General features: G+C 31.8%; 2 protein-coding genes across 5 annotated transcripts; both read left to right on the top strand.

Annotated features, from left to right (window-relative positions):
- Nucleotides 1-18432: 18432 nt before the first annotated feature.
- Nucleotides 18433-40967, top strand: Ykt6 (YKT6 v-SNARE). The gene is made up of 8 exons (XM_067269665.1): nucleotides 18433-18595; nucleotides 27092-27174; nucleotides 30541-30641; nucleotides 33272-33330; nucleotides 33427-33472; nucleotides 35047-35112; nucleotides 37282-37383; nucleotides 40293-40967. Exons 1-8 carry the CDS (start codon nucleotides 18489-18491, stop codon nucleotides 40326-40328), a joined length of 600 nt encoding a protein of 199 aa, XP_067125766.1. The 5' UTR covers nucleotides 18433-18488; the 3' UTR covers nucleotides 40329-40967.
- A 9920-nt stretch (nucleotides 40968-50887) lies between these two features.
- Nucleotides 50888-63997, top strand: LOC136974725 (copper homeostasis protein cutC homolog). Of its 4 annotated transcripts, none has more exons than XM_067269667.1 (8): nucleotides 50888-51075; nucleotides 54047-54106; nucleotides 56150-56318; nucleotides 56634-56674; nucleotides 61690-61725; nucleotides 63316-63449; nucleotides 63584-63611; nucleotides 63698-63997. In XM_067269667.1, the coding sequence occupies exons 1-8, from the start codon at nucleotides 51006-51008 to the stop codon at nucleotides 63901-63903; spliced, it is 744 nt and encodes a 247-aa protein (XP_067125768.1). In that variant the 5' UTR covers nucleotides 50888-51005; the 3' UTR covers nucleotides 63904-63997. The 4 variants fall into 4 exon arrangements, with proteins under 4 accessions (XP_067125768.1, XP_067125770.1, XP_067125767.1 ...); XM_067269669.1 differs by having other exon boundaries at nucleotides 50888-51078; nucleotides 63334-63449; XM_067269666.1 differs by having other exon boundaries at nucleotides 50888-51078.
- Nucleotides 63998-72089: the final 8092 nt, after the last annotated feature.

Raw genomic sequence — 72089 nt, 5'->3', positions numbered from 1 at the left:
GAGATATAACTTACTAATTTATATTTCATCTAAAATATTAAGTTTCCTTATTGATTTTATAATTTTTTTTCTTTTTTAATTTTCTACGAACACAAATTGAATACTCTATATTGTGTGTCGATTCTAATCCGAGGGACTTAACGATCATTCTCTCGGATTAGCTTAATTTATTCAAATTTATTATTATGAGATACCTGCATAAAACTGGATGGTTTGTAGCAGAGTTAGACTAATTGATTCAACCAATAATATCACAAAAGTTATATAATCCCGCATAAAAGAGTCGCAAAATATTGTAAATTTCTGGATATGAGAGTATTCTAACCCGCAAACCCGTATGTAGTATTTATATTGTTTGTTTGCTTAAAGATACTAGACGCAAAGAAAGAATTGCGATGACATCAAACAAGAGAAATCCATTATTAAAAATAGGGATGTTCGCAACTTATAGTTTCTCATTCCTTTTGTTTATCGACTTCGTATTTGAATTACATCTATTAATCATTAAATAATGGTTTTACTATCTCTGGCAAAACAATTTTATAGAAACGTAATGTCATATGATAAATCTTTTATTAAGTAATACTAAGTGTGAAGCCCCAAAAACGGGTTAACATTAATTATTTATATTAGAAGATTGTTAAAACGAATGTAGAAAATCGTCCATTGTTAAAAGGGACAAAAACCGATCAAAGATCGGATTTGACGCGTTAGTCATTTGAAACCGCGACGCATGAAAAAAAAGAGAAAGATGTCGAAAGACAAAAAGGCCTAATGTAAAATAAAACGCAATAATTGTAATGAGTAATGATTGTAGACGAATGTCCTCCAGTATAGATGGACCTTTGACAAATCGCTCGTATACGAAATTTAGATCATTAAAATTAGGAAAAAGGGAAAAGTTAATTATGAAAAGGAACATCACATCGAAGCATTAAATTTCAAAAATCTCTCACATTAGACAACAATGGGGAAAATATGAGCGCAAGTTTCAAAGTTCCATCAATTCTTTCCAACCTGAGTAAACGGAGGGCGTCAAGTAGATTTGTCGAGGTGGTTCTTTCTCGTGACTCGAACAGGGGTCGTTTTTCGCTTGGAAACAAGCGAAGGACCAATCGAGAAGAGAGAAAGGAAGGACGTGGAGCCAATCAACATGAACAATACGAAAAAGAGAGATTGAAGTAATCGCCGAATTGGAAGGACAAGAGACTTTTCCGAGAGGTTTCAAGGGAGACAAGAGGTGTTCCAAGGTGTCCATCGAAAGGTCCGCCGACGCCAACCGACGAGTCGCTGCCCCGGGGCCTTCTATCGAGCGACGATAGGAAACACATCGACACAAAAACGTTCGAACGTTCACCTTTGTAACGATCTGTGCATAGTGTGAGTTGTTTTATATTTAAATAAACGGGTTTCTTTGTGAGACACTTATTGTCTGTGTCATCCTCCCTCACACCCACACGCGAACGACCCTAGACCATCCTGTCGCGGGATTAACGATCCCCCCCCTAAAGGTCGGCGAACTTACACTAAGTAAAAATTAATAAAGTATTGTTGCCTACTAAAGAAGGAAAATTATTATTAATTACAAAAGCAATAGCTTTATTTAACAAGGTTTTGAAGATATTGAGGAATATATTAAAGATATAAGGTGTTTCTCAACAATACGAACGCAATATATAATATATAATAGTACTAATATCTAAGTGATGCCGCCATATTTTCTTCAGTTATCCATTGCAATTACAATTATCTTCGTTAATTGTAATTGCAATAGATTGAATATAAAAGGAATTATATAAGAAATGTAACGGAATATACTGAGATTATTATCTGCCGTTTTCTGAATAATAGAAGCGAATAAAATTCTAGGAGAGTCTGAGCTATACGTTAACATATCAAGCTTACATGCCTCTCAATCGCGTACTTATATTAGCTGGCTATAAAAGCAAAAATTAGATACAACAATTAACGAATTTTACATAATGAAGAAAACCTTAATAGAAGTGATGTACGAAAACTTCTACATTCCTAAAACGGTTTAATAAGTCAAGCCTTAGAAAGTTATCATTATGCTTATATTTATTGATTATTTTATTGTCTTGGTAAATAACGATAGTAAATACATCTGAATATAGAAATATTTACTATTATCGATGATATCTGCTATCAAATCCTATAATTAGCTTAAATTATTACTATCATTTGACGGATACACTGAATGGCGAACATTTTATCCGGGCACATGGTAAAATGGCGGGCGGTCGAGAGATATATATCATCGTTTACTACATTTGTTAATTATAATCATAATATTAAATAAAGTAAGGTTTATTTCGGATATGTATGGGAATGTATGAATGAAAACATCAAATGACGTTTCTCTGTAATGCAAATTCAGTAAATAGCGGAAATATCTACATCTTATGCTGCTATATTTTCGTCAGATACTTCCTTTAATTATAATCATTATGACTTGAATTTAACAAGATTTATACTCTAAATATAGAAAAATATACTGCAAACATTTAATAATGTTTCTGAATAATAGATATAGGCCTAAATAAAATTCTGGAAATGTCTGAGTCATATTTTCCTATATTTTTATCAATTATCCGTTAAGTATAATCACAATGTGTTTAAATGACGGTCATAATTTGAAAATAAAATTTGCAGTTCTAAATAAAAAAATCCAGTAACAAAGTTGCATATATTTTCCAGCAAGAGCTAAAATTGTGTGTGGCGCGATCTGTCATGATATTTTATTTTAACAACCATTTATAATATTAAATTAATATAAAATGGTAAAAAGAGAAATTCTGAGGCGACTTTTATTTTTAAAAAAAATTGTAAATACTAATAACGAGTAGAATTTCATTAAGTCCGACCTCACTTGAGATATGACACGTGACCCCATCTGTCTCCCTACCCCATCGATCTTTAACCACCAAAATTTAGCAGCGTCAATCTCCTTAATACACAAATATCTCTGCTAAATTTCAAAAATGTTCGACAAAACACACAGGAGTTATTAAACTTCATAGTGAGAGAACAAAATCTTGCCCCCACACATTAGCAGCCATACATACAGTGAAACCTTTTTTCTTCTTTAATATTATTTATTGGCACAAATATGTGCCGTCTGACTCCGCTAGGTACTACCAGGATACAGTAAAATCCTCAACTCTTTTGCATTTTGCGACGTTTCAGGGTCCTCTAAGTCCAAAAATGTAAAAATCTTGGGGGTGTCATTTTTTGACCGATCGTGATACTTTCTTTTTTTACTTTCTCAGCTGTTAAATGTATTTTTTTTTTTTTTTTTTTTTTTACATTTAACAGTGAGAAAGTAAAAATTAATAGCTATCTTTAGCTTTCATATCCTGCCTGTAAGATATATTTGCCTTTGTGTGGTTTGCAATTGGATAAAATTTGGATGCCCAAATGGTTAAGATGCCGCTCTGAGAACCTGAGATCAAATACGGACGGGTCGAAAAACTCCAGGAATTCTTCGGTGTAATCCATCCGGATATGTCCGGAACGTCTCTCACTACTCGGCCCCATTGTAGAGAAACCGTAACCGAGATGAGTTTCTTAATGAGTACCGTAATGAGTTTCTTATAAAAAGACTCTCTTAGTGCCACAGGGTAGAAAAAGGTTTAAAAAATACATTCAATTTTTCAAACTCAAGGTCTTTTCTTACCTGTTCTGTACCTTTTACCTGTTCTGTACCTGTTCGTTACCTGTTTTACCTGTTCTGTACCTCTTACCTTTTTCTTACCTTTCTTGTTCATTTGCATACTTCATTGGTAGCGTTCAGGGGCGGACCTACGTAGGGACACATGGGGCTTAAGCCTTGGGTCCATAAGCCCACAAAAATTGAATTATTATAATAAATTTTTAATAATTTCTCATTAACAATGAGCACTTATCATGTAGTAAAAATAGTTAATATTAATAATACAGTATATTAATGATAATTTATAGTATTATTTGTATTAACAAAAAATTGGGTTCCTTTTTCATTTTTTGAACAAATAAAATACCTTAAATGATCCTTTCTAATAAATGCAGTCTTAAATATTTCATTTTCCGTTAGTAAAAATAACATTATCTCTTAGGGATAGGAATTACTACGAATGCCCAAGTTTCTTCCGGATGCTGGGAAAAATCACCGTCTCTCCTCCTGATGACCATGAATTACAGTTCGACATGATTGCAAAGTTTTTGTGAGAACAAGAATAATAGAGTACGTTGATTGAGAGGGATTTTGTAACCTTGCAATCCAAACAAACCCATCTGAGATGTAAAAAAATTGCGTCAAATAAAAACTTTTACTTGGTGCAATTTTTTTACATCTTCGATATTTTTGTTTGGATATCAATTGTTTTGTTTAATACAAAAAATCCTCGTTGATTCGAACTCGGGTAGTTTGAAATCCTGTTAGTTCGTAACTATACTTTTGTCCCGGCCGGAGATATAGATTTATATGTTAAGGAATTCGGCTACTTCAAAATTCGAAGTGAAAATTCTGTCCGGACTGTAATATGCGCGTGTTAACTCGTTCTAAACGAACTTTTAACTCGTTAACTTAGATCGAAGTGACTTCATACTATAAGAGAAAAATAGACCAAGAACAACTCAAATTTGGTCATATGGCTTTGCTTTTACAGAAACATATTTTCAGACGTCACCTTACCCATGGACGACTCCTTTTATCTCGTAAAATAGGACTGGTTTTTGGGATTGCAAGATTGGGCTACAAGTAGTAGATTGAGATATTTATAGTGCTTTAGGCGTCTATATTTGGGCTATACTTCAAGGAATTATGTTGCACTTTTTATAAAATCTATCTGGTAACCTGTAAGGTTCTCACCGGACACTTATTGTTTTCTTTTACATTTACCTTATTTCGAGAGTAGGCCGAAAAGTAATGCACACATGCTTGTAGAACACGAAGAAAAACAAATAGCAAGATCGGGCAAAAAAATATATTAAAGTACAATTCTTAAGCTTCAAAATCATATATTTATTTTTCAACATAGTCACCGTTAAGGCTAACACATTTCTTCCAACGTGTAACAAGTTTTTTCATTCCCTCACTGAAAAATTCTTCCGACTTTTCACAAATCCAGAACTTATTCCCCCGATCTTGCGCCTTGCGATTTTTATTTTTTCCTCTACTCAAGAGAGACCTCAAGGGTAATCATTACATCTCAAGCAATGAGATGAGGGCAACTGTCAAGTCCTGGATTTGAGAAAAGTCAGAAGAATTTTTCAGTGACGGAATGAAAAAACTTGTTTTACGTTGGAAGAATGTGTTAGCCTTAACGGTGACTGTGTTGAAAAATAAATATATGATTTTGAAGCTTAAGAATTGTACTTTAATATACTTTTTGCCCGATCTTGCTATTTGTTTTTCTTCGTGTTCTACAAGCATGTGTGCATTACTTTTCAGCCTACCCTTGTAATTATCAATTAAAAAAAAAAAAAAAAGCATTTTATACACATAGCCGTATTTCGTTTGCTTAATAAATTACATGAATTACGTGACATTTGGCATATTGTATAGAAATGTGCAAATCTTTGTTAATTCGAAGTCGCGATCAGTTGCGTAGCTAAGGGGCCTCCCCCGTTTAGGGTAACAGCCCCCGTTTAGGGTAACAGGCCGGTAACAGTAAAAATATATTATAATAAATAAGCTAAAGATACATACCAAAAGAAGAATCTGAAAGTTTCTTCAATTTAGAGAATTTTCCCCTCTTTGGTGCATGTTCCTTTGATTGACTGGCATGCACATCGGATGTCATTCGGCCCCGTATACACCCGACCGTGAAAAAAATAAAAACTTAAACTAACCATCACAATGTTTTTCAACGATAAATCACTTAGACTTCAAGCCATTTTAACCAAGTTATCTATATTAAATAATTTAATTTATTAATTGAGATAATTTATAAATGCACGTAAGCTACGAAATAAACAATTACTCCAGATTAAAATGTTTACAAGGGGCACTTATGGAATCACTACAGTTTTGCGAATTTTTATAGGTGGCAGTACTGATGTATGGTTATGATTTATTTTGTAAATCTACTAAACTTATACGTCGCGACATCTCATATTCGATATAGCGTTCGAGTTGCTCAAGTGCGAAGATAATACGATTCAATAGTGCTTTATAAAAGAGTTAAAAAGAGTGACACCACGATATCTGCACCGGGTGCCACCCATGCTAGCTACGCCGCTGGTCGAGATTATTTCGTCTCTCGAATTTCGAACTAACGAGGATTTACGGTAATTGTATTATTACATCAAGACATGTTGGCCGAGCGGTCAAGGTTAGCAGCCTGTTGCCCTGGGGACCCGGGATCGAATCCGGACGGGTCGAAAAATCCCCAGGAATTTTTTGGGAGGTGGTCCGTTTGGATATGTCGGTCCCCGTCCCTCACCACCCGGCCGCGCCATTGTGGGCCTGGCCGAACCCATAATGGGCTTGCTATAAGAGGCCCTCTTAGTGCCCACTGGGCGGAAAGAGTTACAAAAAAAAAAAAGTGCATCAAGACATGAGACGATGACGTATTATTCGTCGGCGGTGGCCGAATGCCGACCGAACATGTCCCTGACCAACGCGCCACCGATCAACGCTTTCAATACTCAGTTTAGAATAAGTGTTATAAAAACTTTTACTTTCTATAAATTTCGGGTTTTGTTATTCAGAGTAACATTTTGAATAATATTTATTTGTTTCGATGCAATTTTAAAGCATAAAATTAAGCCATAAAACTGAAATAGCTCTATAGGAAATCCCGTGAACTTTTCCCTAACTGCCCAGAAGTTTCCCAAGCACCTTACTGAAAACGAGAAAAGCTTAAGTTTAAAATTTGAGCTTTCTAGACCCAGTAAGTTTTATTTACGAGCGTCTGCAATGCCGGATGAAAGAGAAAGAAGAAAATACCTACAGCTTTTTTGCGATTTTTACATTTTTCATGTAATATATAAAAGAGAATGTTTGTTTGTTTGCTTACACTCCTAAGCCGTTCGACCAATTGCTACGAAACTCGGCAGTTATGTATAAATACTTCTAAGTTAGAAGTTCTAACTTAGATAATGTCGTACAGCCTACCTCAAAATTGGTATTGAATTTCTGTAAATCAAGCTTTTTAATTCTTTCCGCCCTGTGGGCACAAAGGGTGCCTCTTTTTAGCTGAGAAAGTAAAAGGGTGTCCATTATGGATTCGGCAAGACCCAGAATTGGAACGGCCGGATGACGAGAAACTGGGACCGACATATCCTGACAGACTATCACGAAAACTTTCTGAAGTTGTTGATTTCATTCCGCGTTCTCGAGATTGGTTTGAAGCCTTCTTTGCATCTGGTGCTAATAAAAGCTTATTCTTTTGAACCAAGAGATTCAATCTTTCTAATTTCATACGCAAGTTAAATCAGTATAATAAGTCCTATTAATATATTGCAGTCAGAATCATTAATTAATGAAATTTATTTAATTTATTTATGTTTTATAACATAATATAAAGTAGATTATAGTAAAGCGGCCGGATGGCCGAGCGGTCAAGGTGGCAGCCTACCGCTCTGGGGGACCCGGGATCGAAAAATCCGCCGTAACTTTTCGGGGGGTGGTCCGTTCGGATATGTCGGGCCCCGTCCCTCACCACCCGGTCGCCCCATTGTGGGCCTGGCCGAACCCATAATGGGCCTACTAAAAGAGGCCCTCTTAGTGCCCACAGGGCGGAAAGAGTTAGAAAAAAAAAGAGAGCGATTATAGTAAAAAAATCTCAAATATAGCATCACACCTCAGCTAAATAATTAACAGATTTCGGCAGGTATATCAAATATAAGAAAGTAAGGACAAAAATATAAAATATATTTTAAAAACTTTAAATCAGTAATTATGTGTTGAGATAAATTAAACATTATCAATAAGTATAATGCTATTTTTAGCAGTTATATGCCGATGTTTAGATCCGAACAAAGGCGAATTTTGGGCGATTTTTATTAATTAGTTTGTCGGCTAATTTATTGAACGATTTGGCAACACTGCTACCACGTTAGCAAGTTTCTTATGGAAATATTGTTCCTTTAGTGTTGTGGATAATTTGGTTCAATTTATATTTGGTTTTAAGAGTGCAAATCGTTTTTTTTTTTAATTGAATTCGAGGTAAATATTAAATTAATTTTAAGACGTAAGCGTTTAATTGACTAACGTATTAAGTAAAAACAAGTCATTACTTCAGTAGAATAACCTGTAGAATGAAAGCGTAATTCAAACATATTTTACAGTTTGGAAGAAGTTACTTTTTGGAGATTTGTTTGCATATTTCCATTCATATAAATTACCTAACAGTAATTACTACCAAAAATTCTCATAATACATTTCTTTCAGACAGTTTCAATGAATTTATACTCATTGGGAAAGCTTTGAATTAAAACTGAAGCATTAATAGAAGAATTGAAAGCAAAAATTAAAAGGCATTGCACTCAAACCGTTGAAATTAAATATATAATGGGTATTATGCAGTATTAAAGTCATTAATAAATTGTATGTGATCTACTGCTGTGATTTAACAAAATAAACAAAAAGTAACTACTGTTTAGCTATTTATTTATCATTAGTCACAACCTATAAACTTTCCTGATAACATTTAATAAGCCATTTGTGATCGTAAAGCAATGAGACTTAAATTATTTATAGTTCGGTGTGTTTTAATGTATGAGTAAGTGCTTGTACCTTTAAATGTAGTTTGGGTGTTTTTGTCCCAAGGAAGGACGTTTAAAATGACCAAAAATGTTATAAAAAGTAAAATTTGCATGGCGTTTAAAGGTACGAGTGGTGGTAGTTTTTTACTTTATGGCCAATGCAGTTGTACTGAATGGTAAAATCTTGGCTTATAAATTGAAAATAGATACACATTTCATTATTTGAAAGAATATATTACTTAATTTTTTTGTATTAATTTATTTTGAAGAATTTATAAATATTTGGTTAATGTTACTTTAGGTAGCCAAGATGGTGGCTTGTCTCTGAAACAGTGGGGATGCACGTACTAACCTAACCTAACCTATTCTAATATTTTGGTTGGCAATAATTATGGTAATTTGTTAGGTTAGGTTAGTACATGCATCCCCACTGTTTCAGAGACAAGTCACCATCTTTAAAGGTTTATTTCTTATTTTCATAATAGAAATGCAAGCAAAAATCATTGAGGTTATCTTGTGTATTATAATTATTTTTGAATTTAAATTCATGAATAATTCTTGGGTCTTCATTTGTACATTTTTCTGTGAACTCAATGTTATAAAATTTCATATAGCATTATAATTGTATATATACATATTGTTCATTGAGTGATGTGAAACCTATTTCACAAACAGAAAAATACTTGTAATATTAATAAATAAATGCTTTAAAGCAGGGATGGGCAACCTTTTTCTATGTAAGGGCCGCATTTTAAGACTTTTGAACTGATGCGGGCCGCATACAAGAGAAAGAGGAAAAAAAAATGTTGGTAAATCAGAATTATTTATTCATATATAATTATAAATTAGATTAGGTATACTTAATTTAGCTTCTGGAACTGATGTAAACGTAATATATTGGAAATATTGGTTAAATATTCGTCACTGCTAGTTTTAAATTAGTTTCCATATGTCTGTTAGCCGGTTTCTTGTTTTAATTTTTACTAAATTCATTGCCGGAAAAAGTATTCACATACATAAGTTGTAAAAATAACGTTTGAATTTTTGCTACATACTTCCTTAAGCTGGGAAATTGATATATTTATTCACATTTTATGCGTCGCGGGCCGCATGCGGCCCGGGGGCCGCAGGTTGCCCATCCCTGCTTTAAAGAAATGCTTACTGGAACTGAATAACATCAAATTAAATAAATCTACACCTTTCAAGAGTCCAGTAGAACTTATCCATGGCCTGGAAATCATTCTATGAAAGAAAAAATTGATGTAGTTTTACAACTCCGTAGATGCCATTTTGGTTTATTACTGTCTTAATTTTATTTTTATTTTAAGTGATTCGTATACACTTGTTAATTTTACTTTTAGTTGTTATTTGTATTTTTGCTTATATTTTTACGTTTGTTATAATGTTATTAAGAACAGATATACATATTACCATTAGATGTATAACCGCGTTTTGAATTTTGTTCTTTTTAAATTCGAATTTCTCGTTCATTTCTTAAAGAATAACTGAAACTCTTAAAGTGATCGAAAATGTTTTTGAGATTAAATGTTCTGCTAGACCCTTGAAAGGTGTAGATTTATTTAATAAATGCTTTAATATAAAATCTGATGCAAAACCTAAGAAACAAAATTAGAAGTATTATGCATGATTTATTAATAATAAAGTTCATTGTTACTTGTAAGAAATACAGGTTAATGAATTGCTTTGAAGCACTTCATTCCAAAGCACTTTTATTTTTAATCTGAACTAATTTTTTTAATTGTATAGTTGATATATTGCCAAGTAATAACAATTGTGGTTGTGTTCAGAATGAAACATTGCTTTTGAACTTCTTAGATTTATTTTGTAATTATATGATTTATTTTTCATATTTGAGTTATTTTTTAAAATTTTATATATCTATCAGGAAAATATTTCTTTATACACAGTAGAACCTCGATTATCCGGACTAATTGGGGACGAAGGTAGTCCGGATAAGGAAAAATCCAGATAATCGAAAAATACAGTCTAACTCGTTTATAACATCATCCATGGGACCGGCAATTTTTTGACATTATAACTGAGTGTCATTATCTACAAAGTCTATTATTATCATAATAAATTTATTATCATATGTATAAAAATGCAAACTACATGTTTAAATCAACTTTATTTACATTATTATGTCTAAGTTTATATCGATGTAATTAAAAATTTCAAAAATTACCTTTTATAAGAAATTTCTATTTGTCATAAGTTTCAGTAATGGCAGAACTTCCGGTTTTGAGAATAATGTCAAATCAAAAGGCAACAAAAGGTTAAACTAATGTATGCCAATTAAAAATAATTCAATTATTTTTTTATAACTATTTAATATTTTATATTAAAAATAATAGAATATTTAACAATTTAGCATAAAGTAATTTAAAAATGAGTAGATAATAATCGATCGTCACGTCGTTAAAAATGTAGCAAATCAGCAAATTTGTAAAATTTTTGTTTATCTTGAACAATCCAGATAACCGAAAATCCGGATAATTGAGGTTCTACTGTAATGAGAATGTTAGGTTCAAATCTTTTCATCACCAAGTGGAGCTGTATAACCCTTTTTTTTGTTCTTGTAAATATAGTTCTTTTATCTTTCTTTACTTGTCTTCTTTTTGCTTCATGGTTTACATAATACAAGTAACTATCAGGAGGAAAAGCTGTGAAGCTATGTATGTTCTATGTCTTTGTATATGTCTATCTTAGGCAATCTAGTTTGCCAAAAAAAACTATGTTTGTAGTACAAAGCCCATTTATTACTGTTATTAGCAACAGAATTTCCATATGTGAAATTTTAATTACAGAACATTAGTACAGAATTTATGTAATGCAATAAATTACTTTTACTAGATGTTTTTTACAGTTTGTCACTTCTCTCAAAGAACTTTTAAACAAAGTCAAAATCATATTTTTTTTTCATTAATTTGAACTTCTATTATGACTATTAGTTTTATGCTTGTTATAATTTGACAATTACTAAAGTTAAGAAGTGCAAATTTCCATTTTTAGCCGTCTGTATTACCTTTTCACTCTATTAAAGTTGTTTTATACCAGTGATGTTATGAATAACGATCCAAAACAGGAGCTCAGATTGCCACGGCCTCCTATACTGAACATCTATCCGTCTCCCATTTAAACCTATACAAGTTTGAGCGTCTAAATCCTTTCTAATCCACGCTGCGACATCTGCCGCATTTGTAAGGTTAGCCGATGGGAGAGAAAGAATGTTATGGCGGTCGAGCTGTCAGACTGTCTTGTGGGAATGGACTGACATCACTGAGACGGGTTACCATCTAAAACCGTTTAATAAACATAAAAATGGAGCTTACAACAACTCTATTAATGCGGCGTAAGGCCAATCCAAAGGGTGGATCAGTCCGTGCAACAGTTTAATAGTCTAGTCGATCGTTTAAACTTCCAATGAAGGTGAGGTGGATGGTGTCGGCCCCGGGGCGCACAGCACAACTTGAAGTGATGCTTTTCGACGGCGGGGTGTACCTGGGTGCAACTCGTCAGAAGCGGAGGTCGAAGACAAATTCGAAGCGTCGATCCAGATTTCGTTGTTAAACCTTAGCAAGAATCCAGTAGCGGAGCACTCGGAACCAAAGACCAAGAACTCCGAATGTCCTTGAAACAACGATTTTATAATCTTTCTCCCCCAAATCGCCTCTCCATTGGTCTCTCATTGTCACCTGGTGCCAATTCGAAACCCGATGGAGGGCGCGAGAGAGGTCATCGTCGCGACAGAACTTGATTCCTCTCTCGGCGCGTGTTTCTCAAATTCGTTCTTTTCCATTGTTTTAAATACACAGAAAAACTTCCATTAAACAATGGAAAGCTCTAATTTCGTCCCTTTTAGTTGACCCCCTTTCGGGTCCTCACACATTATTCGCATCTTCCAGTTTAAGAATGATTCCGTTTGCAATGTTGTACAAGTCCTTCGATCTCAACGTAAGATTTAGCTTAAACTTCCATGAGATATAATTAATATTTCCCTGCGAATCTTCTGACAAAGTTTCCATTTGAGATTTCACGATATCCATATTGACAGACTAAATAGTTTACTTAATTAGTTTTGTGTCTTATCTAAATACATTTACGGTGATAACGGGAAGCAATTCACGATCACTTACGAACAGTGACGAGGTTGACTGACGAGTGAAGCTTGTCAAAGATGGCAATTGCGGACGATGAACAAAGATATGGCTGACATGTGTCTCGACGCAACTTGCGGTTCTCAATTTATGCAATTTCCTTTCTTTCAGACAAATTTGACTGTTGAGATTCGTTCACGGGACCTGGGCCCATAACCTGTGATGATTTCTTATAACCGCGAACGAATCAAAAAAGGGCGAGATGAAGGCAACAAGAACATTTATTAACTCACTTACATCCGACTTGGATCTTACACACAAAAAGGGCGCCGCCCATCGTGAACAATTGACAATGTTATGAATACTCATTTGCTAATTATTAATCATGCTAATTGGTTCTTCCATCAATTATCATGTGACAATTCTCAAATAATCAGAATAATCAGCAAATAATTATGCCATTGCAAACATTATTACTTGTTAAATTAAAAATAAGTTTTAAATTAAAAGTGATGTTTAAAAACAGTAACTTTATTAATAATAATAATTCAAGTTACTCATGGTGCTACACATTGGTTTTGTTAGCTTTTGATATCTCTGTTTTCATTCTGAAATGTTTTTTCAAACTGAAAGTGTCCTGTTACAGTGCACTTTCAGTTTGAAAAAAATATGTATCTCTAAAATTTAATAAAATTTCAGAGATATATCTTTATTAAGGAATAAGCTTCAATCTTGTTCATAGTCAATCATTACATTTGATTAATTTTCAGCATTATCTACCTATTTTTCAAAGAAATTTTTCATTTTTAAACAACAAGATTGTTTTTATGTTGCCAATTATTTCATATTGTTTTGTTAACTACATTGTACTTGAAAAAATGTATGGACATCAGACCTTCTTTCAAGTAATTGTGACATAAGTCAATTAATTAATCAATTAACAATGGAAAAATATGATTGCCAGAAGTATTAGTCATTGTGCCAATTTGCTCAGAACATGGAACTATCAAGAATCCATGTTCTCTATTGAAAATAATAAAATGTTTTTTTGATCAAAGTCAAGAAACTTACAGGAATGGTTTACTGTAATAATTTTAATAAATGATTAATACATTTAATACAGTACATTATTCAGATGAAATTTCTGGTATTCAGTTTGACTTCTCAATTGAATTAATAATAAGTCTTTAATCCCTTTTTTTAAGATATTTAATACAAATATACTTTATTACTAAGGTCCGGATTTTTGGGTTCATTTTTAGAATGTATTGGGTGCTCGTTTGGGTGCTTTTAAATGCTGTATTATTAAGACAAAAACCAACAAGAAGTATATTTACAAACTACAAAGTTGTTTATTGTAATTTACAACAGTAACCATTTCAATGTTTTCAAAAGTGAAGTTTTCATGTTTGGAGGATAGGATGTCTTTATATAAGAAAAAAGATTTTTCTATGTCAACTGAAACTAAGGGGCATGTTTCATTTTTACTTGGAATTCTAGTTTGGTGCACTCCAAAATATTTTTCAAATTGGGATTTTTTGATAATCTAGATCTGATTTTGTCCAGGGTAAAACTATCCAATACATCAAGCACCTGACTTACAACATTCCACTGATCCCACATTTCAGTTCCAGCTCATTGATTATATCCACCAATAACTTGTATGAATGCATGTAGTGCTCTGTGGTCACTACTGGATCAGCAACCAGTTTCTTCACATTGTCGATGGCTGCAGAATTGCCAGGAGGAAGTTTATTGATAAACGCATTAATTTTCTCAAAGTTCTCACATTAGAATACCACAGTGTTAATTCAAGACCCCCAATGGGTGACCACTGGACTGGGTGGTAATGGCAGCCCAGTTACGTCTTGGTACAAGGGCTTCAGACTAGGGCACCTGAGAAGAGCCGTTTTCATTTTTGAAATGGAGTTGTTGGCCTTGCTGTATTCTACATGAATACGTTCACATACTTTAGGTTGTTGTAGATGTACTTCAAATTTGAGAATGCTGACATGTAAGATGCTTGATCTGTAACGACAAGCCAAACCTTTTCGTACTGGACACCATTTGGCCACAACTTGACGCAAACATCATTGAAAGCTTGGGACACTGTAGTTGAGTTTGTATTTTCAAGTTGGTACATTTTGAACAACATTGGTTGTACATAGTATTTGGTCAGTGATGCAACAAGAATGTTCAGCGCGTACCATTTTGTGGAATCTGTTGTTTCATCCAGTATAAAAACTACAGGATTGTCTCCAACAACATCTGGGTTTTAGATATTGTTTGATCATAAACTGATTTCACATAGTTTTTTCTAAGAGTGCTCTTGTCAGGGACAAGCTTTCCCGTATATTTCTGGAGAAATGACTTAAAGGTTGGATTTGTTTACCTTATATAAGGTAAACAAATCCAGCTATATTTGCCTGCAGAAGAGTGGTTGTTAAATCTGCATAAAATGTATTATTAGCCTTCTGAGTTTCTTCTCTTTGAAATGAGTCCCCTATAAATGTCTGCTCAAAATTTCTCCTTTTCTGGCTGCCTTCTCTATATTTTTTTGAACTCGTGTGTCATCTGATTTTCGTTTCTTGGTGTTTCACACCAACCAAAATCACATAATTGCAAATGGAACATCGAAGAACTTTTTCGTCTGTATATGCCTTCATCTTTAAACTTATTTGCTAAAATGTTCCATTTAGATGTGGGCAATTTTGTCATTTTCTAATGTCGCCAACACCAAACAAAGGAAATTGGAAGTGTTGGGCTTACCAGTCAGGATAAGGTGACTTCAATTCAGAATTTTCTAAATTGTTCTTTACTTAGAAAAGAAAACACATGTTGCAGATTTTTAGTGAATCTGTTTACATTCTTAGAACAACTCTAAAGCTTAGTTGTTCAGTCCAGAAAATTCCCCTCTATCCCCTACTTGAAAATTTCTGAAATTTTGGAGGGAGGGTTATATATTAGAGGGATTGATGTCATTCAATTTTGGTGGTTAAAGGTCAAGGGAAAGGGGGGGTCATGTCTCATATCTCAAGTGAGGTCAGATTTAATGGAGATTTTACTCATTATTAGCATTTACAATTTCTGACATGCCTAGTGGTACCGGGAATTTATAGGATTCCGTTGAGAGACAATAGATTTGAGTTTGATCTTGAGTACATCACTGCCACCACGCAATCACTCAAAATAAGGCTTGTGGAACACAGATATGATATTGATAAAGGAAAATACAATGCTTCCCTAGCTAGGTATGCCACAGACAATAATTTTTAAAGTTTATCTAGACAAAGCTTCTATTATACAACAATCTAAGTATGACAACCAAATCGGGACACCCTTGAGATGTGCTATTTGTGGGTGCCTGTCCATGTCAAAGATGTGACAGATGATGTAAATTGTTGTTTAGTTGTTTATATAGGGTGACCCATACGTTGGGCAGTTTCAGAGTGGGTACATTGCACGTTTCTGAGGTTGTTATGACTAGAGACTCTCATATAGAGAGGAGTTTACAGTCGCTGCAGGCTCTGAGTATTGTAGTTTAGGCCCATAATGGGTTGTAATTCAGATCACGCACCTTTTTTGAGAGCTCTGTGGTGCACTTTCCTTTTGCCATATCATTCTGGTGTTTGGCTAGGTGGGTAGCAAGCATTCTTGCTGTGACTCCAACATTCCAGCTATGCCTAGCAGTGCTGGAAATGTGCATTTTGTGCTTTAATAAAATAACTGAACTGAACTGTGGTCCCAATGTATCTAGTATTGATCCCCGTTATGTGATTTTCCAATGGTACAGCATAGACTCCCAATTTCTCAAAGATGGAGAGTTTGTCCTGATCATTGCAAATGAGTCTGTGCAAGTCTGGCAGGAGAAGGTTGTGTTGCCTAAATATGCAACAAATGCGTATAGAAAGAGGTCGAGGTATGGTAATGATGGTTGAAGTACTGTGACCTCCCTCTTGGTGCTTGGAAATAGTGCTTTCCTGACCATGTTGAGCACATGTGTGAACTTAGCACGTGAAAAACCCACTGTACATCCTGCTAAGTTAACATTGTTTAATTCAATGTTTACAAGTTCTTGCGTTGATGGCAGCAAGAAGGCTCTTCTAATGAGGGCAGTGATGAATATGCATATCATCGTACACATTCAAAATTTGTAGGCAATTCATAATGAGTTCATTCCAAAAATCGTTTTATTTAAAATTATATGCGTTCCTTTTCCATTTCAAACTTTTTATGTTCGATTTAAAAAGTTTTAATTTGCCTGAAGACGACGAAAATATATTCATTGAAAGCAGTAGAAAAAAGAAAAACTAGTAATAATGCCATATACAGTGAACTCTACTTCCTGTTACTATTACTTGGCCTGAATATCATTCTAAATTATATTAGAAATTTGAATATTCTTTCTTAATAAATTTAAGAAAAATTGAAAAAAAGATTATTATAAACAGAACTACAGTAAATATAAAATTAGTGTAAGAAACTGAAATTAAGATAAATTGAAAATACATAGTAAACAAATAAACCAAATTCTTCTGTTATGCCACAGTTTGCCATCCTTCATTTAAACTGTACAAGAAGAGTCTGAGTACAAATGCAACAATGAATGAGATCATTAAAATATCTGCTGGTGCTGTAGTAAGAGTAAAGAAAAAGTAAAGAACTAATAGTCGGTATGTGACCATTCACCAGATAGTTGTCTTAAACTTGCCTATCTGTCAATGTTGACAGTTCTCAAAAATGGGAAAAATTTAAATATGAAAAACCAAAACTATTTCTCAAAATAATGATGAAGAAAGCAACTCTTTTCCACTTTACAGTAAGAAGTGACATGAGAAACATTATCAAGACATGTACTTCTTGGGTGTGGTCTGATCAATACATAAAGCTGGCTCTGTGGATTTGGATTGATTGAATGCTGAATAATGGTCTATTTGTCCCCATTGATTCAGCACACTATACTGACAAGGGGAAACAGCAAATACTGTATTTTAATTATGAGTAAATCAGTCACACTACTATGTATTTGCCGAACATTTGCTTACTTATAATTCTTCAAATTCTGAACGTGTGGAGCCAGCTTAAGGTTTACTCTATTCAGCCTATCAACTGCTTAATCAACATAGTCAGTAATTCTAACCGTATAATAACAAAATAGAACACATTTATTATAGTAGTCAAGTGTTCAAGTCATGCTTTATTAATTTTAATAAAGCAATCTTAACATCAGATTTAATGTAAGTTTGCCAATGTTTTATGTAAATAAGAAATTTTCAAAAGCATCAATTTTTTAATTTATATATTTTATTTATAAATACTTTTTAATTGAAAAAATTTCATAGGCTATATTTTTAAGTTGTCATTGAATTTTTTCAATGACAACTTAAAAAGTATGTATTTTTGTATTTATTTTGTATTTTTGTATGTATTTTATTTGTATTTTTGTATGTATTTTTGTAGCTATACTTTGATAAATTTAAAAATTTTTAGAGTTAATGCTATAATTGTAATAAATTTAATTTTACGAAGTATAATATTGTGAATTAATTTAGTTTAAATTTTACAACAAAATTAAATGGATATAATAACTGATTTCTTACAGATAAAATTGACTAAATTTACTTCATTCTCCTCCTGATAACCTCTGAATTTGAAATCATGGTAAAACTGTATTATTTAGCTGTTTTATACAAACATCCTACAAAAGCTATTACTTTAAAATCAGCAAATGATCTTTCTTCATTTGGATTTTTTCAAAGAAATAGGTAATTTTTATTTTATTTTTTATTTGTATATAATTTTAAATTGTATAAAATAAGACATTATGAATAGTTATTTTGCTTTGTGAGATTGGAGAAAATGTTTTATGAAGTTAAACTAAAACGATGATAAACTTTTATATATTCATCCTGAGGTAAATATTTATAAGGTGTTTTTTTCTTTACTTGGCATTAAAGTAGTCTTTTTCTATGCCCATTATAAGTTTTGCCAGGCCTGCAATGTGGAATTTTGGTAGTGTTAGGGTTTGGTAGAATAAAATGCTTTTCATTTGTAAAAAAGAACAGTTGTGTTTTTGCAACATACTACACAAAGCTTTGCTAGAATTGAATTTAGAGGGTTCTCTTTATGAATGATTGTAGTACATTGAGATTTCTCTACACCAGTGGTTCTCAAAGTGGATGCTACTGCTCCCTTGAGTGGTAAAGACTCAAGAGGGCACTGGAAGACAAGGGGTGATAGAGGTTTGGAAGACAAAGGGGACAAAACTTCATTTTGAAACAAACATAAAATATATACATATATGCAAAACTTTGGAAAACAGTGCCTTTCAGGAATTACGTTGATCTAGTAATTACCGTCAATTTTTCAGATTAAAGAGACTATTACTAGATCAACGTAGAATATAGCTACCATAGAAAATTTAATAGGAATTACATTGATTATTTTGTCATTGTAAAATGTCAATCTGTATACACATTGAGAATGGTACAGATTTTATAAAAGAAACAAACCTATTATTTTCTTGTTTGTACAAGTAATTTTTATAAATTGAAAAAGAATGTTTTAGTTTTCTTTTTGTGTCTGAATTTAACTGCTGATGATGAACAGACTGACACATTTTAGTCATTCATGCAAATTCCAAACCTGTGTCCTGCAAACAATTTCAAGGTACCCACATTGAATGATTGTGATATGTTTTTATAAATTATTTGGTAATTTCAACGTATAGTGTGAAAATGGGGTCCTAAAGTTTTATGAAAGTTTTAAAAACTCACAAACTATGAACCTCAGAAAAATTATCAAATAAATGACAGATTTCCCATTAACTGAGATTTGTTTCTATTATAACCATAGTTTATATTTTTTGTTGTTTTTGTCATATAGATTAATAAGCTTAATAAAGTAAAACTTATAAGTTTTTTTTTAATTATTAAATATTTGACCACAATTTGGAGTTAATAAATTTCAAACTTACTTTAAACCCATCTTTAGAAGATGGTTCACTATCACTGGACTAGTGTCTTTATCACCTCAGGTATTTTACAGGGCTTAAAGTGACTCTCCTTTTTAGCTTTTTTAGCTTTTTTTTCATAGCTCCTCTCTTTTTTAGCTTTTTCTGAGAAAAACTCACTTTTTTAGCTTTTTTCACTTCCCATGTGAAATTTTTTTTTCGTAAATGCGCTCAGGAGCAAAATAGCGACCAGCACATCCCCATATGCCTTATGGACTGTGCGCGACATGATAAGGCACTGTCGTATACACATGTAGTGTACTACATTTATATAAACTAACAAAACGAGGAGCTTCCCAAAGCTTGATACTCTGCACATGCTGTAGGAATTTGCACATGGGTTCTCCTTGCTTGTATCCTTGTGAAATACCGATCTCCGCGGCACTTCGATATAATCACGCTGCATTAAGACATAAGTACACTTCTAGTTCAGCGTTAAGAGTGATTTTTATACAGCATGATTTTTAGCATTTGTATTTATTTAAGTGCAGTGGACAAAAGAAAGAAATAGATTTTATTTAATACTAACAGTAGAAACTCATGTATTAGCAACGGAAAATCGTATAGAACCCAATACTTTCTGAAGTAAGTTGCTAAGCAAACTTCTTCCCAACCGCCTGCTATTCTTTAGCTTAAATGATGACATTACTCGTTTTTGACTACCGTAGAAAAACCAAAAATAATAATTGTTGAGCGATAATAAATTTGATTTCTACTGTTATTATTAAATAAAACGTTGTAGGACACTCTTTTCAAAGCTTGTATCTTTCTAGCACTCTGTAAAATTAAAGATCGAGCGAATCTCGTGCCAGGAAATACAAGATTTTAAACTAATATCCTAAATATTAATAACTTCTGTAGAGACAATCTTTAGACAAAGACAAAAGTTTGGTTTTAAGTGGGTGCTTATATATTTGGCATGCACCATGGTTTTCTGTATTCTAACAGTGTCCTTCATTTTCCATTTCGACAGAAACTATAAAACTCGTCACGCACGTGCGCATTCGAACAGCTGCGGTCAATCCGGCACCAAATTAAAAAATTAATTTGTAAATATTTAGCGTCGAAAAACCGCTATTTTCACTTTAATCTAGCTTTTCGATATGCTTCTAGTCGAACTCAGTCAAAAAATTAATTTAATTATAATTTATTGAAGATTTTAATTTTTTAATATTAGAAAGTAATTAGCATAAATTACATGGTGTCATGTCTCATCTTCGCTCCCGTTCAAGTTTATTGTCCTATACATGCGCCGATGTTCGTTTTTACTTCTGCTGGGATTTTATTTCAACCTCAACCGTTTGGTTACGCAAAGTGGGGAGATGGGCGTCACATGATTGCATACCTGACTTTTTACAAGTTTCCTTACCTCGAAAGAAACTTATATTTTTTCTCGATTTTAATTATTATTAACTAACTTTTTTGATGGATTCTTATATCCTTGTATTGTCTAAAGTTGCAGATATCAATGCGTAAAACTTTATTTAAAAAATTGTTTTTCTTATATTTTAAAATTCAAAAATAAATTAAATATCGGAAATGCTAAACTATAAGTACAGTGTGTTTTACATTATCATTGCGAACAGATACAGCCAATTATTTTATAAACGTATTTATTATTTTAATTTTTATAAATTATTTAATTTGATGCAATGTGATCAATTAATTACTGTGGCGCGTTAACATGGGCGTAACCAGGAAGGGGCATGGGTGGGCACGCCCCCCCCAGTTATCTGGTGCCCCTCCCCAGAAAATTCTTCTTCTTCTTCTTATTCAATTTAATATGGAGATTATAGCCTTTGCGGCTCTTTCTCCGACCGACGTTGCCAGTTGCTAAGCGAAATGGCTAGTGAGGCTAATGTAGCGCTCCAGCGCCGCCACGTGTTGACTAGGAGTGATGGAGGCTGGCGGCCAGTAGATAGGTGTCAGCGTGCGCACCAGAGACATGTTTAGGGTCATCGTGTTGCCTAGGTCCTTGTGGGCTATAGTGTATTTGGGGCAATGTAGCCAGTAATGAAGTGTAGTTTCCGCTGCGCCACAATGGGGCACCCCGGAGAGTCGTGTAGATGCCGTGAGTAAAGGAAAGCATGTAACGGGGCCGTCTCGGTCCGGAGCTGGGCCAAAAGCGTCTCCGCGTGGCGAGATGACGTGCAACTGTACCTCCAGGGGGCGAAAGGGCGTAAGTGGTCCTGGCCTTTGTTGCGGAGCACCGCTGACCAGGAATCCGTCAGGGTACCGATGGTGGTGTCCTGCAAAGCCCGGGTGAGGTCGCGTGGCGTGAGGGGTTTCCAGATGGAGCCACAGAGCGGGTCTCCAGAAAATTACAGCCTCTAGGCCCCCCATAACAAACTCTGGCTACACCAATGCGCGTTAATTAATATGGAGGTGAGACTCGAGTCAATTACTTTTTCATTTCAGACGTTAATTACAGTGTTATTTTAATGTAATTTTATACATAATGTATGTTTATTATAATTAATAAATCTATATAAGAATAATATCTGTGTCTAATAAAACAAAGCGATTATAAAAATAAAAAGCGTGCGTTCCATCTCGATCTTTTGTAAGCGAAATTTTATAATTTTAATTTTTAAAAAATGAGATTTTTATTTATAATTTCTGTAATTTGTTCTATAAGAGCAAAAAACTAAACTTATCAAATATCAACTCTCTGTAAATAATTTCATCATATACTTATTAACGTCAGATTTGTTAAATTTCATGAGATTGTATTATTTTTCAACTTCAGGGTAGTAGAAAGCTTTGTATATTTTCTCCCATAAAAGTAATAGACTCTGCCGGTTCCCCACTGTGAAGGACAACAAACTGCTAAATGTTTAATTACATTGTTTTCATAAACTCTCTTCTCTGTCAGTTGTGGGTTGAATGACTAACAAATTGTTTTATTGTATTCAGGGGAATAGATTTGTGAGTCTAGTATTACCAGTAATGAATTCTGTAATTTTATTTTTAATCATTTAAAAAATATTGATAAAATTACCAAATAAATGATTGGGTCACAATTACTAGTGGTATTGCTATATAACAGACATGGGCAAATGCGACTCTGAGAGCCGCATGCGGCTCTTTTTGAGTTTTATGTGGCTCTTGCTGAAAGTGTTAATTTCTGCCTTTTATTATTATTTTTACAGTTTTATTTCCACAATTTTGTGAAAATATGTTTATTAAAAAAATTCAATACTTGTTTTATATTATACTAGCAGACCCGGCCACGCGTTGCTGTGGCTCAAAATGTATCTATTATAAATGTATAACGCTTCCCCCGTGGGGGGAATTTCAAAAAATCCCTTCTTAGTGTACATTCTCTTGACGTACCCTATTAAAACGCAATCAAACACGCATCTAAAATAATATAATAAAAGTCGAGTTCTTCACAGTGAGCCTTAATTCTGTCCCTCTTCCCCGCTGGGGAAATATCGAAAAATCCCTTTTTAGTGTATATTCTGTTGACGTAACCTATTAAAACGCAATTAAAAACGCAAAAAACCGCATGCAAAATAGTATAAATAGAAGCAGAGTTCTTCACAGTAAGCCTTAATCCTGTCCCTTTCCCCGCTGGGGAATATCGAAAAATCCCTTTTTAGTGTATATTCTGTTGACGTAACCTATTAAAATGCAATCAAAAACGCAAAAAACCGCATGTAAAATAGTATAATAGAAGCCGAGTTCTTCACGGTAAGCCTTAATCCCGTCCATCTCTCCCCAGTAGGGGGAATTTAGACGTGTATATTATATACAAACACTTGCGTATTCGAATGCAACGTTGTGTCAAAATTCAAAAGGAATCGGTAGGAACAAACAAACGTTATATTTTATTTATATAGATAGATAGAAAATGATCTGCTTTAGTCCATTCTAACAGAAAAGCATAATGCCTCACAGAAAAGCCAACTTAGGTTGTCAGAAGTTAGCGCCATCTGTTGGACATGAAAGCCTTAATCCATATATAAATATATTTTTGAAAGGGGGAAATAGTGGTCTTCACATATGCCACAAACCTTCGCAGGAGTGTATTAAACAACTTCCCAAAGTTTCATGGCAATCGGATAAATAGTGTGGTAATGCATGAAGGACAGACAGACATACATTCGTTTTTATATATATAGATAATAAAATCAAGGTACAGAACTGCAGTACAGAGTAAAAAAGTACAGAACTGCGGCTCCCATGCATTTTGCAAAACCTACATTTCGGCTCCCACTGAACTTTTGCTTGCCCACCCCTGCTATATAATGAACATGCAACCCACTGATTCTGCCAGAAGTTGTTTTTTTTCTTCTTTAATTACATTTTTTTTATGAAGAAATCAAAAAATGTACCTTGAAATAAATGGCATTTGAAATTTGGCATGTTATATGGAAACACATTCTGGTAGTTATGTTACTATTCCATTTGCTTTGCTGTGTAATGGTGGGAATTCTGTATGGGGCACATGAAAACTTAATGCGGGCCTGTTCTGGCTTAATGCAGTCTTACTGGTCACTTTCTGGAGTATAAACTCATCCTAACTATTTTCATATTTAATCTTATCAGTCCACTTAATAATCAATCTAATATCATATGCAATGTTATTGATACAAAATATGTGTGCATTTGTGTGTTTTTTTAATAATGCCTGTTTTCGTTCATTTTAACACTATTAGCTTTTTTAGCTTTTTTTCAGTGTGAACTCTCTTTTCTCACTTTTTTTTATTGCCATGACTGCTTTAAGCCCTGATTTTACCATTAATTCCCTAATTTTATAAATTTGTAATTGCATGTTACAATTTCTAAGAAAAGGTTTTTGACATTAGAAAATTAAATACATATATATATACTTTATTCTTAGAGTTTAAAAAAATGAACAGTATATATATTAAGATAAATTAAAGCTTACAGGAATGGTATCATTTGCTTAATACACTTGTTTGACATTAAAACGGATGTTTAATTTGTTGTGCATTTACTGAAATGATATTTGCCAAATGTTTTAAATTTTATACTTACCTAAATTATAAAATGGGTTTACTTGATGTGAAGAATATGTACTTTAATCACTTATGATATGATAGCAAATATGTTAACAATGTTAAATTGAATTGTAATCCTAATTTATTAACTGTAATAAATTAGGATTACAGTTTGTTTTACATAATAATTATTTTGTACCAGTATATGATAATCATTATTATAGACAGAAAGATGGTATATCCATGGGTTCTTGTATAGCCCTAAATTGGCCAAATTGACAATGATAAACACATACCAAGTTATAGCTAATATACCAGGTAAATTTTCTTAAACTGCTATGTTGATGATTATTTTATTGTTTACAATAATGATAAAATTTAAGATACCTTAGGTATTATTCAGTATGGCAATTGGTCAAATTTTGACTTTCCAGGTTTTTGCAGTTTTCAAAGTATTGACATGACATGAGCTTAAGATTTAAAAAACCTATACAAAATTGTGTATGTGGTGGTGGCTTCTATTTTGCATTATATCTCAGGATGGGATGAGCCTAAAATTTTGAAATTTGGCAGACTTATTTTTCTATATGGGAGCATTGATATTATTAATTTTTGACATTTAAAGGTTAAGGGGTGGGGAAATAAAGAGAGGTTGTGTGTCTTATCTGCAGTAGAGATGGATTTAATGAAAATTTTATACTGGTTATTGACATTTATAATATTTTTAAAAACTCAGTCATCTATCCTCAAAAATAAGTCCTTTTGCCTTTTTTTTATAACAATTAATAATATAAAAATTATTTTTTAATAAAATATCATAACAGAAGGCACCACACACAGTTTAACTTTGAGCTGGTGTCTTAAAGTTTTTTAAACTTAAATTTCTCTATTAAAAAAAATTTATTATAATTCGACAATTTTTTTTAATTCTAAAAATACTCCTTTTAAACTATTATTATTATTTAAATTTTCCTTTAACCTCTTGTTTGAATGTTGAGAAAGTTAAACAAGAGTGCAGCCAGCTTTTATATATTCATTTATTTAATTTCTAACAAAGTTAAATTTAAATTTTTAAAAAATAATTCTAAAATGGCAGATTGTGTATTTACAATATATATAAAATTCAGAAGAAAGAAAAACATCTTTACTTCTGCCCTTCCCAACACCAGGAACTAACAAACAGTCTTCCTTTGCAGATACAACCTTTTATTGTAGGCTGTGACACTGCCATTTTTAAATTAAGTATACAGTTTTTGCAAGATTTTATTGCTTATCAGTGAACATTTTTAACTGTTTTGCATATTGTAGCAGAGTTGTAGCCTACAATAAAAGGTAATCTCTCTGCAAAGGAAAGTTGTTTGTTAGTTCCTGGTATTGGAAAGGGCAGAAGTGAAGACGTTTTTGTATCTTCTATATTTTATATATATTAAGTTAAATTCTGTTGTTGATAGCATGTGCTTCAAAATTATAGAATTTATAATGACATGTGTGTGTTCCTTCTATGTAATTTATTATTTTTTAAAAAAGGCAAAAACTGTTTTAAAAAATATTATCTATCTATATTCAGTTTATGGTCTGACGTTGCCTTCCGATCTCGGGAACCCTCTCCATCTCTCTCTATCCATACACCATTCCTCTTTAATCCCTTTTTCACTACATGCTAACTTTACTCCATCTTACCAAGTTTGTCTGGGTCTTCCTCTCTCAACATAGCATAGGTATAATAGAGGGTAGCAAATAGTGAGCGGTGCGTTGAAAGTTTAAAATCTATCTCCAGAAACAGGGTGTCCCTATGGGCTCCCCTCTCTCTGCAGTCTTGGCCGAGCTCGTCATGAGGGACGTGGAGCAAAAAACTTTCAACGCACCGCTCACGTCTTCCTCTCTTTTTCTTTTTTGTGGAAGGTATTCCATTGACATTTTCGGGAGTCTCTCATCACTCATTCTTTTCACATGTCAAAACCAAATAAGTTGTTTTCTCTTTATTTCTTCCAAAACCATCTTTCAATCCCATTAGGTCTTTTATTCTCTCATTAGTTTTTCTTTCTCTTTTTGAGATTCTGCATGATCTTCTCAATGCATCTATTTCAACCATTGTTACTTTTCTCTTTCTCACTCATTCTAAAAAGTATTATAATTAGGTAAATTATAAATTTGGAATTGTTTTTGAATCAAAACTTTTTTTTGTATGTGCTTTGATAATTTCAATTAAATTTGTTCACAAATATTTTCAATATTAGTGTTTAAATGGAATTTAACTCTATTTATTTTTCATGTTTTAGTGTACAAGAATTTATGAAATTTACTAGTCAAATTCTTGTCGATAGAACTCCTGCACCTACAAGAACATCAGTAAGAGAGCAAGGTAATATTAATTATAAATAATAAATTTGAACATTAGTGAACTTGTGCAAAGTTACCTAGATTATTAAGCATTTTACTTTTTATTTAAAATGAGAATATGCAAATCTAGTTTCATGTAACACTGGTTATACATATACTGAAATAAAACTGTAAAAACAAGCAAACCCTACTATATGCTACTTTAATCAATATAAAATCAGTTAGTACACTTTGAGAAACTGCAACCATTTCGAGTTTTACATGTGTAATTATTTAATTTTGAATTATTGCCTATTCAAATTTCTGAAAAACACATGTTAAGTAATTGTTTGTTGCTCAAAAAAGTGCTTTCATAAATTGCAACACTAGAGTATTAGGATAAATATACTGTTTAAATAATAATTAGTTATCAAAATTATTTATACAGTATTACATTTAATATTTTTAATGAACATATAAGTTTAGTTATTCAAAATAATTTCAGGCAAATTAAAAAATATCTGATTTTGTTATACTTTTTTTGAAAAAATTTGAATAAAATAAAATCACTCACAGTTTCATTGTTGAAGAATATATGCAGTAGATAGAAACATCCTGTTTGTCATATAAAACAAAGCAGTGCGACCAGTCCTCAACAGTTGTATTAACATTAAACATATATTTTAATATGTTTACATTTATTCTATCATGAAATTATTTGAAGATAAATAAGAGAAAAAGATACAGTTTAACCCAATTATAACGTCATCGGATGTAACAACAACCCTAATATAACGTCAAAGTTTTATCGGTCCCATACCAGATAATGTTAAAAAACCCACTTGTAATGACATAAAACCCTGTTTTAATGTCATATTTAAAGCACAAAATTAGATTACAAATTTTATTTAACAAAGAAAATACGTGTACTGTGTGTTTAGTTTCTCGAGTCAGAGTCCACTTCCTAGAACAACTGGGTGGGTGGTACTCTTACTACCTGACTTTGCTGGGGTGAGGTTTATCACATCTTTAAACAACTTGACAATTGGGTTAGTTTGCATAGTTGTGTTGTACAATAGTTTAGCACCAAATCAGGTGAAATGGCTAGCTTAAAAAGGAAATGCTAGACTGCAAAGTAGAAATAAAGCAGATGAAAGTGGAAGAAAAAAGAGAGATGTATGCAGAAACTTTGGTTTAGCAAATTCCACATTGTGCACAATAATAAAAAATAGAAAATTTTGAAAAGTTTTCACGATGGCAAGGACAAGTGAAAAAAAAATTAAGTTATGTGAAAAAGCCAATATTGATACCACTAATTAAGTGATTTAACCAATGCAGAAGTTTCAACTTACCACTAAATGGACTGATACTAATGGAAAAAGCAGAAGAATTTGGATGACTACTAACTTTAAATGTTCTAATGGATGGCTAGACTGTTTTAAACAAAGACATGGCATAAGTTTTGGGAAAGTGTGTGGTGAAGCAAAAAGTGTAAATTTACTGGACATTGAAAACTGGTTAAGAGATGTGTGGCCTAAATTAAGGGGGAATATGCAGATGAAGACATTTATAATGCAGATGAAACTGGGATATTTTACAAACTTTTACGAGATAAAACATTTAAATTTAAAAACAAAAAGTGTGTTGGTAGAAAACTTGCAAAAGATAGGATAACAGCTTTTGTTTGTGCTAATATGACTGGTACAGACAAAAGAAAACTTCTTGTAATAGGAAAATCAAAGAATCCAAGGTGTTATAAAAACACTACCAGTAAATTACAAAGCCAACAAAAAGTCATGGGTGATGTCTGAGATTTTTGAAGAATAACTTCGAAAATGGGATAGAGAACTTATTGGTAAATGAAAAAAAATTTTACTCCTTGTCAATAATTGCCCAGCACATCCAATTTTAGGAAATTTAAAGAGCATGAAACTTGTATTCCTTCCTCTAAATTGTACTAGTGTACTGTACTTCAGCCAATGGCTCAAGGAATTATAAGAAGCCTTAAATCTCTTTTCAGAAAAATTCTTTTACAAAAAATTATTACAAAATATGGAAGATGATAATAAAATGACAATTTCTTTATTAGATGCAGTTGATGTTTTGGAAAAATCTTGGTGTAAGGTTAGTTTGCTAATAATAGCAAACTGTTTTTGCAATGCAGAATTCTGTAATAGTCAAACAGTTATTACATTTATGAATGATGACAATAATGAGGATGATGACGATGACATTCCTCTATCAGAATTAATTAAAACACTTCAAAGTATAGAAAACTGTGAATTTTTGTCATCTGCTGCTACTGAATATGAGGGCATAGATGAAGATTTAATAACATGCGAATTTTATACAGATGCAGTTATTGTTGAGCAAATTAAATCTTCAGGCCAAAAAAATGAGGATGAAGATGAAACATCTGACAGAGAAAATGAAGTGCCATCAACCATGGAAGTGTGTAATAAAATAAGATTATTGAAAATATTTTACAGGTCTCTGAAAACTTCATCAAAAATAATGAACAAAGTCTATGATTTAGAAAATGACATTGATAAACAATTTTTAGGTGAAAAATGCCTACAATCTACAGAGGTGTAGCGATCATAACTGGCACCAGGGGCACAACACTTTATTGGCACCCCCTCCCCCTCCAGAAACACATATAGTTTGTCTTGGAGACCATTTGGTGTCCCTCTGCGAGTGGTGCCCGATGCATGATAGACTCCCTTGCACCCCCCTCACTACGCCACTGATAGTCTAAAATAACTGACTTTTTTTAAGTGAATATTGTTGTTGTCTTTTTAATTGGTATACATTAGTTTAACCCTTTGTTGCCTTTTGATTCAACATTATTCTCAAAACCAGAAGTGCTGCCATTATCGAAACTTGAGACAAATAAAAATTTCTTATAAAAAGTAATTTTTGACATTTTTAATTATATTGTTGTAAACTTAGACATAATAATGTTAATAAAGTTGATTTAAACATTTACATACATTTACTTTTATACATATGATAATAAATTATTATTACCATAATAGATACAGTATACTAAATTTACATATGTACTGTGGATGTCATGCCAACAATTGTTTAGCTCAAGCAAAAATTCACACCAAAGCCATTAAGGAGCATTTTATAAAGATGTATTTATTTTCCCAAAGAACATATTTTATGAATAGAAATTGTGCTTTATTTTACACAGTTGAAAAAAGTATTACAAATTCGGAAATAAAATTTAATAGGTGTAATAGTAGAATTGTAGAAGATTTAATTTTTAAATTCTGTCTGAAGTTTTAGCATTTAATTTTTAAAATAAAACAAACTATATTGTAGGAATTAATAAGTTCATATTTCATTATATTATATTTTAAAATATGTACAACTATTACTTAGAAAAGCATCTTTGCAGAATATATGTGTCATGTTTATGTAAGAAGTGATAAATTAGCAGCTACATTGATATCGGATCACGAATATCCACATCGAGTAGCTCATACATTACTTAATAAAGTAAGTACTGTACTTTTTTTTTACTCATACAAATTCTGTTATTTCTTTATGAATGTCTCTTTAAGATACTGTTTTTATTTTTTTGAAGTCTCAAAATATATAATGCACTAAAATTCTGTTATCAAACATCAGACATTTGAACATTTTAAGGTGGTTTAAAAAATTAAAAGTAACTTAATGCATGCTGTTATAAGGTGACAAATTTTGTAAGAATTTGCAATGTTTTATGAATTGCAGGCTACTCAGTGATATGTATTATACAATATTATTTTATTTGTACATCTTAGCCCAGGATTATTATTAAATTCTAAAGTGAATTTCTTAAGGAAATACAAACAAAGTTTGAGTCCTTATCCTACATCCTTTATTCCAACCAGGAACCACTAAACAGCAGGCGACTTTGAAGCAAAAAAACTTTTAAAACAACAGACAAACACTATCAGACGATTACACACAATTTAAAAATGATCCCGACGCTGACCTTTTATTGTAGGCTACGGCATCTACAAACGTTAAAAATCACTCACGACAGTATCTTTGTTATATAGTCAACATTTCAGCTGAGAGTCCTCTGGAGAATTTGAGCAATCCAGAAAAATTATTTACATAATTGTACATCAATAAGAAATTCACTTTAGAATTTAATAATAATCCTGCGCTAAGATGTACAATTATGTAAATAATTTTTCTGGATTGCCCGAATCTGCCAGAGGACTCTCAGCTGAAATGTTGACTATATAACAAAGATACTGTCGTGAGTGATTTTTAACAATTTTTAATGTTTGTAGATGCCATAGCTGGTCAGCATTGGGATCATTTTTAAATTGTTTAGTGGTTCCTGGTTGGAATAAAGGATGTAGGATAAGGACTCAAACTTTGTTTGTATTACCTTAAGAAATTCACTTTAGGATTATTTTATATTATTTGTTAAAGGTTATATTTGAACTTTTTCAAGATTATTATTATTATTTTTTTTTTATTACATTGCCATATTAGAAAATAAATTATTTGATAGGTTACTTGATTAATATAATTTAAAATCCATTTTTCAAACAGGAAAAAAAAGCATTCAATTATCACTTTAGATTGACTTTATATCAGTCTTTAAAGTTAGTTAATTCATGTTTTTAATTTAAATTAATAAGTTCCCTACAGTTTCAAGTTGTTCTATGAACCCATTCATCTCTTCTAATTGCTAAATCACAATTTTTATTTTATTAATATCAGGTTTTATTTATGAAAGTTGATCTAAGTGTTTTGTTTATAGTTTAACCTTTTAATTGCTAAGGATAATAAGGTATTTTCCATGTTGATGATCATAGGATTTTTAAACTTAATATCTTTATATTTGACTCTTTGATTTATTTAACTATTTAACTTAATTGTTCTCTTTTATATAAGAATATCTGATGTTAACTGGACCAAATTTTTTTCAACAGTAAATGCTGCAAGATATATATGCAGCATTTAATGTGAAAAAGCTGGCTTTAGGTTAATACAGAAATTATTTCAGAAAAATTTGGTGAATACATTGAGTTACAATCAGAAATTTTGTAACCCATCTCTTTATCCAGATAACCCCATTGTCAGGTTAACCGGACTATGTAAATTAGAATTACACACACTTGAATTCAAACAAAGACACTTTAATTTCAGTAAAGGTGTATGTAGAGATGTAAGTTTTACATGTAACACAAAGTACTAAGACTGTTTACACTACAAATAAAATTTGCAAATCAACTTATCTTGAACCTTTGTTGGGTAGTCAAAGCACAATGTGCTCCTCCAGTATGTAACCTGTCTGTCATGGGTATCTAAAGTAAAACTGAGGACTAAGGCTATCATTTCAGCAATGCATCATACTCATTGTTGCACAGATTAGTTATCTGGAACACACAATATTAAAAATCTGATGAGTTAGATCCATTCTTCCCAAAAATTTTAACAACTAGGTAGGATCTGATGTCTATGTCAAGTTCTTTCTTGTCATCAGTTTCATCATTATAATTAGGCTCCTTTAAAGCATCACTATCAGATCTTCAAATAAAAGTGTTTTTCTTAGATCTCCTTGGCCACATTTCCCAACTGTCTCTCTCTTTTCATTAACTAGTCTGATGATAGTAGTGCAGAATTAGCTGGTCCCCAGACTAGTTAACTGTGCATCAATTGATTCAGTTAACTCCATGATCTCTATTTAAAAAAACAAATTGATATTTTCATATGCATTATGAAAACAACTACTGTTATGGCAGTTTGAAAGGCTAATCATACCCTAAAATACAGCAAGTCACACTCCTTTAGCTTGCAACATGCAAAGTAAAATAAACTTCAAAAAAGTTAGAAAAAGTTTTATTTTAACTGATTTGCTTTGAAAACTTGATGTTCTTCCATAATGAAAAAACACCTGAAGCCAATCATAGTGTGAAAAGTTACATAACTGAAAACAGGATATAGTTATAGTAACAGTACCATTTTTTATATATAGCTAACAACAATCAGTTAATCTTGCTCTCCCTTAATATAACTCTATATTGGGTTATGTTTTATTCTGTGTATTAATAATCATACTTAAATGTTATGTACTGTATATCATACAAAATAATTATATAAGCAAATATATTTTTTCAAAGATACTAGATGATTTTGCTTCTCAAGTTCCATCATCATCTTGGGAAACTGAAGTAGAAAAGTAAGTCAGTCTTTTTTTTGTTTTTGTTATTTTGAAGCACTAAAATTGAAAAGTAGTGAATTTTATATAAATTATTATTATAAACTTTATTTTCAGTTCGGTTGCCTTTGCTGGATTAGATGCATGTCTGGCAAAATATCAGGTAAATTTTTTCAAATATTAATTACTAAAAATATTAATTTAAATTTATATTACTGGAAATGAATTTGACTTTTTTAAATTTTGTCTTCGGTGCATTGTTATTTTCAATAATTTGTTATTTATTAATTTTGAATGTTAGTTAACAGAGTTTTTACACAAAACAGCCAGAATTTTTAAATTTCCAACTTTGACTCATTCGTAAAAGCACCACATGTACAGTACATGGTGTCTAAAACATTATCGTGCACTAGGAAATTTGTAATGATGGTATTGCTATGAGACCTATAAGTTCTATGCAATACTATATACAAAACTGATCAACTGGTATTGAATGGACAATTTACAGATCTCGTATATATAACTTTAATGTTGTTACAAATTTCTCACTGCATGCTAACTTTTCAGACACCCTTCATTTATAATAAAACCTACCTACTAAAACAATATTTGATACCATAAGACACTTAAATACCACAATATAAATTATCAGGTTGTAATTTAGACTTAAATGTATAACCTTATATTTAAGTATAAGTTTGTAACAACTCAAACCTCAAAACAAAAACCTTTAAAATGCAGCCTTTTATTCATTTTTCCAAACGTTTTCAGCTATTTAGAATGGTCTTTCTCGGAAACAGAAAAATTGAATGATTCTAATTTTGCTTTCTATAACGAACTTTCTTTTGGGACATTTTCTTATCTAGTGCACAGGCTTGTACAAAAAGAATAACAATTTCTCTACTGCTTGTCCCTTTTTTTTTTCATACTAAAATTATCATATTATGCCTGCTCTCCATGCTGCTGAGACTTTACTCAACTCTCTGTAGTTTATTGCTAATCATTCCTGGTTTGTCTTATGTATTTGCCATGCTTCAGCATATTTCAGGTGTCTCTTGTCAAAGTTGGAATTGGCAAAAAATGTACAAATGACAATTCCAAGTTTGTAACAAACTTGAAATTGTCCTCTGTACAGTACATTTTTGGCCAATTCCAACTCTGTAAAAGTTGCTTTTTGACTCCAGTTCCACAATCCTGTTAATTGAAAGACAGATTAACACTTTGCAGTGAATTTTTATTTTCCCATTCAGGTGCAATTTAAATTGTTAAAAAATTCAATTACAAATAGCTTTAAAAATGTTTTTTTGAAAGCACTTTTCCTACGTTATGTATGACATTAAGCATATACTTTTACATTGTATTCTAATATAATATGCTGGAATCCTGAAAATCTTCAAGAAAATTGCTTATGGCCCAGTCACTGAAACTAGTACCTTTGCATGCCACCATAATCCTAATTCAAGCAGCTGATATGAAATATTTTACAAAACAAGCTCATAGAATATGATATATAACCACTATCAAAATTTACAAAAAATACAAGCAGTTTTTTACTAGTTCAACAGATGACAGTACTAGTTGTTAGTAAACACTGCTCGGCATAGGATCTGCTAAAAGAAATTTGATGTAAAACTTAAGATTAAAAAATCTTTAATTTTCAGTGATGTATGTGAAATTTTAGATGATTTTTAATTTGATGGTGATAAAGCAATAAGAGATTTTATTTTAATATTTTAGAATCCTGTAGAAGCAGATGCGATGACAAAGATACAAGCTGATCTAGATGAAACAAAAATCATTTTGGTAAGAATAATAATGTGATAATTGTTTTGTAGGAATTATTGTTTATTAAACTTTTTTAAAAATTAATAACAATAATAAATGATTGTAAAATATTGCTTTTACATAATCCACAGTGTCTATAGTAAGGATCTAGAAGAGCTGCTTGCAGCTTGTGAGCCACAAGCAGCTCTTCTAGACCCTTACTATGGCTTCCATACAGCCTACTTATAAAGTTTCTCTTTATAAATTTAAACTTTATATATATATAATACTGTTGTAATAGAAAATGTGGTTCTCTCATATTTCCGATCAATAATATATGGCTCCATAAACAAACATCACAAAACTCAATAAATTTGTAAAGTCAGATAACTACTGGATTACATTGGGCTACTTTTCTACAATTATATTAATTAAAAGAAATATAGACTTACATAAAAATAATTTAAAGAGTCTTTTCTATTCTCCTGTTTCACAGACTAATCCAAAAGTAATAGTCAAAAAACTTGAAGAAAAAGAAAATATTAAAGATATTATTAAGAATATTAAAAATTACCACAAAGTTAAAACAATGATCAAAATGCCGACCTTTTATTAGAGGCTATGGCATCCTCACAATAAAAACAATGATTAAAAATTTCTACAATATCTACTGTGTCTTGTAGCATATTGAACTCCTGAGAAATATTGTCTTCATGTATGACTATATTTAATTAATTACTAAATAATTTTTCACTAGGCACCATCTCTTATTAAATTTAATAATTATAATTAAATTAATATTTATTAAATAATTTACAATATTCTGGAAGAAAGAATAGGCCCTGAGTGGGACTCGAACCTACAATTCCTGCTTACCATGTGGATGCTATCCCAAGCCTCCAGTCTGATTCCCTCTTTCAGACATATTTAAATATGATATAATAGAATATAATTGTGAAAAATTGTAATCTGGTGGTTGTTTGGCTTTAATATATGGCTTCTATATTCTAAAGTATAATTTATGTCAGGAGTGGCCAAACTTTATATTTGGCCACTCCTGACAAATTATATTTTCATATCATTGAAGAATTATTTTTTTTTAATAAAATTTACAAAACATAAATATCAGTTTACTTGTAAAACTATTTAGCAACAACTTTATGGTTTTTTTTCACCATATTTCCTGTGATATAATATGCACTATTGATAAAGCAAAGATTGTTTAACACCTAACCTGTGGCAAGCATATGTTCCACTAATATTTTTTTAAACTTTAGCATTCTTTAGTATATCAAGATATTCCTAGGTTTAAAATGTAACACTACATTTGTAGCGTGATATAGACAAATTCTGTCTCTCTTAATTTGCCAGATGGCATTATCTCAGAAATTTGAAATACAATTAATTGTTCAGAAACATGTGGTTCATTCAATTTGGAGTTTTGCAGCTGTATTCTGCAAGATGATTTTGAGTGTGTTTGTGTTATATAAGTGAGTAAAGTCAGATATATCAAGTAAATCATAACGAAGATGAAATTGCAAACTTATTGATGAAGTCAAATCCAACAATGATAATAGTGATAATCAATCTTTTCATTTTATCTCTGTAAAACATTCATATATTATTAAGATTAAATACAATCCATACAAATTGAAGCCCACAGTTCTCAAAACTGACAAATATTGCTTAATGTCTAGGAATCAGAAACTTTTCACTCTTTGCCTAACTTTTTTAATGCTCAGTAGATGAACTAAAATAGTTAAAATCAGCCAGCACACAGAAGAAACTATGTCCACAGAACAGCAGTGTTAGTGCTACAGGGATTAAACAAGTGAAATAGGAAATCTAAATGCAGAATCTATGTATATTGCATTTGACAAATTTATGTAATAATTTGTAATCATGTATTTCATTTCAGTCTGTCTAGGAATTGCTGTCAAAATTACAGCATTTTGATTTTCGTGTAGTGTTTGTATAATCATTTATAAGCCTACTCTAATTTCATTATTTCCGTATTAGAAGTGGAAAGATTTTTTTAAGGGTTTTGGGAAAAGATATATTTTTATAACAAGAAATAGGATAATTTACTTTGCAGATATTCTTTATCTAATTTAGTAGTCTAAATATTTATTTTAAGGCTGAAAATTTGTTTAATTATTGAATTTTTAAATTCAAATTATCACTTAATGTAATTATTCATCTTTACAGCATAACACTATAGAAGCAGTTTTAGAAAGAGGAGAAAAATTGGATGATCTTGTTGCAAAATCTGAAGATTTAAGTTCTCAATCAAAAGCATTTTATAAAACGGTAAAAACTATTTACAAATTAATTATAATAAAGTTATTGATAAATTTTTAATTTTACTCAATTGTTTAGACAGTTTATTTACTTTAAGATAAAAAAAAGTTTATGTAAATTTTACATAAACAGTGCTTTATTTGATATGACTCCTTATTAGTTATTGACTCCATATTTTATCAACAAGATGTGAAAACACTAAAGAAGTCACTAATTAGCTGGGATTAAACATTTTTAAGACCCAAATGTTTCCTCATCAAACTGAACATTTATTTTTAAAATAGATTTTTGATTTGACAATATATAATTGGGTTTGGAAAAACATGTATTTCTAATTAATCAATAACTTCTATAATTCATTTAATATTTTTTTAATTCATCTTTTTACCAATTTTTGGTTTCATTCCTATAAAGTTTTTCTTTTTGGAAGAAAAATAAAAATATTTATGATTGATTAAACTTTTTGAACAATTTTATAATAATTGTGTGATTTTACTTTTAAAAATTCATTGCTAATAACACCATATACTAGTAGCTAAAAGTCACGAAACTTTTGGGGAAAATATTTTGTTTTAAAAACAGAAAAAATATATTAATAAAAAAATGTTTTTTAAAAAACCAATGGAGTCAGATAATGTCTTTACCCAATTGTACTATTAACCAGTACTGTGTTCTTACGTTGTCACGTGAATAATTGTCGAGTTGACATTAACAATATAAAGATATTAAATAGGGAAAAAAATATAATAAAAAGAAAATTTAAAGAACATTTTGCGATCATTATGCAAAATAATGTTATGAATTTAAAGAATGGCGTGATACCCACAGAATGCTAGGAAGAGTTGATTATACATAATAGTTGTACTTGTGTTAATGATGTGTCTTCTAATGGATAATCTGTATTGCATTCTGGTTGTAAAAAACCCTACTGAAGAGGCCAATAAAGGTGGAATGCATTTGGGGTTAAGTATAAAATAATAAAAATTATTTTTTTCTTAAAGTTAACCTGTTGGTCCTTTTGTTTTTATACCAGTCTACTTTCCACTTTGAGTGAATGGATTAAAGATTTGGGATTTTTTAGCCTCCAAAACTCAGAGAAGAAAGGAGAATTATTTTTCCATGTACTGGTTAATAGTACAATTGGGTAAAGAAAAAATATAAATAATTCATACTGGTTTTACTAATCAACCCTACTATGTCTATTTAATTTATCTTACAGTGGGTCTGTATTGGGTGTAGACAAAAACATATTGGACTATATCTTTTTTCTGTTATATATTAGCTAGATATGAATGCAAAAAAATATAGGTAATTTGTAGTTATTCCATGGTGTAATTACCATACATTTCTGATCCTCTTTTCTATACCCTGTCTCAACTCCTACAGAAGATAGTGGCACAGTTTAAATTACAAAGTCATAGAGCATAAAAAACATTAATACAAAACATTTCTTGTCTGATTAAAGTACTCAAAAGAATATCGTGTGGACACCATAAAAAACGGATGTGGGGAATTGTGAGAGGCTTCTCTATATGGCCTTGTGCACTTAAGGCAAGCAGCTGCAAGTACAGTTTATTCTTCTGAAAGATTGTTTTGAAAACTAGTTTCCCATTTAAAATCTTTCTTTTTTTTATTTTTGAGTTGGTGTCTAGAAAATTCCAGAAAGTTTTACCTTTAGAATATTCAAAATTGTTCTGACAGACAACATCCAGAAGTTTCTTGTGGGATATATAAATGAAGAGTATTGAAGTGCTTAATCAAAAGTGAAAAGATATTCTGTGTGGTGAATACTTTTTGAATATTTCAAGTTTGCCAATGCTTTCTCATGACAAATTTCATATAAAAGCAGCTGTATAAATCTTATTGCTGTATGGTGCAATAATTTGGCAACAATGTCATCTCGAAGTCTACAATCTATAGTTGGTTCAGAAAATTTAAAGCTGAATAATATCGAGTCAAAGATAAGCCATACTCAGGAATGCTTTCCATTCTGTTGGATGACTGGCTGTGGAAGCTGGTGAAATCCAACCCAAGCTTGACCATGCGAGAAATGAACATTTTGTACTTTCTTCATGACATTGTAAGATGACATAGGACAAGGTTGACCCAGCTTGATTGATCTCAGGAAGGAGGTTCTCCCTTACTTGCCATGTAGCCCAGACATTGCATCATCTGACTATCATTTCTTTCACTCCATGCAACACCTCTTGGTGGAAAGCAGTTCACTGACAATGAGATGAAAATCACTTGCTGAGTTCAAGACAATAGCTTGAGTTTTATTCAGCAGGAATACAAGCTGTCCAACAAATGGAAGGTGCATGAAATTAATGGTACTTATTTTCTTGAATAAACTTTTTATTTTTGAAGTAAATGTTATACTATTAAAACTAGAAAATTCCAGAAATTTTTGCATAAACCCAATAAAAAAAAATAAATCTTGTTTTCATAGACTGCTTCTTTTACACAGTTGGTTGCCTTGAGCATGCAACTTCACACAAAGAAACTTCATACAGTTTTCTCCATCCATTTTTTTGTATCTAGCCACTTCCCTATTGAGTATTTTAGCCCGACAAAAAATATTTCTGTATTAATTTTGAGACACTGCCACTTTGTGTAATTCCACTATCTTTCGTATAAGCTGAGATAGGATTCAACTCAATTAGAAAGGGAATCATTGGTAATTGTCATTGTCCACTACTGATTACCTATACTCTTGTGCTTTGTATTTGCTTTGTCTACATATTTGCATCAGACTCTATTTTATTATGCTATGTGTTTTGTCTACATCCTGTATATATTATGTAATTTTGTATAACTGTTTACTTAATGTATAAAATAATAAAATTTAGGATAACGAATCATTACACTTTTTATTTTTATGATTATGTATTAAAATAAATGTAATTTTATTTAAACAGGCTCGAAAGGCAAATTCCTGTTGCATATTATTGTAATTAAAACCAGGATTGATATGACTACAAAACCAAATAGTATAATAAATGTTCTGAGGGCCCATTTAATCCTTTAATATAATTATTAAATAAATGTGTACATATGGCAATATATATATACAGTAAATGTGTCAATGTGTAAACATGTGCCTCTCAATTCTCAAAACCATAATGTTTAAATGGGTTAAAAAGAAGAAAAAATTCCATGTACATATTTATTATTCATCAGTTAAGATATTATTTTTCAAAGATATTATCTGTGTATTGATAAAAAAAAGTTTGTTTTTGTAGAAAATATTAAAAATGTATATATAAATGCATTTTATTCACGAGTCAAAACTGTTAATGCTTTGGGGGAAGTTATTTTCTACAAGATACATAAAACTGTTATTGTACAGCTAATTTTAATGAATCAGTTTTTGTAAATAAAAGGTTTGGATAATTTTTAATGGCGTCAGAAAATCCTTGTTAAAATTTCAGAACAGCAATGCTTTTTGTAAAACAGTGAACACACCTTTAATAATAACAAAATGTAAAAAGGAATAGATTGGGTGACTCAATGTACTTCTTTCTGTTGTGATTAATGTATGTATGAAATTATCTAAGAAATTTATTAAAAATTTATTTTATTTTACCTAAGAACCTATGCAAATATAACCTTTTAATTTGATTGTATTGACGAAAGTTTGTGAAGAAAAAATTATATATAAATACAAGAAAATTTTCATTATAATACTTGAAGAAGTTTTTTTGTCACAATATTTCAATTATCATCATTTACAACATTTGAATCTTACTTTTTAATGTGAAATAAAATAAATAAAAATATAAAATAAACAACACCTTTTAACAGTTTCCAGCAACACTTCACTTTATTCAAACATTCAAACATTTCACTTTATTCAGCATTTTCCCAACTGGCAGTAACTCTAGTCCTAACAAATTATGTAATATTTATTTACTGGTGAATAAATTTGCTTCTTAGTACTTTTTTGACATTACCTGACTTATTTTGATATTTAATGAACAAGTGGGCCATGGCATTTTCTCTAAGACAGACATACAGTAATATGCTTTGAGTTTTTGTCTTTCTGTTTGAGATTGCAAAATGGTCACCGTAAGCTAAGTATCCAAAATAACTAAACAATTAGAAATTTCTTGAAAAATGTCTCTTAACAAATTTCAAATATTTAATATCAAATAAGTATCATCTGGAACTGGATATTTGTTACTTGGATTAAATATCCAGCTCCAGAAGATGTAGCAGTCATAGTCATTTGATACTCAGATATTTGACATTTGTTAGAAATTTTCAAGAAACTTCTAATTAAAGAAAACCAATTCCCAATTCAAAATAACTAATAAAATAAGTAATTAACAACAAACCAGGGTTGGATTCTCTCCCTCATAAGAATTATCATAGTATACAATCAATAGTGGTTGCATATTTACCAGTAAAATGCCAAAGTTTCAAAATGTTACAAGTAAAACCTGCAATTTTTAAATTTTGACTCCAAGTGCAAAAATTAGTGCAGTAGTGAAGGTTTAATTTGAGCATTAAACAATCTTTAGTATTATGACCAACCCGATTCTCTTTTATTCCATTTCAAATTGAAAAATAAAATAATTTCAATTTGAATAGCTTTAGAGCATGCTGTAATATTTTAGATGATAAAAAGTATCCAGTGCAAGTGCTAACATTCAATAAACAATCCATTTTGTTAACTGAAATAGTTATTATCACTGCAACAATATTTCTCATTTTTTGTGCCAAAAATTTTGCAGCAATTCCTGTTTAATTTTCACACACTTTCTTTCATATTTATATCATCATTTAGTGAACAACAGTTTTCTTAGGGTGTTCATGTTAAAACTTCCAGTCTAATTATCAAGATCAGTCTACCAAGCTACATTGCCACAGTTATCTCTAAGCTAGCAATACCACAATTATGCAGTAAATATTTAAAATTGTGCATGCAAAACTATGAAATTATGTAAAGAAATTAATAAAGTGACTTATAAAAACTGCTGGTTTATGAACGAGCCCTCTTGTTTTTTCTTCTGTGTAGGCACAGTTGGTATGATGGACATGAGATATTGTTAAAATTATGTTGTACATGACTAGCTGTTTGTTTTCTATCTCGCGAGCCGACTGGTCCGCTTCAGCTTGAGTCACACGTGTTTCTTTGTTCCTTTCTCGTGGACGTTTCGGCAATCTACCATGCCTAACAGCTAGGGGAAGAAAAATAAATTTTACAATTAGTATAAATATGCAGTTTTCACACTAATTTCTAATTATTCCTCTAATTTCACTAAATTCCACGGTATTTTTCTTTGCTACATAACCAATTTTTGACGTGTCCAAGTTGTCATAAACTGGCTACTTTTAGTTTCAATTAAAATGGCTGACAGTATTTTTTTTAAATAAGAATCCGAAAAAACTAAGTCCTCTTCCTTTCCTGGTTATTTTAACCAAATTTTTAAATTCAGGTAACTACTTTAAAATCATATATTTTTAAAAATAATATACAGTATATACACGAGTACCAGAAGTTAGTTAAGCATATTTTGTATGCTTGGAGCACAGTTGTAAATATAAATTGTGACCTAAATCTGTAAAAGCATTATAATTTACAAATCAAAGAATAAGGATCTTCCTTTTGAATAAGATAACAATTAGTTTTTACAATGATTAACTGACTTCTGGACCACTCAATATATATTAGAAAGACAAATCTTTGAAACAGAAAAGTAACATTGATGGAAATGCTGTTAGTGCATTGTTCATGACACCTTTACATTCAAAAGTGTCATCTATTACGTACGTACGTATTCTGGAAACATACAAATAATGGCCACAAATAACTTCACAAGTTTTTTAAAACCACTTAAGCACGATTGCCTATAAAAAGGACCTGCATTCGGGGCAAAATTACACAAAATGATAACCAAGTAATATTTTAGTTATATTTGATAGAAGCAAACACATGGCTTGTATTTGCCAACTATGCACAAACGTTTTGTTGTCATTTGTGATCTCTCGACAGATGCGGCTAGTGCACATGACAGTTAACAATTCAAATGAAGACACCTGTCTAATTCGTCATATCATCGTGTTTATACTAAAACTAAATTATGTTCCCTGCTGCTAGAGCAAGTCTCAGTGCCGTAACTAGCCATTCCTGTGCCCTGTGCAAGAATTTGCATTTAGTTCCTTAACTAATTTGGTTTGGGAAATTAACAAAACAAATAGATTCATTTTGGGCCTCCCTTCTAAGTGGGCCCTGTGCGGGTGCACCTGTTGCACCTGCCTAGTTACGGCACTGGCGAGTCTTGTCCAAACCACGGAAAAAAACGAAATGACGAAATGAACACATCTAAAACTGTTTCTAACGAACAACAAAATACCCAACCTACTCATACCCAAGAGCAACAAACAAACCTTTTGCAACACGTGTGAGGACCGCATTAAACCGGCCAGTCCGATTTTAACATGTTATAAACGAAAATTATCAACATTTAAAATTTTATTGTTCAAACCTCTCGAGAGATAGCGATCAAGATTCGAAGGATGTACAGTACAGTCTTCCGCCGTCAAACTCACTTCCCTCCTCTCCGGACCCGACTTCTGAGTCACGGAGCCCGAATCATCACCCTCCGTCGCGATTGGTGATCGTAACGGACGCGATCGGGAGTATAAATAGGGGGAGATATCTGAGAACGGAGTGGCCGAACATAGGACGACGAAAAACGTCCCGTCGAAAGCGAGGGCCAACTCGAAGACGCCGACGCCACCGAAGACGAAGCCTGACCACCCCTCCGCCCACCGCCCGAGCCGAAGAACATTCTGCGATCGCTATCGATACATCGACGAGGTATGATTCCCCCAACTATTGTGAACTCTCTCTCTCCCGCGATTAGGGACAGGATGCGTAGCTTCTCTGTAGTAGGTTCTATATTCAAATAAACCATTATCTGTGTTGTCCTGTTATTACGGATATTGCCTTTTCTTATCGACGACCCCACACACTCCTCCACTCGACCTGACAATTAATTACCCAATCCCGACGAGTCGGGATATCAGAAAAATTTAGCCATCCTTGACAGTGGGGTGGGTCTTGCCGACCTGTTCGCCGAAAAAAGAGGAGGTACGACTCCGTCCAACCTCCGGCGTTCCCACACATGCGAACTGGAACCCTTGTCCATTTTCTGCGGCAGCCACCATTGCATGATTGAAACCAACATCAGGACAGGCAAACATAAAGCGAATAACCAAACACACACTAGCACCTACATTAACATAACACAAACTTTCATCTCCTGGGCTACTCACACGGACTGGACATACGATGATTTCAGCAACAAATACAAAGGATACACCCTTATCAATCGTAATTCACGTCAACAGAGACCCAAGTCACCCAACCCTCCGTGGTGGAATAAAGAATGCCAACGAAAATTAGCAAAAAAAAAAGGGGCAAGCATTTCACCGCTTCCACAGTCATATTAACCGAGAAAACTGGATTCGTGCCGAAGAAGTGACAGCAGATCTTCAACACACAATACTTGCTCAAAAACGCACGTTTTGGAAGAATCTTTCTACTTCCCCTAACTACAAGAACAATTTATGGAAAATCATTCACCTCCTACGCACAAAAACTAATCCCCACAATGATCATCTCATCATTAAACAAGACGGGCAGACTATCACACACCCTAACCATCAAGCCGACATCTCCAACCAATACTTTAACCCACAAACACAGATACAACCCATTCACATTCGCTCCCCAGACGTCCCTAATTATCATTCTATTAAAACGTTAATTTATCATATTGATGATTTTGAGCTCTTCAATAAGCTGATAACATACAGATTTTTGAACAATGGAATTGCAGACGCATTAAAAAACTTGACATATATCGCAAAAAATAACCCGATGTCATGTTTTGTACGTTTAAGAATTTTTCTGACATTTCCAATTAGTGTAGCATTCGAACTTAAACTTGTGGGAAGCTGCAGGTTCTAAATTCCTAGATGTGTTACTAGAGTTGGACGGTAGTGTCCAATGGCGAAAGGAAATTTTGATTCTTATTAACATCTTTTATTAATAAAGAATTATTATACGTATTTTGTTTGTTTAAAATTTTAATTTAAATAAAATTATTTCATAGATGAATGTTAATTAAATAATCAGAAACTTATTGTTTTGACATAATGCGTGTTTGACCTATTGAAAAATGCATATTCATCTGATCATATGCTTTGGTTGCTACTACATGTGATCAGATAATTTGAAAAGTAACACGTTGATTTTTGCGCGAAAAGCATTTAAAAGTAGTTCGCGTTTTAATCACGTGTCCAGAAGGGGCGTGCAGGTATTTCGACACCAGCTGTCCGATTCTATGTGAAATTTTAATTCTGTCGTTCCGTTACACGTGGTCCTTTCTCGCCTTCTCGAAGCTTCTGTCCCTACCTTCGTTTGTTCCACGTTTTCCCTATTGTTTCAACCGTCACCGGTTTTTAAGCACTAAGTCATGCTTCCGTCTATGGAGGATTATCTACACTAGTGTTTCTCAACCTTTGGGTGGGGTCGAGAAATATTAATTTTATTTATATTTACTATTTGGGGGGTCGCGGAGCTAAGGTTGAGAATCGCTGATCTACATCTTTACATGTCTAGATCAGTGTTTTTCAACCTTTTCCATTGAGTGGCATCCGATTGAAAAATAAAAAATCGTGGCACCCTTGACTGGCAGCGGATCTAGAATCTGAATAAGGGGACTAATGGGGGGCAGATGAATTTTTTGCGTAAACGAATATTATGCACAACTCTGGGGTAGGGTCAGGGGAGGGGACTCCCTCACCGGGAAAAAAAAATTTAAAAATTGACAGTTTAAAGTAGCATTTTAATGCAAAAATAGTGTTTCTACGTGTTCAAAATCAAAATTTAAGTCCATTAAATTTTGTCGAAATACTGACAATGAGTTATTTTGAACTACACTTAAGTAAATTTCCAAGAAAATGACTAAAGGTCCTAAACTTTGCGACACCCCGGTTGAAAAACACTGGTCTAGATTACAGTACTGTAATAAGTATTAACATTTTATCACGAAAAAGGATATTTTAAAAAACTACACTTTTAATTTTTACTTAGAAATGTTAATAGATAAATTCATTTATTATAAAGGAGACAAACAAAAATTTATTTAAAAAAAACACAAATATTTGTTTTATTTGTACAGTAGAGACTCGTAAATCGGAACCCCGGTAATCGGAATCGCCGGTAATCGGCACGATTTTCAGTCGGACTGTGTCGTGCTGAATCGAACGTTTTTGATACTAAATTTACTTCTAAAGTATAATTGTCATGTTTTTATATTCTTCAATATATTTATTTTGTTTGTACAAAATGCAGAAATAATTTTTAACGATACGATAGCCTCGATTATTATTATAAAAATTTTCGTTAGGCTTAAAATCGACGAAAATTCAACACGAAGCTACACGCGACGGAGAAAAATTCAACACGAAGCGACACGCAACGGAGAAAAATTTGAACATCGGACAGGTTAATATATTTTTTCGTACATAATTGGTAATCGGAACAAATGACTAATCTGAACAACCCCAGTCCCAATTGATTCCGATTTTCGGTTCACTACTGTATCTCTAATTAATAAAAAATGACGAAAAAACCATTTAAAGTGCATTTTTATTCAACTATTATATTTATAAATAATATGCAGCCCAAAAAGTAGCCAATGCGCAAAATGATATTTTTTACGCCAAACTAAAAAAGGGTAGCCAAAGTACCCAAAACTTGGTACGCTGGAAAGAATACTTAATAAAGCTGAAACTGGAACGCCACAAAAAAAAAAAAAAAAAAAAAAAAAAAAAAAATTAAATTATGATAATACAGACTGAAAATTATAAATTTTTGATAATTGCATTATTATAACATTCAGGAATTGACATGAATGCATTTTTTCAGTATTATGTGAATATTTTATATTATGAAGAAAACAAATTACAGAATCGAGAACATGTCGTAAATTGCCAAATTTTTTATGGTCCACCCATTATTTTTTCGATTGCTTCATTTCAGAGAAAACATTTATGTCTAAACTATCAGCAAAGAATTTTGATGGTTTCTATAATATTTTAAGCGATGTCAATTTTTTATATTAGGTGATCGAGTTAAGCCCAACACACGACTATATCACATAAAAAATTAAAAGTAAAATTCATATTTCGCGACCCCCACCCAAAGGGATAACAACAGTAAACCTTACTATTATTAATTGAATTTTGACTGTAATTATAAGTGTAAATTTTTTTAAATATTATATAATCACATTGCACTAATTTTATACATTAAGAAAATACCGACAGTATAAAAAATGTAATATAACTATTGCGCTAAAAACCAGTGACGTGCCGTCATTGGAAGCGATGGAAGCGTCGATTCCACCTTCCAATGACCTTCCCTTGTATTTTATAAAATATAAATTTTTATATTTTAACGTACTTCGCATTAATTAAAATTAATATTTTATTATAACTGCATTATGTATCTTTTACAAATTTCTATACTACATGTGAAAAAAAACGGTAAGATTGCTATTGTATATTCGAATAATTCAGTGGCGGAAGGAATGTCGAAACCGGGTCAGTTTCCAATCAGCCAGATTATATAGGCATTGGCACATGCAGTTTACAGAGCACCAACCTCACCCGGTTTAACTGGTAGAAGCGAGACACGCATAAAGCTTCTTATTTTATATCCCGGACTGGTTGTGGGCTCTTAACCGCCTGCCTGCTAGATGTTCGGCCGCCCTCGCCCGATTATGTGAATCATGACAGACTAGATCAACGGCGGGCAACCCCGGCCCGCGGGCCAGCTACGGCTCGCGAAAAGTTTCTATCCGGCCACGAGATCTTTAATAGATTATTAAATTGGAAAAATAACTAATTAATAGTTATTTTTCCAATTCTTTGTAATTTTCGAAAACGATAAGAGAAATAAATGTAGTACTGTAATTAACTTTTTATTTATTTATTTCATATTTGCAGACTAAAAAAATTACAAGTCACAAGAAGGCGTCAATTAACTACTACGGTCCGCGGAAAAAACGTAAAATTTATTCTGGCCCATGTTATAAAAAAGGTTGCCCACTGTACACTAGATTTATAACTTAACCCAACCGATAGGAGTTTACTGGCATGTTTTTATGATAGTTCTGTATAGTTGACAGGACTTTAAAAAAATCCATTAAAATATTTGATATATTTATTCTGCGTTTATTCCGCTCTCCCATCTTATATTACTTACGGATTTCAATGTTAAACCGGTGATATTACGATTTAGTATGTCCCATCTGTAAGGGGATGCAGAAAAAACGTGTACAATTCTAGTAGTGTTAAAAAATTAACTGTTACTTTGGCAGCATCATTTACAACCAAATTTAATGAATGACACGTACTGTACAATGGTACAACAAAAGCTCTAGAATTTATTTTCCTTAAATTTACGATTTATGTATCGGTTGTCATAAAAATTTCTTTCCACTTCTTTCCCAAGACTACAGATATCCAAGTACAAAGTAACTAGTTTCGACTTATTTCTACTTAAGAAGTAGTTAAATAATTAAGCGATTAGGGAATTAGAAACATAAATAAAACCCTGATGAAAGAGCCGAAATTTTACTTAAACAGAAGCTTAACCGAACCAATCTCTTGCCGAGTACGGTAGGGTCTGATCTCTTCATAATATTAGATGTAATAAAGACAGAAATTTTTCCAGTTCAATGAGAGTGACCGAAAAGTTGTAAATTTTGGAAATTTCCGTGAACACTCGGTCCTAAAACGAATTAGAAAACAAACGACGGACAATCTGTTAAGTTTAACATATTTAGATTTTTACAGCTATGGTGAGAAACGTTTAAAATCTACAACAACCCTGTCGCGTCCTTTGATATATACTAGTGATGCGACAAAAGAGGCATTTGACATTGACCGGTATCTTTTTTTTTTTTTTTTTTTTTTTTTAACTCTTTCCGCCCTGTGGGCACTAAGAGGGCCTCTATTAGTAGGCCCATTATGGGTTCGGCCAGGCCCACAATGGGGCGACCGGGTAGTGAGGGACGGGGCCCCACATATCCGAACGGACCACCCCCCGAAAAATTCCTGGGGATTATTCGACCCGTTCGGATTCGATCCCGGGTCCCCCAGAGCGGTAGGCTGCCACCTTTACCGCTCGGCCATCCGGCCGTCACATTGACCGGTATCGGCACCCTCGGGATTTGGCACGCACACGTCTACCTGGACCGTCTCTGATTCCATTCCTTAGCCACTCGTAGGGAGCTACAGTATTTCACTAAGTGGATTGTTTTAAGATTTAAAAAGTAAAGAATATTTTGTTATTTTTATGTACGTTTCTTCACAAAGTTATATTTAATTATAAGTTTCTTTAAAAGTATATTCATACAACTGAAGAATTTTTTGCACTAGGTATGTATATTCGTCACACATTTTGTTTTACCAAGTAAGTTTTTCTGATAATTTTAATTTTAGCCCTTATATCGTGGCTAGTGATTCAAAAATTTATTTTAAAAAAGTTTTGGCTCAAGACCATATAATGAAAAAGAAAACATTATTAAAAGAGAAAGACCGATGCCTAAATTAAATATAAATACGTCAACAAAAAAATTTCGACATTTTGACGATAAAATTTATGACGAATGACGATTCTTTCGTAAAAGTGAAGCAATTTGGAAATCAAAGAGGAATAGAATTTAACATTGCTAGACAATATAAAATAAATATTGAAAATTATAACGAGATAATTACGATTAATAGATATATCTAAATTAATAGACGTTATATGTTTTTTCTCAAAGCGAGAATTGGCATTTAGAGGGCGTAGGGAATTTATTGAATCTAATAACGGAGGTAATTATATTGAACTTTCTTATTTATTAAGTACGTCAGATAATCTATTAAAAATACATTTAAAGAAGTATACGGTTTTTACTGGCTTATCGAACAAACGAATACGAACGGGCCCTGACGCGCAATTAATTGATTGCCCCTGAAAGTCGGCTTCTTACAGAAACACAGCTTCCCTATCATCAAATATCACGGCACGCCACTGGAATATACGGATCGATACACTACTATCCTAATACATCGGGCCAGAACCAATTCTCTTATCACCAATTCCTTTCTTCATAAACGTAACCTGATGAATACTGATCGCTGCAGTTTCTGCCCGACAGAGCAAGATACTACGATACATCAGTTAGATAAATGTTAGCATTTTGAACCCGTCCGAAAAAAAATTCTAAACAACAACAGTATTAGTCGTCACAATATCTTCAAGATTGTCTAAAATTTACGCCCATCGAGATTTGTATACAAAGTATGATCACCTTTTTCAACGTTTACAAGCAGACTTATAAATACTGAGGAAAATATTAATATTTCCATCTTTCACCACTACGGGGCGCAATAGTCCGAGTAACTCAAGCTCAACGATTACGATAAGACCATAAGCTAACACGTGGTTCTTGTAATTGCAGGTAAAATGTTAATTCTTAAAATATTAAAGACAAAACTTTAATTTAATCGAATGAAAGTTTAAAAATATTATTATTTTATGATTATTTTGACTTTGGATGAATATAATGTCCGTAAAACTGGAAGTTTGTGTAGATTCGCTTTCTTCTGCAATTAATGCATATAAAGGTGGTAAGTTGTTATTTATCTATATATATAAAAATGAATGTATGTTTGTATGTCTGTGTGTTTGTCCTTCATGCATTACCACACCATTTATCCGATTGCCATGTAACTTCGGGAAGTTGTTTAATACATTCCCGCGAAGGTTTCTGGCATATGTGAAGACCACCATTTCTCCCCTTTCAAAAATATATTTATATATGGATTAAGGCTTTTATGTCAAACAGATGGCGCTAACTTCCGACGACCTAAGTTAGTTTTTCTGTGAGAATGGACTAATGCAGATCATTTTCTATCTATCTATATAAATAAAATATAACGTTCGTTTGTTCCTACCAATTCCTTTGAAATTTTAACACCACGTTGCATTCGAATACGCACGTGTTTTTATATAATATACATGTCGAAATTCCCCCTTCTATAGATAGTACAGGCTTCTCTGGATTAGCAACCATAGATTAAAACTTGCTAATCTGACGTATTGTAGCTGATTTATTATATTCAAAGTAATCTAACAGAACTCTGAATTTTACTTTGAGAAGTTTGTAACAGGATCTGTGATAAATTCAGTTGAAAAGTTATCTATGTTAGTTATCTAACAATCTAACAAGTAGCTAACATTAGTTACTAGACTATTATTTTATTTAACTAAACATGAATAAAATCATCAAATTTAAGTTTCTCTTATATCTAGTTTTAATTGGAACACAAACAGATTGTAATTTTGGTTTGATGATAAAAAAGATTTATTTGTGCAATTTAGGATTAAGAAATATATTTAAATTTATTAATAAATTCAATTTTCTAATGTAACAGATAGAAAATATTTATATTTGTATTAGGGTTTCTCATTTCCCGGGATTCCAGGATAAAAGTGAACTGTTTCCCGGGATTCTGGGAAATCCCGGGATAGAATTATTTTTAAGATATTCAAAATATCTTGAAATCAAATGATATAATTATTTTTCATTTCTTAAAGTAATTTAATACATTCTGCAATCTCCAAAATCATATTAACAATGCTGTGTAAGATATATTACAATCACATTAGGGATAGTGTAATGAGAGTTGCTATTCTTGAAGAATACAACTGGCCTTGCAATCCACACCAACTCATTTACACATGTACAATGTTCCATCATCTACTCACATTTATATCTTTTAGTTGGGCTCTTGAGAGCACTCACACCAGGGGCAGGGATGGCAATTTGCTTTTCCTTGCTTTGTTCAACTGTTAGCATTTATCTGCCTTTTAACTTGTATTTTAATCCTTTTTTTCTGTCTTATTTTTCAGCCTAAATTCTGTTAGTCCTAATTGTTAGTTAGATTAGGGACTCTTAGCTTGGTTTCCAATTAGGATATGATAGGTTAGGTTAAATTAGATTAGGGTTTGTTAGTTTTAGTCTCTGGTTAGGTTCATCCTAGGTTATGGTAGGTTAGTTTAGTTAGTAAGTTAATGTTTAAAAATAAAATAAAATAAAAAATAAATAAATAATTAAAAAATTTGGGGTCTTGCCCGTTTGTCTCTGTCGGTCCGTTCATCTTGTCTAGTTTGTCATTGTGTTCATTTTTTTCACGCTGTCTGTCTAGCTGTTAAGTAGTATTAAGATTCACAATCGGGTTCAGTTTTATTAGTATTAAGTAGATATAAGTCTTCCTACTAACAGCCAGTTGGCACTAACTTCTACACTTAGCTATTCGTGGCGGCACTCAATTATTGGTGTTCGCTACACTCGGATTTTCTTTTAGACCCTTCGGGGGACTAGGGTCTTGCAGCCAAAAACTGCACGCCAACATCAAACACAGAGGGTACTGTAGCCATATGTATGCCGTTCAGAGGGATCCTATCTTTCTCTAATATCTATCTCTTCTCCCTCCTTCCCTCCCCTTTCGCTTACCCTCTTTTCTGCTGGCTAAACACATCGTGTATGGCCGACGTATTTCTTGTAAGTGTAAGATATATATTAAAAATTATCTTTGAGTTACGTAAAAATTTTCACAAATAGAAAAAATTTACTAAAGTTTGTTGGAAACTGCATACAACAACAACAAAAAATGCTTTGAATTGAGTTGAAAATTTAAAAAAAATGAACTTAGATCAAACTTCTAACTTAAAAGGTAATTTTCATTTTTTAAATAAAACGTAATACAAAATATTATTCTAAATTTTTATAATAATATTTTAAAAAGCAAAGATGGTCGCTCAATACTCCAATCACTCGATCTGATTCTTATTTTAGTAATGAAAAGTCCCATTACCTAGAATGCCCTTTCCGATTCAATTGATGAGAGTGGAATCGTATTTAATGCATTTAAAAGAAGACAGATATTATGTGTTTTTTCATCCGTAGTCTGGAAGATTTCTAGTTTGTTTTCAAGATTGTAATACTTCTTTTTCTTTCTAGTATTCTTGATTTGTCTACCTCAGATGCTTTAATAGCGACGTCATGCTTATAGCCCGATAATTCGGCAATTCGTTTGGCTTTAATAATAATTTATGAATAAAAACTTCATACTTGCAGACTTTGTACTCATTTGTATCCTTGCCCATTTTGCACAACCTAGCGTTATGCAGTTATTGAAGCTACTGGGCATGGTTAAAAATTAACCATGCATAAGCACAATTATTCCAGATATTAGAGGTTCTGACAAGTAAAGAATTTTCAGTCCTGCCACAAATAAGCTACATATTGATTATTGACCATTTGTGACCTGCCATAATGAGGAAAGATTAAAAAAAACTAATAAGTAGGTTTAATATTAATAAATACAAATATATTTTGACATTTTATGAGTTAATTATACTTTATATTTGCAAAATTTTTACAACCTTAACACAAAATAAGAAAAAAGTGAACTTTTAAAAAATTAGCAGAATTTCCCGGGTTAAAAAAACAACCGGGATCCTGTTTGAGAAACCCTAATTTGTATACATTAAATGAAAGAAATTTAATATGTTGATGTTTAAATAATTCAGGTGCTTCTCGATTAGAATTATGTTCCTGCCTTTCAGAAGGAGGTTTGACACCAAGTTTGGGTAAGATATCTAAAAAGTTACATAAATTCATTCATTCATTCATTCATTGTATGTAAATATTTTTGAAGATATTCAGATTTGCTGTAGATTAAAATCAGATGTTTTTTGTAATGTGTCTTATTTAATATTTAATATAAAAATATTAAATTAAGATGAATGTAAATATAAACTTTTCTATAACAATTTTTTATTTTTATTTTGTTTTTTACTCTTTCTGCCCTGTCAGTACTGAGAAGGCCTTTTTCCAAGTCCATCGTAAAGCTTGTCCAAGCCTACTATGGGGCAGCTTGTGCTTAGGTACAAGGCCTGACATATTTGGTACAGACTACACCCAAAAAAATTCCCAGAAAGTTTTGACCACCTGAATTTGATCCCGGTAGTCTATTTACAGTGACACAATGCTACCATTAGAAAATAAGTTTATGCTGCATGTTGTTAATATTACATTTTTATTGCTAGCTTGATGATTTATTATTTCACGTTTGCAATTAAAATTAATATAAATAAAAATAAAATACAGCTGGTCCTCTACTTTCATATCTAATTGGTTTGTGAAATGTGTATGAAAGTTGAAATGTATGAAAATAGAACAATTTAAAAAAAACATCAAAAAGGGTTTTCAAAATATTTATTTTTTTTATTGATTAGTATCTGATGTTTTCTTTATAAATTTGTCAAGAGATAATTGAATTGTACTTTTTTTTTTCTTTTCTTGATAAAGAGTTTTGTAAAGTGCTGTCTTTTTCTATTGCCTTTCATATATAAGATATCTGCACTCTATTGGGATCACATTCTTCCATGATGGTCAAAAATTTGTCAAGATGCATGAAGGCTAACTCAAGACTGAACCTGTGATGCAAAAAATGGACATGATTAATGTTGGAGAGATGAGGAAGGACTAGTGACTAATAGTTTTTGAGAAAGGGAGAATCATTACAAAAAAGTATGTGTGTTTTGCCATATATATCTATAAAAATCAAAGTATGAAATGTTTACAAAATAGCAAATTGTACAAAAGTAGAGGACTGTCTGTAATAACATTTTCCTTAAAAATTTTGATTTTTGAGTGCTTTATTTACATTATGGTGGTCATTCCATTTTTTGTTACAAAATATGCAGTGATGTAGCCATAAAAATTTTGGGAGGAACCAATACTTTGAAACTTTTTTGAATGAAAAATAATAATTTTAAGTTACTCCTGTATTTTATTTCATTTACCACTATATTTTACAGCCTATATATATATATATAGTAGTCAAATAATTCACATTCAAAGAAGAAGCAACACAAAGAAATATAGAAACATTCAGATGTTTTAAATTATGCCACTTGCTAATGAGCTGTTGCATATTATGAAATGCTTAGTTTCATTAGACAGATGGTGAAATATACATTCATTTCAACATCTGCAGAAACTATTTTAGCATTTCAAGAAGTGACTAGAAAAACTAGACAGATTCTGAAACAAATGTCTATTACAGAATGTGCTAACACCTGAAGAAATGATTAGACACTTCTTGAAATAACAAATTTTAGCACATGGCTATGACATACCATAATTTATGGCATGTAAGATGCACTCTCATTTTATCACAGGTTATTCACAGTAAAAGCATTTAGCATATTTCAGCATCCTATGCCTATGGCACTTGGCTTTAAAAGTTTTTAAATATATTCTGGTTTGAAAATCACACAAGTTTAAAATAAATCTCTTATAACTAAAGTTTGCCATTAACATATTCTACATAAATACATGAAAAAGCTGCTTGGCTATAGCAGATGCCAATAATATGTTTAATTAAGCAACATTTGTATTCAAGACTTGAGCTAGATAGAGGTTACCTGTAGCTTACTGAAGACTGTTTATGGAATTAATTAGTCTATGGGAGATTGCAACTGTCATGTAAGAGGTGCAGAATTTCAAATTTATAATAATCGAATAAAAATTGTGAATTTTGTTTTTTTAATATAATATGTAAATTATCATAAAATTATTATTCATATATTAATAATAATTAATACACTTCCTAATTTTTATATCAGGTTTTTTAAAAATTGTAAGATTACAAGTAAAGATCCCAATTTTTGTACTGATTCGACCACGTGGTGGTGATTTTACGTATTCTAATGAAGAATTTCGGATAATGAAAGAAGATATTAAAATTGCTAAGGAAAATGGTGCAGATGGCTTTGTTTTAGGTGCCTTAACTAGGTGAAGTATATAAATTTTATCAAATTAAAATGAAGATGATACAAATTTTCGAAGCATTTTTTTATCTTTTTCATTTATAAAAGATTATACTCATACATTATGAAATATTTTCTATAAATTTGTAAACTGAAATAAAATATATATTTTTGAAGATAAATTGTTTAACTTAAATTTAGATTATTATTTTTTAAACTTAATGTAATTAATTAGAAAATTTAAAAATATCCAATACAAATGTCAATTAAATATTCTTTTTATTGCAGTGAAAAATAAAATCTGGGAATATTTTGTATTTAATTTATTTCATTTTAATAGTTCAGGTAAAATTGATGAAGAGAATTGCAAAGTTTTAATTGGTAAGTTTAAATTTTTTCACATTTGTTATTCTGAATATACATTTAAAATAAATAAGTTCAAAATCTTGAAAATAAAGCAAATTAGTGATGAAATTACTGTATATTAAAACTGCATTATATTCTTTGTTTTTCACTTTCACCAGTTTCATACTTTGAGGTTGTTGTTTCAAATCTTGTTGGTATTAATTTACATTATTATAACTTTATTCAGAAAGAATAAACTCCTTGTTGTACACTATGTACAGATATTATCCATTTTATTTATGCAAAGTGTCGTAGATAGATGTATCTGTATTTTTAGTAGTCCAATTATAAGCAACTTACTAGAACACCTTGTGAACTTGCAGCCCAATTTTTATTACTTCCAAACGTTTTTGTTCATATTCAATGAACTTTCTCAAGAAAAAGAGAACACAACAAAATTGAACTCTTAGTACAAAAGCAGAAAACGAACAGGCTGTTTGAATTTTTTGAAATACGTCATCTATAACCTTGCAACTGGACTTATGCAAAGTGTAAGCTTACAGAAAATTAAAATACTGAGGAAAATTAAAATACCGAAAAATAATACGTGCCGAGTTATGACCCTTATTATCTTTTCCATATATATGCATTGTTTAATAATGCATATTATCTTTCTAATAATACTGTTTATATTAGGCTAGAGGACCATGCTGCTGACACTTTTGTAGACTCTCGAAAATTGATTGCGAGGCCTTTAGGGTTCGCTTTACAAATTTGCCAAGCTTCCGCATAGTGTTGGTGTTTACGGTCTTGGACTATCTGCATTAGACTTGCTTGGTCCCACTCGGCTTTGACGTCTTGTGGGTCTGCTAAGATGTAGGTGGCCAGTGCAGTTCATGGTTGTTCCTGTTATATATTTCTTTGGTGTTCTGCTAATCTGGTTTTGAGAGATCGTCCTGTGGCCCCTACATACATAAATTTATTATGTCTCCTAGAATCCATAATGGGGATATTATAAACACTGGGGAGTGTGTTTCTGTCTGCTTCATCTTTATCAGATCTTAATAGTCGGTATATGGTGGGCTACTTTTATATACTATTCTTTGGTTCTTGGCTTTTCCAATTCTTTGAAAGATATTGCTCAGCGATGCGTTATTATCCATCATTATACACTCTTCCTTATTGGGTAAGTCTTTCATCTTAAGGCGCGTTCTGTTCCTGCTGGTAATAGCCTTAATGTTGATCTTGTATTTCTTGGCTAACTTGTATGTAAGTTTCAGTTCTTTCGTTCTGTCACTTTCATTGTTGCAGTGCGAATACGCTCTTTTGATAAGCGCTCTGAACGCTGCCAGCTTATAAGAAGGAGGATCGTGCGAGATCCACAGAATAAATATGGGGTTATATGATGGCTTTTTGTAGACTTTGGTGCAGAACTATCCCAGGCTATTAATTTGTATATGAAGATCCAGGAAATGTACGATCTTGTCGTTTTCCTGCTCCAGCTCTATCTCCAAGCCGAAGCTGTTGTCATTTATATCTTTTATAAAATGCTGTATGTTGGGCTTAACATTCCAGAATATAAGTACATCATCTACGTATCTAGCATACATTATCATTTGTGTTTCATACTTTGGCAGCACTGCTTTTTCTAGCGTTGCTAGTATTATCTCACATAGCGTACCTGCAAGGGAGCTGCCCATAGCTACCCCTTTTTGTTGCATGTATGTAGTGCCTTTGAAGCTAAATAGCACAGAAAAAATGGTAAGATGCGCCAGTTCTAAGATGCATTCTCTTTTCTTTTCTTTTCTGGGGCAGGGATCTTGATAAGTAGGATATCTCTTAGATGACAGAAGCAGGGTTCCAGTTTAATGGAAGGATATAAGGCTTTGTAGTCTAGCACTGTCATATACTTAACATCTTGTGAGTTAATATTAGCCATTTTGCTTAAAACTTCTAAAGGTTGCTTGACGCTGTACGGATTATTGGGAATATTTCGGCACATGAAGTTGTGTACCCATTTCTCCAGTACTATTGTGGGAGCATATCCTTTGTCGACAACAGATCTTATATCCTTGTTCTTTTTATGGGTTTTAGCAAAACCAAAAAGTCTTGGAGTCGACGGTGATTGCACCACTATATTCCGGATGCCTAGTTCTTTGGCCAAAGGTGTGGTTGCGAACTTCTTGATTCTTGCTTGCAGTTTCTCCAAGGCATTGGGGGGTGCAATCGTACAGCAGGTATCTTTAATGTGTGTTGATAGCATGTGGTCGTATGTGGCTCTCTTCATAACAACCATGTCCTTTGATTTATCGGCCCTCATAAGCACTAAATTGTTGTCTTTAAGCCAGTTCTGGGTTTTTCTGATATACGTCCATATAGGATCTCTGTTTCTTTTACGTTTATCCTGCTTGAGTTTCAGTGCAATTTCCCATCTGAACATTTCTTTGTTAGTTTGGCTGAGGCCCTCCAATGCTTGCTCAATATCTGGGATGAGTTTGTCATGTGAGGTTATCGGTGGTGGGGCATACTTAGGGCCGAATTTAACTCAGCACGTATTATTTTTTGGTATTTTAATTTTCTGTAAGCTTATGCTTTACATAAGTCCGGTTGCAAGGTGATAGATGACGTATTTCAAAAAATTCAAACAGCCTGTTCGTTTTCTGCTTTTGTACTAAGAGTTCGATTTTGTTGTGTTCTCTTTTTCTTGAGAAAGTTCATTGAATATGAACAAAAACGTTTGGAAGTAATAAAAATTGGGCTGCAAATTCACAAGGTGTTCTAGTAAGTTGCTTATATTGAATATTATGCAGTCTCGAACGAGTCCAATTATATTTTTTTTCATATTTTCAATCAAACCTTATTGGTATTATTTCATTTGTAATAAAAGAAAATAAATACTGAATAAAGCAATAAACACTTATACGTATGCTGGGGGGAGGCTCCATTGCATGGGAGCCCTGATGAGGGAGGAATACTGCAGAAAAGGTTGGAAACCACTGGTCTACATAGATATTGCTAAATTCTTTGACTCAGCAGTTCCAAACATTTTTCTTGAAAAATTATTTCACAAATTTGATATAAACAATGAAATTCTGGCCTGGCTCAATAAAATAATTTCCTGATATTGCATACATACAGAATAAAAGTTTCTGAATTTTATTTCCAACTATTTTCTCTGCTTATAGGCATTCCCCTAGGCTCTATCCTCAGTTATCTATTTTTACCACCTATATTAATAAATTTCTTTTCTTTATAATCTCCTTGTTCATAAATGCTTATGCTGATGTCATTAAAATCGCTAATCATTACCAATCAATATACAGTGAAAACTGCTTAGGCAACCACCTGCATTTGACCAGCACCTGTCAAAACGGGCAAAAATTTCTGGCATGGAATACTTTATACATAGTCTTCATATAAGTTACCCGTATTAAATGACCACTTGTGTAACGTGACCGCAGGCATCGATTTTTGGTCCAAAACAACATACAACAACTGTAATAAGTGACCACTTCTGCAAATATATCTGGTCTAAACTATTGTTCAAACCCATCTCAACATTTCCCCTCTTAATATAATGAATTAGTCTAAACTCTTGTTCAAATCCACACTTAAAATTAGGTGCAGGTGTTAATGAATTAGTCTAGCAACAAAGGAAATTCATTTCAGTTTGTTCGAAATTGTCCGAAAAACGAAAGAAAGGCAAAGTGCTGTCATTAGAAGATTGTGTTAAACCATTTTCACTTTCTCTGATAACTTTATCACAACGGCAATTAGTGGCGAAGTTTAACTGTGGGAAAACGAAATTTATTTTAACGTAGATCTATAGCATTTTCCTTAGGGGTATAAAATATTTTACACAATACAATTAATCAGCTGATCTCATCGTTTGATAAAATTTTTATTATTTTTTGACGCTCATATACAGTACATGTGCAATAAATAATTTCTGTATCAACCTACCTTATTTCCACAATATTTTTAGAAAAATAATATCCAAGTAATTTTTGCATGTAAGATATTCAAAAAACAATAAACGCATTAATGCAAAAATCAGTTTTACAGGCAACCTTCCCTTTTCGATTCCGCCATTGTCATTGGACAATCTGGGAATGTAATGAAATCATATTATGAGAAAAAATAATAAAATCATTTTATTATTAATTAATAATTTTTCTTATTGTACTTTAAAAATACTGTATTTTTTAAATATTTAATATTTTCTAAGTTAAAATAAGATTAAACTAACGAAAACCAAAACCAAAGTGAAGAGATACAACACGCTTGTATATCGAAGATGTAATACACGTAACTGAGGAGAGAACGAAAAGAACTGAGTTGAATTAAGTCAGAAAAACAAAAGTGTGCATTATAATCGAGAAAATGCGAGTATTGTATTAATCTTTAAAATATTGGCATTAAATCTGTTTTATAAAATCACGATGACTCCTGTAAATCGAGTTATCCGATAAGAATAAAATACAGTACAGTACCAATATAGCTCTATCGTTGAAAAAATTTGCTTATTTTTGCTCACCTGAAGTTTTGCTTAGTAGAAATGGCTAAAAAAGTGTGCAAAATATGTATGAAAATACGGTATTACAGCATCAGCTATCTAAAAGACCATTTTTTGAAGGAACCGTGGGTGTTTGCCATAGACAGGTTTTACTGTATATATAAACTAAATAAGTCACTTAAAACTTTAAAACTTATTAATAAATACTCAAAAAACTAAAGTAATGATTTCAATATAGTCAGAACACCTATTATCACTAATCTACATCTTAATAACCAAAATCTTCAGCTTGTTAATGCTTTTGTTTTCTTTGACCAGAAGACTTGTTCATTGCAGAAGAAAAATGAAGATTTAGAGTTAGACTAATTCATAATGCAATTAATAACATATTCATCTAAATATGCAAGAGTTTCATATTACTTCTCAGAATGAGATTTATTTTCTAGATATATTTTTATTTAAGAAAATGTTATTTATGTTATAAAAGTAATTAACTTTGATTTAAAAAGTAAATCCTTAAATTTAATTATTTCAGATGAAGCTTCCCCTTTGCCAGTTACATTTCACAGAGGTACTACTACTATTATTATTTTTATCGATATGATCAAAAATATTATATATGTTATATTACAGCAAATATTTTTTATTAATAAATGTTTACACATCATTTATGTAATAGTTTTCATTCAGTTAATGTTAATATAAAGTTTTAAATATGATTGTTATGAAACTTTTTGCCATTTAAATTAGTGTACAAACTAACTTTATAAACAACTTAAATTTTTATGCTTAATGACATTCATTTCATTGCATAAATGTTTCTGTAATAAATTAAATGAAAAAATACAGGATGATCAAATGAACATAAAAGTTTTGAAAAATGCATTAAGAAATTTGGTGATGTTGCAAATCACACTTAGCAATGCTGTAAGCCAGCAGTGCAACAAATAGTCAGCTCACATCACTAACTTCAACTCACAGCATTACCAAACTCCTCATTATTTCTCGTGTGTATTGCTTTTGTTTGATTATCTGGTATTAAAATTTAGATATAGTTATTAAAAAATTTTATTATATTTACCAATTCTTGTATCTTGTTAATACTTGTTTTTGATTCACATTACTCATTGAAATTCTAATGACAAATTCAAATTAAATTCAAGCTTTATGTAGCATAAAAAATTTTTACTGTAAGAAAGCAATTTATATTGGATTTATATTTAAGATATTTCTCTAACAATTCTGTAATTACTGTTTGTTAGGAATGTTTTCAGTTTATTTTTTAAACTATTTTAGTCCTCAGAAATTTTACAGGTCCCTGGAACAGCAGGCTAACACCTTCACGCACTTCAGCCATATGGCAATATAAACATTATGTAGCTCATTAAAATTAAAAAATAAAAATAAATATAATTACAATTGTGAATACAATATAAATAAAAAATACCATGAAGTTTTATTAACCATTTCCAGAAGTAATATTTATTGATTTTTATGAAACAATTTTTATCATATTGTACAATTGAAACAATGCTTAATTTTTAATATAATTAAATTGGTTGCTGAATGGCTGAGACAATTAAGGTGTCAGCCTATCACTCTGGGGATATGGATTGAATCTGGGTCAGCAACTGTCCAGGAATTTTCCATGGACAATATGTCCTGATGAGGACAGTAATTTCTGTCCCTCACCCATGGATGACCTCGGTCAAAGTCAAAATTGGTATGGTTAATTACATTAATGCCCAGAAGATAAAGCATTAAAAATTTTTTTAAATGTATTATTAAATTAATTTTTATATTGTAATAAAAATTTGTTGTTAAAATATAAACTAATAATACAAATTTTAAGTTTAAGACTATTTACAAAAATTAACACATTTTCGAGTCTTTTCTTATTTTTTTTCACACTACCACAGTATATTGGCCTGAAGAAAACTTCATTAAAATGACTGTGAAAAATTTTTTAATCATTTATTATTAAGTTAAAATGGATCAAAATGTCAACCTTTTATTTGAGGATTAATGTGACCATTGATCATATATGATTTTATGTAAATAATAATACAAAATTTTTATATTTTTAAAAATAATTAATAAAATATTTTATTTTTATTTGAAATTCATATTTTAAATTTGTTCTTGTATTTTTTTAATCTAGCATTTGATCTTTCATCAGATCCCATGGATGCCTTACAATCAATAATTGGTCTTGGTTGTCAGAGGTTACTGACTTCTGGTCATGCTCCAGATGTTAATCAAGGAATACAATTTATAAAATCCTTAATTGAAAGTGTAAGATTTTATATTTTAAAAATAAACTTTTAATTAAATTTACAGTCTTATAGTTAATTTAATACAAAACATTTAATTTTTAGAATTTAATCCATAATATTTTGAGTGTGAATAATTTCTTTTTATAATTTCAGGAAAATAGAAAAATGATAATAATGCCAGGTTTGAAAAACTCAGAATTTTTTAAAATTTAATTTAAAATTTTTATTTTATAAATTAAAATTTAGCTTTTATAATAATAATTTCAGGTGGAGGTGTCAATGAAGGCAATATTAAACAGTTATTAAAGATAAATGGAATTCAAGAAATCCATACTTCAGCCAGCTCTTATGTTGAAAATTTATCATCCTACATGACTGATGATACTACAAATAATTTTGGAATTAAACAGAAACAATGTGATATGTTGAAGTTGAAAAACTTAATTACCATTATAAAGCAGTTTTCTTATTGAATACCATTAAAAATCTTATTACAATAATTCTATTTTTACATATTAAACATTTATTGTACTCAAAAATAAAGAACTGTGAAATTTTTAAAAGTTAGTCAAGTTATTGACTTTCTAAATGTTTCTAAATTTATATAGTATTTTATAAATGTAATAATTTAATACTATATTTTCTTCATTCTTGTGCCATGAATTTCAAATTTAATTTTGAGATTACTTTTATGACAGAAAATATTAGTTTTATTAAGTAACAAGAAGTTAGAAAGGCAATACAAATGCATGAAACAGACACATTTGGTAACCCATTTCCATGTCCTCACTAGTAACCAAATGGATGAAACCACCAAACACTATTAGTTGGTTGCAGGTTTCTGTCTGATCATTGTCTGGACATGGAAGGATTTTCCTTCACATTTCTAACCTTTAAATACAGACCAGTTTTCCATAGAATGTCCTCCCAGAAGCAGCTCTTGGCAGGTCACCAAGGGGATATGCTCCCCAGCATGTGTTGCATTGCTTTATCCTATCAATCCAATCCATTTTCATGACTATTCATTTTAATGTTGTATCATAATGTTATCTTGAAAGCATTTGAAACACTAAAAAAGAAGTTTGAATACTCATCATTATAGGAAAAACTCATTTAATTAATGTGACCATAGATCAGTGTACTGTACATATCTATTATTGCAATAGATATGTTGAGCAGATAATGACAATTATTGGTGCATAATACTTTTCTATTTTTGATATTGGTAGAAAATTATTTCTTTGAATTAATGCAATGTAATTATTTTTCAAATTGATGTCCTTTGATTTTAATATGCACTCACTTTGATCCATTGGGATAATGGAACACAGTATCTTTTGGCATAATGGTCAACTGAAAAGATTTAAATGCTTTATTGCTATTCTTCTCTTGAAATGTGGTTTTGATTTTTGATAAATTTATAAAAAACAAAAAATTGGAAATCTTTCAATTAAGTTGGCTCCAAAGTCTTGTCTAGTGTATGGATCAGACAATGTTAGTTTTTGCATGGGGAACAAGAAATGCATAGAAGAAAAAAAAAATATGTTTGCTAGAATAAAGGAAAGGTGAAAGTTGAATTTCTATCAATGGCTGTGTAGATAAAACCAAATTTTCTATCAATGGCTGCATAGATTAAGTTTCAGGTTTGTAGCTGTCTCACCAATGGATCTCTTTTTATCCTCTACCCCTGTAGGTACTAAGTGGACTTTTTTATCAGATCCACAATGGAACGGCCAGCGACGAGCAACAAGCCCCGACATATCCTGGTCTAATCATCCCTTGAAAAATTCTGAAGATTTTCGAACCATTCGGACTCAATGCTGGGTTTACCAGAGTGGTGGCTGGCATCTTAATTGCCTTCTCCGACTAGCAACCAATAGGTCTGGCCGCGTGGAAATTTCCAGACTTTCTTCACCTGTAGAACACCTAAATGAGGACCAATTTCCCGTAGAATTACGAATTTACCTATTTGATTACGAAGAATCGTGTACAGTACATGTACAAATACACCGGAAACAAATTTCTGTAGGAAGTATTTTTTAGTAGTAAAGTAATGATCTGTACTGAAGAAAAATTTAAACAAATGAAGTGCATAGTGCCATTTTTGGGTTTTTTACAATATTTCTTAAAAACGATGAAGATGACCGTTAAGAAGCATTATATGGATTTAGATGATAAGGAACGATGATAATCGGGATGTAAATGATTGACAATTTATTGTTTGTTAAGCCAGGGTAATGCAACACTTTCCAGCGATGAGCGATGCCTTTCGGGAAATCTTTTTCACGGTAACTGGACCCTATTCGGGCGTTACAGCCGATGACAATTTATACAGATAAATTATAATATTTTGTACCGAATGCTACAATAATATAATGCGACTCCATTACAATGTTTAAATATGTTGCCTAAACAACAAAGCACAAAAATCATTTTTGACACCAGTATTCGTAAACAACAGGCAAAAGGTTCGGAGTGTTTTGTTGTTTACGAATATTATGCAGTTAGGTTCAACCGTTCTAGCACACAACGTATCTGTCTAAACTGCATTTCTGTAATGTTCTTAATTTTTGTTCTGAATCTTTTACAACTTTGTAACATTTGAAATTATATAATCTACGTAGTTGTATTTTTTCGTATACGTAAATTAAAGAACTTTATTTTAAATTTATTTCATTTTTGAATAAAATTGTGGTAAAAATTACATAATGTATATTTTTGAAGGGGTCCGCATTTCATGATTGATCCAGGTTTCGCGGTTGCTAGCGACCGCCCTGTTTAAACATTCTTTAGTGCCGAATGAATAAAAGAACCGAACACCGTAATTAGTTTGTCGTGGGTTTGGACATCGTCAAACTGCCGGGCTGCTTTTCGTCACGATGTTCTCAATTCTTTTAGTGGTTTCTTGTCCCTGCACATCATACTTTTCCTGTTAGCAATACAGTGATGTCGGTTATCTATCTAACTCAGTTCGAGGAAACATTTGAATTGAAATAACGTGATTTCCGGTGGAAACCAGTTCGTGTACAGTTAATCCGGGCCTCCTGCTCTTAATTTTTCCATATCTGATCTCGACTTTTATCTAATTCCGTTCTTCAGATTAAAGGACAGAAACGGACAAACGACAGTTGGAATTTATAGGTCTACATTGTTTTTCAAATCGAATAGGGAAATTACATAATACGAGGTTACCGGCGAGCAATTTAAAGAACTAAATCGCCGGAAGATTAAGACAACTCTAGTGAGTGTATATCCAGTGTACCAGAGCCCTTTAGCCGCCACTCGAAAACATCCTGTGACGTTTCCACTTCCCAGGACAAGGACCTTGGGGTTGGATTTCGGGAAGCAGTGTTGGTGTTAAGTGACTGTGTCGTTTACGGTAACGAAGCGTGATGTGTAAATGATTGGATGCGACGAACTAACTAGATAATGGTTCAATTGTGAATGTTATGGCGAGGGGTGTTTGTAAGGATATGTTGTAATGAAACTGACGAAATCGTCCAAGTGCTTCTTCGCATTTAATACAGTAGAGTCTGGGTTGGGTCGTGGATCAGAGACCTTGATGTCTGTCTTTTCGCCACTCAGGCCCGCCGTAAGCAGGCGTGCAAGGCGTGCACCGCACGCGGGCGGCACGTCCAGGGGGCGGGAAATTGGTATTGCTGGCAAGTTCAGCATAGGTAGTCGTAGTTAAACAGGGGCGGCAATAATCGGTATTGCACACGGGCGCTCAAACAGCTAGCGGCGCTGCTGTCGCCACTCCTCTGCAAACATCATCATTACGTCGACAGTCCTTTTTCTTAGGTAATCGTCTATCTGTCCACCCACCTTCTACGTGTAAAATTCGTGCCGATTGATGGATTAATACTTGCCTGGCTCCGAGGACAGCTTATTGCACTCCAAACGGGGTCAGATGGAGCGTGCAATTTGTGGTATACCTGGTGCTACATATCTAGCAATCCTGTAATAATAAATGTCGTAACTACATTAATTAACAATCCTTGAATTTGAGCTTCCGGGTTCCACGTCAGACGAAAGCGTGCTCCCGGCACTGGAAATCTAACGGCTCTACGACATTTTACACTATAAATTCCGAAATAAACGGTCTTACAATGCAAGAATCGTCTTTATTGTTTCTGTAATAATACCATCAAAACAGTTACTAAATTTTCAAATCAACTATATAAATTATTAATTTTGTTTTTCATTTTAAAATTACTATAGTTTTATATAGTGTTTGAAGAGTTGAACATTAGTTTTTCTTCATACAGTTTGAAATACCTGTCGGTAGCTGATATAACATAATGTTTCGTCTGGTAACCCAGATGAAACACGAAAGGAGAGAAAAGAAAGACCGCCGATACAGTTGGATCTAAGGAGGGTATGATAATATGGATGGGTGAAAATAAAGCATAAGTGTGCTTAAAAGCAGTCTTACATTCTTTCAAATTTTAGAAAGAAACATTTATGACATTTACATGATAATGCTTTGTAAAATTTCGTCGGATGATAATTTAAAAGTTAATGTAAAAAAGACGTAGTCTGTCCAAAATATTTTTTGACGTCTTTTTTTACATTAACTTATAAATTATCATCCGACGAAATTTTTACAATGTAAATTCCTTACAAGAATTCGTCACCAAGATCTACATTTTAACAGCGCACTCCTCCAGTGGATATAAAGGTTGAAATTCCCTACCTGAACAGGATGAACTCAAAACTTCTGTAAGACCCATCAGTTCCGATTTTTTACTTTATTGTTTTAATTGGATATTTTTTATGTCTTTTTTACGGAATGTTTTAACCTGACGGTCCAGTAGCCTCTAAAAAAAGGTCCGGTCGCCAAGGTGTTCTAGAACACGTGATTAGAATAAATGGTGGTTTTCAAAAAATATTTTGGACAGACTACGTCTTTTTTACATTAACTTATAAATGATAATGCTATTTTTATTGTACCGGATCTTATTTTATTTATATTATGTTATCATTGTCTGTAAAATATAGCAAGAAATTTGAACCTATTCTATTCAAATTATCTTATATATTTGTAGAATATTAAAATTTGAATATTGTCAAAAGATGTGCTGATATTCATTTACACTTTAATAAAACTTGCATCTTTGATTATATTAAAAATTTTTATCATGTTTTTTTTCTTTTCAGTTTAAAATAATATCTTATGGAATTATTAATAATGTTTGTAAAACTGAAGAAATTTTACTCTTAAGAGTTGAAATTATTGTTAAAATTTTTCGCTCAACTAAGACAATGGAATTGTTATTTGAGCGAAAAATTTTAACAATAATTTCTGAAGGTACAAAAATATATCTTTACTTACATATAAGCCCGGACAAAAATAAGTACAAACATTAAGATTATTTCGTTTTTTTAACCCTTCTATTATATTATATTATAGTATTTGATATATATAAATACGAAGGTCATCTTACGTAAAGGTTTATCACAAGGAGTGACCAATCCAACACATTTTAAAAATTATTTAAATTGTGTACAGTACAGGAAGAAAGTTTTTAAAATGCGTTATATAAATAAAATCTAATATATAATGGGGTTGATTTCTTCAGGTAAACTAATCCAGGTAGAGAAATGATTTACCGTACTGGAATATATAAACATGAATCGGTACTATTCTATTCCACCTCAGTATTTATTTTGAGAATTATAATTTTACCCAGGTAGAGAAATATAATTATTAATCCAAGAGTAAATTCATACTAATGAAATTAGGAATTGTTTAATTGTCATCTTGAAGTATAGGTTATACGTTGCCTTGACCAGAGACCAGCAGACTTAAATCCATTGAAAATATTTGAAGGAAAATGATGACTGTGAGGAAGGAAAATTAATCCTATGACAATATAGTCGAACCTGTATAATCTGACACTATTTCATAGAACTGTTGTTCTATGAAATAGTGTCAGATTAGAGTAGAATATTTATGTTCTATTTCATATTCTAACAATCATCTATGGGCTATCGGAAACATCCTGTGAAATGCCACAAAGCTGTGCGCGTTTATAGTATAAGCCCATTGAATTAATGAGTCTGCCTTAAGATTGTTGCATCAATTTTCAACAGATTGCCAAATGTCACAATAGAAATGTTAAAGGAACAGTTGCAACAGAAAATTGTTCCTGAGATTGGGAAGATAATTTATTACAACAATGAACCTGAGGTAATGAACGAGACAATGAGAAAAAGGTGGAAGAAGAGGGAAAAGAAGAAAATATAATTGCCTTTAGTGAAGCATTAAAATTAATAAATAAACTTACTTTCGTTTTATCAAGAAAAAGGAGCAATCTTCGTTAAATCGGGCATTATCTTCAAAAGCAGACGTCGAAAAACGAATAGTTGACATAAAAACGATATGATTTCTGACGTTTTTAATAAATCAATTTAAGCCATTTAAGAGTAATGTTTCAATAATCCTACAACCTCAATAATCCACACAATTCTTTGATCTCATGAGTGCGGATTAGAGAGGTTTGACTGTATCTACTTAAGCTTATAATATCTGGAAAGATTTAAGCTAAAATCCACTTTTCTTCACAAACAGTCAATGGATACAAGATTAAAGATGTTGAAAGATCAACGCTTTTCATCCTATTCCGAAGTTGAAGCTCTTGTATGGAAATGGTGCAGTTAAATTAGGAAGTTTTTCATGTACGAAATGCGAAAATGGATTGAACGTTTGGAAAAATGTCTTAAAAATCGTACATAATATAAAAGAATAGTAGCGCCAAATTTTGTCCTACAAGCTGAATTTTAAACTATTTTGTTTCCTTTTCCTAAGATCGAAATTGCATACTTAGGATAGTATGTATGTTAAATTTAGTTGAGATTTGTCCTATACAGGACTCTTTAATTAGGGTCATCTTGTATATAAAAATATGCCAAAGATAATCTAAAATTACAATTTATTTGAAATATTTTTTTTCGTTTTTCGATCGTTTATCTTACAATACATGTAAATTTACTCAAGACTTAAATTTTAATTTAATATTTTTCCTTATTTTATCGTTGATATTGTAATAAATTCAGCTGCTGGCCTTGGCCAATTGATCAATTTAATACATTATCCGCTGATAAACGCCATCTGAATGTGTGTAGATAGGTTCTACAGCTATTTATTTTTCTTTGTTTAATTCTAAATTTCAGCAAGCTTTTACGGTCGTTAAAGTTGAGACTGATAATCAATTTTACTTCAAAATTAATGAAAATTTCATAGATACGTGGTATCAGAATAAAGGTTAGTACTACTTTCATTCTCTTTAATAGAAAAGTTGCTTACAATTCTCTTCGGTAACGTATTTAAATGCACAATTTTGATTGATATGGCAATAAAAATGAGAGAGTAGATGTTTTTTTATATGGAATAATTGCCAAATACTAGAGATATTAGTAACTCGTCAAATAAGTGTTATAAGTTAATGGACAATTTATGGGCAATTTATTAACTGACAGCTGATCAGGAACTGCTATTAGGTACTAAATGTTTATATATCAATATATATATATATATATATATATATATATATATATATTGTAAAAATGAAGAATAATTCTATTTTTCTTTCCTTTATGAATATTTATAAGCTATATAGTTAAACCTCTGAACAACGGCCACTGACGGGAACGTTAAAAATGGCTGTTTAAGATAATTTTGTACGCATTTTTGTTAAAAAAAAAATAATAATAATAATAAAAAGTTTCGAGAAAATGTCCGTTTCTGGAAGGTGACCGTTATTGGAGGTTCGACTGTATTTTTATCAACTTAATCTCTTTACTAGGAAATATTTTATCATTATAACAAAATCTTTCCAAAGTACATTTTAATATCATTTAAACAGTATAAAAGAATAAACTTTATAACAAAAAATTATAATTTATTAATAAGAATAATGCGCATTATCATATATCATAAAACTAAAAGGTGTGGGAGTTAGGCTTGGGATGATATATGGGGATGAAACATGGCCCATAAAGAAGAATGGATGTGGTAGAATTGAGAATGTTTAAAGATGGATGTTTAGATTGACAAGATTGGACAAAATCAAGAATGAAAACATAAGAGGAACTGTTAAACTGGTTTGTCAAAGAAGATTCTGAAGAAGAGGTTTGCAATGAACCTATGTTATTAGTTATTAAAAGAAATAACGTGAATTTAAATTCTTTTTAAGGTATTTGAAATGAGTTAAAACTTAGCGAAAAGAACTGTTGATGATGAGAAAGTGAATTCATCTTTATCAGGAGAGTCTCAGTTTGATATCTCTACAGAATGATAAATGCTGTTCAGAAAATAAAGGATGGTGAACTAAAAATGATAAATTAGGTATGTAATACAGAATTTGAACATGTGCTACCTTAATTATCGATAATTGCATTATTTTTTCATAAAAATGCCAGTTATTTATTAACTAACGTCAATTATTTAGACATTAATATTATAGTAAAACCTCGATTTAATGGACTTGGGATTAATGGTCAATATTTCCGGTTCGTAGGTCATGTGTGAAAATTAACACCCTGTTAATTTTAAAGTGCATTTTATATGTAATTAAATTAAAAGATTATTTTTTAGTCCGTTAAATCGAGGGTTTACTGTATAACGACTAAAGGTTTCATAATTAAAAAGTGCCAA

This window comes from Centruroides vittatus, unplaced genomic scaffold (assembly GCF_030686945.1).
Source record: "Centruroides vittatus isolate TY-2023 unplaced genomic scaffold, ASM3068694v2 contig_355, whole genome shotgun sequence".
NCBI classification, from domain to species: domain Eukaryota; kingdom Metazoa; phylum Arthropoda; class Arachnida; order Scorpiones; family Buthidae; genus Centruroides; species Centruroides vittatus.
This window is presented reverse-complemented; position numbering and strand designations above follow the sequence as displayed.

What these genes read in the sequence shown, in the direction of transcription:
- Ykt6 (XM_067269665.1), top strand. Translation starts at nt 18,489, where the DNA reads ATGGTAAAACTGTATTATTTAGCTGTTTTATACAAACATCCTACAAAA. An exon ending in CTCATACATTACTTAATAAA is followed by an intron (nt 30,642 to 33,271) that starts GTAAGTACTGTA and finishes ATTTTTTCAAAG; the next exon opens with ATACTAGATGATTTTGCTTC. An exon ending in TGGGAAACTGAAGTAGAAAA is followed by an intron (nt 33,331 to 33,426) that starts GTAAGTCAGTCT and finishes CTTTATTTTCAG; the next exon opens with TTCGGTTGCCTTTGCTGGAT.
- LOC136974725 (XM_067269666.1), top strand. Translation starts at nt 51,006, where the DNA reads ATGAATATAATGTCCGTAAAACTGGAAGTTTGTGTAGATTCGCTTTCT. An exon ending in GAATTGCAAAGTTTTAATTG is followed by an intron (nt 56,675 to 61,689) that starts GTAAGTTTAAAT and finishes TAATTATTTCAG; the next exon opens with ATGAAGCTTCCCCTTTGCCA. An exon ending in AAAAATGATAATAATGCCAG is followed by an intron (nt 63,612 to 63,697) that starts GTTTGAAAAACT and finishes TAATAATTTCAG; the next exon opens with GTGGAGGTGTCAATGAAGGC.